The sequence below is a fragment of the Amblyomma americanum genome, chromosome 2, assembly GCF_052857255.1.
Source record: "Amblyomma americanum isolate KBUSLIRL-KWMA chromosome 2, ASM5285725v1, whole genome shotgun sequence".
Lineage (NCBI taxonomy): Eukaryota > Metazoa > Arthropoda > Arachnida > Ixodida > Ixodidae > Amblyomma > Amblyomma americanum.
The window spans coordinates 81,389,141-81,460,229 of NC_135498.1; the positions used below are offsets into that span (position 1 = coordinate 81,389,141).

At 47.3% G+C, this 71,089-nt stretch overlaps 3 protein-coding genes and 1 long non-coding RNA gene across 13 annotated transcripts; 3 read left to right on the plus strand and 1 right to left on the minus strand.

Moving 5' to 3' along the window:
* Positions 1-4,892: 4,892 nt before the first annotated feature.
* LOC144121523 (uncharacterized) lies at positions 4,893-8,122 on the plus strand. Of its 2 annotated transcripts, none has more exons than XR_013312629.1 (3): positions 4,893-4,972; positions 7,389-7,476; positions 7,932-8,122. It is a non-coding gene; the product is annotated as an uncharacterized LOC144121523 (long non-coding RNA). The 2 variants fall into 2 exon arrangements; XR_013312628.1 differs by lacking the exon at positions 4,893-4,972 and adding an exon at positions 6,410-6,506.
* A 580-nt stretch (positions 8,123-8,702) lies between these two features.
* LOC144121522 (uncharacterized) lies at positions 8,703-50,537 on the minus strand. Of its 9 annotated transcripts, none has more exons than XM_077654759.1 (7): positions 50,278-50,537; positions 50,068-50,201; positions 45,699-45,850; positions 44,614-44,811; positions 44,342-44,389; positions 43,730-43,785; positions 41,649-42,441 (listed from the first exon to the last, which is right to left on the minus strand). In XM_077654759.1, the coding sequence occupies exons 3-7, from the start codon at positions 45,735-45,737 to the stop codon at positions 41,910-41,912; spliced, it is 873 nt and encodes a 290-aa protein (XP_077510885.1). In that variant the 5' UTR covers positions 45,738-45,850; positions 50,068-50,201; positions 50,278-50,537; the 3' UTR covers positions 41,649-41,909. The 9 variants fall into 9 exon arrangements, 8 of the variants coding, with proteins under 8 accessions (XP_077510894.1, XP_077510885.1, XP_077510888.1 ...); XM_077654762.1 differs by having other exon boundaries at positions 44,614-44,828; XM_077654761.1 differs by having other exon boundaries at positions 44,614-44,833; positions 50,278-50,536.
* LOC144121519 (uncharacterized) lies at positions 38,049-41,494 on the plus strand. The gene is made up of 3 exons (XM_077654757.1): positions 38,049-38,153; positions 38,727-38,837; positions 38,996-41,494. The coding sequence occupies exons 1-3, from the start codon at positions 38,064-38,066 to the stop codon at positions 40,214-40,216; spliced, it is 1,422 nt and encodes a 473-aa protein (XP_077510883.1). The 5' UTR covers positions 38,049-38,063; the 3' UTR covers positions 40,217-41,494.
* Positions 50,538-50,807: 270 nt separating the features above from the next.
* Positions 50,808-52,287, plus strand: LOC144121520 (uncharacterized). Its single transcript, XM_077654758.1, has one exon. The coding sequence runs from the start codon at positions 50,859-50,861 to the stop codon at positions 52,005-52,007; it is 1,149 nt and encodes a 382-aa protein (XP_077510884.1). The 5' UTR covers positions 50,808-50,858; the 3' UTR covers positions 52,008-52,287.
* Positions 52,288-71,089: the final 18,802 nt, after the last annotated feature.

Here is a 71,089-nt window from a genome sequence, read left to right on the forward strand (position 1 = left end):
CGAAAAACATACATATGTTCAAAACGAATTATGTTATAATTTCTAAAAGCAGTTTGCGTTGGAGAGAGATAAGGAAGGTTTGCAATGTAGCGGATCATTTTCTTCTGCAGAACTTGTATTTTTATCACATTTGTTTTTGTGGTGGTCGCCCAAACAGAGTTACAATAATTCAAAACGGAACCGAAAAGAACATGATAAATTTGAATTTTCACGTGAGTGGGAAGGAGCCATCGACATCGTGATAGAACACCTGCTACTGAAGAGAGCTTTTTACAAATATTTTCCACATTCCGATCCCAGCTGAGATGCGATGAGAAAATATAACTCCAGGAATTTTGTGGCTGTAAACAATTTGAATTTCTTGACCTGCGTATTTAGGAGCGGGTTGTAGTTCGACTGGCTTGTTCCTTGCACGGAAAATTATTACCTTAGTCTTTGTAGGGTTTATTTCGAGGCAATTAGAAGAGGACCAGTTCTCTAGTTTCGTAAGGATTACGTTGCACTCTTCAATTAACTCGTTTATGTCGTGACCAGAGATTAGTATACTGATATCATCGGCGTATATAATAAATTTCGCTTTGTCATGAATATGCACAATGTAATTTATATAGATGTTAAAAAGCACCGGGCCCAGAATGCTGCCTTGAGGCACACCATTTCGTACCGCCAGAAAAGAAGACTGATGGTTGTGGATATAGACAGATTGTTTCCGATTTTGTAGGTATGATTTCATGAGGTCTAAAGGTGTTCCACGAACTCCGTTTTGAGAAAGTTTATGAGTTAAAATTTGATTTAGGGAATCGAAAGCCTTACTAAAATCAATGGAGTCCGACAGTGAGAATACCTGCTTCAATGTTTTGCAGGATACATTTTTTAAGTGATAACAAAGCTGTTTCCATCGACTTGCTCCTTCGGAAGCCAAATTGAGCCTCAGACAGGATTTGTTTTGCATTAAAAAAGTTCACTAGACGGGAAAAGATTTTTTTTTCCAAGCCGTTTGAAAAGGCTGGAATCACAGACATTGGTCTATAATTGGACACTACATCTTTATCTCCCCCTTTATACACAACTGTCGCTCTTGCTTTCTTCATTTCTTCCGGGTAAACTCCCGTTTCAATTAACAAATTGAAGATGTATGCAAGCACAGGTGCAATATATGATAGTACATATTTGACTGGTTTTATCTGAATATTGTCAACATCTAAGGCTTTGCTATTATTTAAATTCATAAAGGTTGTACATACCTCGGTCGCATTGGTGGGCTCAAGGAAAAGGCTTTGGGAGGGGTTACAAGATGAAGGAACTTCAGGTAGATGCATCATAGGTAAATGGGTAGTTAAAAAATTGCTTTTTAAATGGTCAGCAAGAGCCTGACCGGATAATTCAGAGCCCTAATAGATTATTCGTGGAGTTGGCGCATTTTTCGTAATGCGACGTAACAAGTTATTTACAACTTTCCAGTCAGCCTCTGAATTTTTCATTCTAACATCAGGGAACAGTTTTTGATGATACACAATCTTAGCACACCTAAGCTAAGCACTTAGTTTATTTATTGTCTTTTTTTTAAATACGATTAGAGATTCTAGAGACCGATAATTTAAAAAGGCATGGTACAACGTGTTTTTGCGCTTTATCATTCTTTTTAGCTCTTGCGTTATCTATGGTATTCTTATTCGTTTAGACTGCTTAATGTTCTTGAAGGGAAAGTGCTTAGAGTATATTTCTACAAAAACCTTGATAAACTCTGAATATGCATTATTTGAGTCTTTTATATCGAATAACTAGGAGTCCTGTCCAAAACCATTTCAGCTTGTTATCTTGGTACCCGCAACCTTTTTTTTTTATTTGCGTGTAACTCCAGCCCTTCACATTTGTCATTGTAGCCGCTATTGTTCCTCAAGTACCATGCACCATCTTGATATTAGCAGTTCCTAATTCAAGCCTTCTGCAGGGTTTGAAGGACCTATTTAATTGGAAATGAGGAGAACACGTGCACAGGGTGGAAAGCGTGTGATCTGCCAGGCAACACTGAGGCGGCCCCGAGAAGGGCATTTATTAAGGATGACAGCCGTTTTGTGCATCTTCACTTGGCAGCGACGACACAGCGGGTGCGGTCCCCATGGTTTTGCCCCAGCTGTCGAAGCAATCCTCGGACACGACCATGACCTTCGACATCTGATGTTTTTATTTAAAAAACACAGGGACCAAAGTCGTGCTGTATGCAGCGCGATCGCCATGTGGTTCCACTGACGGCGAACAATCATCCACCTAGCCCGGCTCTTTGGACGGATTCAGGTAACGACTGAAAAGAACAAAAGTAACGAGCAAACAAAGGTGTGCTGCATACACGTTAGAACGCTAAGAAACGAAGGCGCGCTACTCTGGGCTAATGCTGTAGCGAGGTCTAATATGTAAATTTTCATGGCTGGCGTCGATTTCTACAAAGCGCGAGTAGCCGCTACGGAGATGAACAAAGGCGCACTGGAGCTGGGTAAGTCTGTAGCTACAAGCACGAGTTTTTTGTCTCTACCGCCGATTTCCACACTGCGAGATCGTCATAACTTTTCTTGGACTTGCTATTATAACATGTCAACGATCATGAAATCAAGAGCGCCAACTGTAGTGGCAGAGGCTTGCCATTGAAAGGAACAAAGCCGTGCACTTTGTCAACCCGGCAACGAGGCCTAGCGCGAGTTTTAGAGCCGACTTGGACAAAGCGCGAGACGGCGCGCTGCGCTGGGCTAATGCTGTAGCGAGGTCTAATATGTAAATTTTCACGGCTGCCGTCGATTTCGACAAAGCGCGAGTAGTCGCTACGGAGATAAACAAAGGCGCACTGGAGCTGGGCGAATGCTGTATGCCGAGGCCAAGCACGATTTCCACAATGCGCGAGTCGGAACTTCTGGACTTACCGTCGCAGCTGATAGCGATCCTAAAGGGCAGATTGTAGTGGCAGAATCATCGTGGCCACTTCTGCCCTGGGCTTGCACTGCAAAGGAACAAAGGCGCACTGGGGTCGATGCCCCGGCCTCTCGCCACGTGGTATCTGTCCGCGGCAAATAAGGACAGCATCGGCTTGCCAGAAGCATCCAGAAAACGATGCTGAAAAAAAAAAAAACGTTCTGCATGAGAAAATTTGCGAAAACGTTGTTCAACCCTTACCTCGGGGTTGAGAATGTGCACGCCCGACAAGCGCTTCAGCGTGGCTGTCAGACGGCGGTCCAGCTGGCGACGCCGGTGGTCCTCAAACCGCGCCTTATGTGGGTCGTCGTAATGGCGTGGCAAAACTTTGAACACCAGCACGACACTAGCCACGTGCTCCTGCAGCAGCAAAACGAGGCCCTGGAATGCGCAAGGCATGTAGGCAAGCGGTACAGCACTTCATGAAGCGAAATTTGAGATAAAATGCGTACCTTTATGTGGCTGGCGATTTCTCGCGGGTCAGCGCCTTATGTGCGTCGTCGTAATGTCGTGGAAGCGAGAACTGTCCAGAAATTTCAGTTGGCTGTCGCCGACGAGCGCACCACGCAAAAAAGCCATACCTGGACAGCTCCCGAAAAGCGCGCGCCGTCGCCTAGGCTCACGAAGAGAATGCCCGCGGACCACGCACGCACGGCGGACGGACGGACCTAGCGATTCCCTAGGCCCTCTAGGGACAGGCCGAGAGAAGCGCGGCGACCCCACATCCAGTGCTGAGTATCCGACAGAGCATGAAAAATATGTAATGAATAAAACTAGTAGGAATGCAGCTGTCATGAAAAATAGGGCACTGTGGAATTACAATAGGTATGAAGTGTGTGTGCTGCGTTGTGTTGTGTTTTATGAGATATAGGCAACTGAGGTCATCATGCGCCAAGAACAAGGTATAGGAAAAGTCTTTTGTTGAATATTATAGAAATGTAAGAATCATCCCTGCTCTAGAGGCCCTCAAACATTAATATTACCCAGTGAACACATACACAAATTTTATAAATGGCTACAAGTAAAAGCTTTAAAGAGGGCCGGGTAACCTCAGTAGCCTTCCTTGGCTGCAGAAGGACATCGAGACTCCCAACCAATCAAAATAAAAGTCTCAGCTTTCTTCTCAGGCATGAGAAATTGGCTGAGGTGCACTAAAATTCAAACAAACCAGTGGGTAAAAAATCTGGAGTCTCTTGAGAAATCCCGTTTCGTTAAGAAAGCTAAAAACACATGATATATCAACAATTGCATAATCTCCCAAAAGCAGTGCGGGATGAAAATAGGTATGAAGTGGTAAGAGGGATCTGGAAAGGGGGTGATGGTCCCTAGCCTGACTTTCGGTAATGCGGTCCCTGTGTATGAGGCCAGATGTTCAAGCAAGGCTGGAAATTAAGCAACGGGGAGTAGGGAGGTTAGCTTTGGGAGCACATGGCAATACACCAAATCAGGGGGTACAGGGTGATATGGGATGGGCGTCTTTCGAGAGCAGAGAGGCTAGCAGTAAGATAGCATTTGAGGAGCGATTGAGAAAAATGGGGGGAAAGCAGTTTGCTAGGAAAGTTTTCAGATACTTGTATATAAAGAATGTTGACACGAAATGGAGAAAGCGAACTAGAAAATTGACAAGCAAATACCTGGACAGCTGTAAGGGGGCCAATCAGCAATTATCGGTTAAGAAAAAGGTTAAAGAAACAGAGAGAGCTCTATGGAAAACAGGGATGCTGACGAAATCGGCACTGGGAACATACCGGACCTTTCAACAGGAAATTGCCAAAGAAAATATCTATGATAATTGTAGGGGAAGCTCTTTGTTATTTGAGGCCAGGACTGGAGCTTTGCGGTCTAATAACCGTACTATTTGTACCCACCAGTTTCGGTTTCGGTTCGTAGTTGCCAGGTTTCTCCACGACGTGAAAAACGCTGTCACGTGGGCCCGGAAAATCGTGACGCCGAGTGGGCAAGTCGTCTGCTGGACACGCACGTGCGTAAACACGGAGCTGACGGGAGCAGGGCAAGTCGCAAATTAATGGCGAATAGTTCCGTGTCAGAAGGCGAATAATTTTATTTTGGCGAAGACACTGATTATGAGGCATCGGAGGACGACACAGACGATGAAGAAGACGCCGTATTTGCGAACCCCGAAAGGTTCTGTTGACGTGGCTCAGCTACCCAGGCTGCGGGGCAGTGGCTAAGTACCTGGCGGTGTTGCGTTAGCTTGCTAAATGTCTCCTTCTTTTTGTCTGTGCCTGTTTGCTCCTGTTCTGGGGTGATTGGGTGCGGGACGAGAGCTTAATGTCGACTTCTTCTCCTGGCCAGGGGTTTTCCCCTTGGTCGGCATCTCTTCCTAAAGACAAGCTCCCACTTGATCTCTTTTTCCGCAGCGGTGTTTCAAGCGGTGTTTCAAACCTTCACTGGATTGGTCTTTTTCTCTCCGTCTTCCTGACTTCACTCCAATTTTTCTGGCTGAATTATTAGCAGTAATCTTAGCCTTACGAAAATTAGAATCTACCGTTTCCCAGGTCGCGGTTATGACAGACTCTCTGTCCATTTGCTCTTCCTTATCCTCACCCACTGACTCTCGGCCATTACGCCTCTTTAAGTTCCTGATTCCGCTGCATCTAAATTCGGTAAGGTTGCTTTGGGTACCAGGTCACATGGGCTTTCACTTAAATGAGGTTGCAGATTCCTTAGCAAGAGCCTCTCTCAGCGGCCCAATTGTTGCTGTCCTACCATCGTGTGCATATACAGCTGCGGTGAGGTTTCGCAACTACACAATATTTCAGGAATTTGCTGCCTCGGCTCTTACATCATCTCCCAAATATCAGCATCTTCTGCATCCTTGGAGTAGCAAAGACTGGCGCTCACGCAGACTAGAGGTCTCTTTCACGTGCTTGCGTTGCCGGGTTCCCCTTCTAAATTTCTACCTTCACAGATCTGGCCTGGCAGCTTCCCCACTGTGCCCTTTTTGTGCCGAACCTGAGAAAATAGATCACTTCCTGCTGTTCTGCCGCCGCTTCTCTCATTTGAGGAAGCGTCTTTTGCAAATTCCATTTCATCAACTGGGCTTGCCTGTGTCTTCCGCGGTTGTTCTTTCCATTGGCGCTTCTTTGCTTGGATGAAGCGACAGGAGTGTGCGGTCTGCTGTGCAAAATTTTCTTCAAGAAACGCAGCGACTCCCATTCTAATTTCTTTTTCCCGATCTCAGTCAGTAAGACATTGCAACATTACAGGCATTGTGTACTATTATGCACATTAAGCAATTGTCCCGTCTTCGATCTCCAAGTTAACTGAACCCCTTTCCTTCCCTCTTCCATTCTATCAGACTACATACTATTTCCACTGCTTTTCCCGTCAAAAAAATTTCCTGTATCCAGTAATTAACCGCCTGTGTCTTGGCCACTCCCCCGTAGTAGGTATGTGCCAGCAACGTCTGAGGCCTTCCTTCCTTCCGAAAACCACTTTATTTTTGCACCGGTTGAGATGAACTTGGATGAGTTTTTTCTTGTCTGGATCTGCATCAAACCCTGGCCAATCCCCCACCGTGGGTATGTGCCATCGTATTTGAGGCAACAACAACTTTATTTTTGACCCGTTGTTCCGAAGAGGCGGCAGGCGTCAGGCCCGACGCAGTTCAGGTTGTGCCAGCGGCCGCCGATCGTGTAGGCAACGTAAACTGGCAAGCAGTGTTGTTGTCGTGTTATTTTGCTGCTCGTCTAAGGGATTTTTGTTTGTTTTCGCCCCAACTGCAGTGCCCGATCTCTTTGCCATTATGTCAGTCACTGCCAGTCAAACATATCGCGGACAAAATTTAAATGAGGCCACTAACACGTGCAACCCCGCATGTTAATTGTAGCTCGGTCTTTGCTGTTTGCATAAATAATGCGTATATATTTTGTCGCGAGCACCCATTACGCCGTTTGGATGCCATTTCTCCCTTAACTGTTTGCACGTGTTCTCCCATGTACATGTATAGTGCCGCAGATTGCGTGATTGAGGGGCATAATTTTGCCGCTCAAGCAAGCCATTCGCACATCTATATTCGTTTCTTTTATATTTTCGTTCGTGCTCCGTGAAACACACGATCTTGCGCTTCTCGCATGCTTCGTGGAAAGCGTGCGCTAATTCAAGAACTCGCAAAAACGCGGCCGATGCATTCACAAAGCGGTCTTACCAATATTGCCTTCGGCTGCGCGCGCGCGGCGGCTTGCAAGTGCAGTTTTGCGTGCTGCAATAGTAGTAGTAGTAATAATAATAATACTAATATTATTGATAATAATAACGACGTTTATCCTAGGTGTGAATGCAGCCGCTGTCGCGCCATGGACACCGTTCTCGAGTCTGTGTGCTGCTGTGAAATACCTGAAGTAGCTGCCCACATCCCCGAGTGTGCGCTGTGCATCACCAGCAGCAATAATATGTTTGTACAGGTGTGCCTTAACATCTACGCACTGCAACTAGCATATTTGGTACCACTGGAACACAGACCGGCCTCGTCAACGCACCAGTGATCCACAGGTAACTTGATGTTGCATGTTCGATCATACATGAGAGGCACTTGCGATATTGTCATGCTCCACTCCTGTATAAGTTTCAATGATGACATTTGTGTCTCTTGCATTAAACTCCACATTTGTATTCATCTTCAAACCTAGCTTCGCCGCCATTTCACTTGCAGCTATACAGTTTAAATGCAGCCACCTTAGTATGAACGAAGTTTTAAAGTTTCAGGACAGTGGTTGAAATTTTGGCAATCCTGACAGCAAGGCTGAGAGCCGTGAAAATATAGCTTCCTACATAATATTGCTACATACTCTGTTATTCTGTCTATACACATAACCTGGCACCTCAGTTGCTGACACTTGCCACTGATATTGAACAATTAATGGAAAAACTGATTCAGGCTTGTGTAACAAACAGTTTTTTTTGTGTTTTGCACATCACCATCATAACGCAGCGACTATGTTTTGCAGTCGTTACAGGTACATGGTATACCGACAGTTTGTGCACTGGATTTGGCATCGCCTTGGGAGGAGGAATCTCAGAGTTCTGCCAAGCTGTCATCGGAGAAATGAAAAATGCTTTCCCCGCACAGCGATACTGTGGGTTTTGCTACCTTGAAAAAATCAGTGTCAGAAATGAACTGTGCCCACTGAAGGTATCAAGGTGTACAGTCATTTATTTCACATCACAATGCAAAGGAGAACAATGAACTCCAGATAAAACAAGAAAGAAAGTGCACATTAGTCTGAATTATTACAAGTGATATTTCGGACAAATATGTGTACTTTGTATAGATATACATATACATGCATTGGGCATACAACATATGCATGATATGCTGCCTTCTATACAACTGCCGAAATTCACACCACATAACAGGGTTTGTACCTGTGATAAAATACCACATTGCTCTGTAATTGCTATGAATGAACACACATTTTCATACGCAACAGTAAAATGGCAGAACAGCTATACCTGCATTAGCTCCCATGCATAAAGAGTGACCCCAACCGAGCCAGTTCGTGCCAAGCATATGCGGGTACAATGACAGACATCGCTCTACAATGGACTTCCTCAGTTGTATGCACTTTTTGTAAATTCCTGAGAAGTGCATAAAGCATACTGCGTCAGGGTGCATGCCTTGCCTTCTGCAGAGCACTGATTATTATCATGTCAGCATTTCCTCAATATCCATGTTATCCAGACGAACGAGTTTCATAGAATCAAACCCTCTCCCATTATCTCCCATTTGCTCGCCTCTGTTTGAAAGGAAAAACAAACAAATGTTACCCTGGTCAGCAGTACACAAATGAAGTTTTGTACAAGCAATACAGCACAACAACCTGGGTGCACTTCACACAAAGCAAATACTTGCAAATAATGAAGACTTGAGGGTTGGACAAGTTGCAGCGGGCTCATTTTTGAATTTTGAAGGACAAGGACAGCAGACTGAAGGTGACACTTGTGCTAATCAAATGAAGGTAATTTGGAAGAAGCAGCAAATTACAGCTAAATTAAATTAAGCAAACGGAGGAACAAAATGAAAAAGGACTGGTATCCGAGATGCATTACATTGGTGTATCTTGACTGTTCAGTGCAAAGAAACCAGCCTATTGCGTGCATACTTGTAGGTTTACACCACAGAAGCATATGATTTCTCTTTCTTGAAGCATAGTACAATGGTTTCCAACTGCTGGGCAAAACCCTGAACTTTTATTGCTGAGGTTGCTCCCTAGTAATGATGAACTGGTTTGATGAACTTAGTCTCGCTTGCCAACAGTAAATCACCTTGACGCTTCTCTCAGAGAAGAGTGCTGCTCAACAAACATTTCACATAATAATTAAAGGATTTCAAAAAAAACCTGACGCTAGTGTGCTTGCTGGTTTGGTTTACGGAGTTTAACGTCCCAGAACGACTCAGGTTATAAGGGACACCGTAGTGGAGGACTCCAGAAAATTTCTACCATCTGGGGTTGTTTAATGTGCACCGACATCGCACAGTACATGGGCCTCTAGCCTTTCGCCTACATCGAAATGCGACCACTGAGGCCCGGATCGAACTTGTGTATTTCGGGTCAGTAGCCGGGCTAATAGCTATATCATCAGCGTACTAATGACTATATCATTAGTACTCTTTTCAAGAACACAAAGAATGTTATGTTACAAAATCGCATGTAATGGCACAATAATGTATAATTAATGCTGTTGTTACAAAGATTAACAGCACCAACTACTGACAAAATTGCAATGTATGCATTACAATGTGTTTCTTATTTTTGAAAAAGGTGACGTACTCCTTTGCACACATACCAGGTTCCTGTGCTGCATGCCCTGTTTGCGCACCAACACTTTTCGTTTTAGGCATGAATGCCACCTGCGTAGATTTCCATGCCACTGGGGCTGTGCACTGAGCCTGTGCATCAGACTTGGTAGGTGCAGGTTTTTCTGCCACTGTGAGAAGTGGCGCTGCTTGGCCATGGGTAAGTGCTAAAATCGAAATAAAATGAACAAAATTGTGCATGGAAATTAATGGCAAGGCTTCAGAGTATATAAACAGGCATTTATACAGATAGGCCATGACAAACTTACGCTAGACAAGTCATACAGGCTGTTAGTCAAGTGCTTGCCCCAAACCCCGTGTATCACAAGATTTGATATGTACAAGGAAACAGTGGATGAATCGATGGTTTCCGAGGACCTTCACTGAAACGGTGGTAGTGGATGCCACTATGCTTTGTATTTTTTTATTCTAAGCCAGTCAATCTGTGGAACTTTTATTTCAAGTAGAAATCTCGCTATTGTTTAAGCTATCACAAATCTGAATCCTGATCTTGTATTACTAGGTCATTGCACTGCTTTTAAGCCGACAAACCTGCAACTGTCTCTGGATAATGTCAATGATGGACATTTCACATTACTTTCAATCTTCTGAAGCCTGTACATGTATCAATTCTGGATGACTACTGCTACATCCTAGGAAGATAAACCATTTGTTTTCTTAAATTAAACTCAATTTCCTTAATTATCTTTCTGTAGCTGCAATTGCCATTTGAAACAGTAGGGCTCACCATTCTGAACTTTCCAAATTTTCCTTTTCCATTTCCTACGCAAGCCCACAGCCTTCCTTTCTGCCTCTGTTTAAAGCTCTTTGCTCCTGTTTCAGCTGACTCCAAACTAGTTTTGTATTCCTTTCCTTCCATTTTGAGTCAAGGCTGTTTTTATTGATACCTGAACACCTTAAATGACGTTTTCACCTGATTTCTAACACCATTCCTCACACACAATTTTACTCTGCATTTCTCGTCTTGTACAGCATCATTTTAAGTTTCACAGTGAGAACCTAATGCTGGTATTCCAACAACACTGTGGTTCACTTCTGGAAACTTGTACAAAGCTGCTTAAATGCCTGTCTTGCTAAGTTATAAGTCAACAAGGAAGGAAACTGCAGGCACGGCAATTGGTGAGCTTCAAATACAATGAGTACAAACCTCCTGGCTCTATACTGGAGTGCATCGCACAGACATAATGTCCACCTGTGCACTTTGGTAGTGAACAATTAGTCTATGAAGTGCACAAAATGAAAGTAGTGCTACACGACTAACAGGCTTCTAGTACGCCAAGCCACTCCCAGCAGTGCTCCAAGGCGTCCTTGTGTTGTGCTGTACTAGAATAAGAAGGCAGAGGCTGCCCGGGTTTCTGGCTCATTTCTTTCGCCCTTAGGCACTGCATTTTCAAAACTAAGCTCTGGCACCACTCTATCAAAATTCCTCTCAGTCGTTCATACCTATTGCACCCACTTAGAAATGCTGCAGACTAACCATAGAGTAGCTCAGTAACAATGGTTACAATTTCAAGAGCAATTCCTGCAGCATGAATGAATGCATTGCAGTGCTAAGCTCCTTATCACCTCCTACCTGTATTACTAAAATACGCTTGGGAGAGAGAGGGAGAGAGGAAAAATTTTGATTTTTGGCCTCGAGGGCGGTCCATTTTATTTAACCGGAGCACTTGCGGCGGCTTTCCGCGCACATTACATCAGCGGAAGCCAGTGGTTGGACAGAGGTAGACACAGCGAGGCCATCTTCATACGAAGCTCTAGTAAAGTCGCGGCGTTCACACCAGGTTTCAGTACCATTTATTTCGCATCCTTTTTGTATGTTTTTGGGGCTACTGTGATCTTTAGATAAGCAGCCAACCAAAATATCAATCTCCGGCACCATGAGAAAACCGAAGTAAACCAGATCATCGAAAAATGCCAACCTGTGCTTGAAGACGAGAAGTCTGGAGTCTCCTCTATGCCCGCGTACTCACAGTAGTCAGGAAGCCCGCTGACACCATCGACGACGCACTGCGCAAAAATTTTGCATAAGCTGAGCGTTCGCACCCTGACTGCAGCTCTTCTACATGACCTCATGAGTAAAGAGGCCCTGGTTGATCCGTCAGTGGTAGAATTATGGAAAAAGAAACTTCATGAATCTAGGCAAGTTGTTGATTTCCAGACAAGCAGCTATCACTAACGAAGTCCACTGCTAGTAACAAAAAACGAGAGAAGCTGCCAGATTATTGGCACAGAAAGCACCGCACCTCTGCATCTGCTTAGTCTGCATGCTTTTCAGCACCTACAGTTTTGCAGCAGGACTACTTAAAACAAATGCTTCTCAATTATGTAGAGGTTCCTGTTACTCATACCAACAGTGACCATGAATTTTAGTGTTGTACAGGGCATGCAGTTCAGTGCCATCATAACATTGCTGTGATTATCAGACATGCTGCAGGAAATGCAGTTCTGGCTTACATTGCGTCTCGTTTTACTGGGAATTATATCATGGGGGCAAATGTATACTGAGGTTTTTTTTAATGATATATGTAGTCAAGTAGTGAGTGTACAAAAGCAGTTGGAGCTTAGATAAAAAATAAAAGCACAAGCCCATGTTATGTGAGTAAGATTGTGTGCCTTATTTTTTAACCATTGGCTGCTGTGTCTGGCACTAAATGAAGTTCTCTCTGCTACCTTATTATGATGACATTTAATTGCAATTTTAATTCAAGGTTAGAAATAATTATCTTCCTGCAGTTAAGTCAGTGTATGAACAGTGCTGCTATTGCGCAGCAAGGATGTGTGTGTTGCTCCGACCTCCAGATTTTTGGTACGGACTACTTGTGTGTTCTTGTGCAGCATATGATGATGCAGTGTGGTTGTAAATTTTAACAGGAATAGTTCACGTGTATTATTCCACTAACTACCAGGTCCGCCCATACTGCAACATGTAATTGTACAGTGTAAATCAGCATTGTACTCTGGTACGAAGTAACACGGATGGTGCGTGGGTAAGGTGCCACCATTGCTCATGTAGGCTGCCACGGTAATAAACTGTTGTGCAGAATAAAACAATAGTGACAGTGATATCCTTCATGCTGTGTATTCTTACAGTAGTGTGGTAGCGTAAAATAGTGGGTTGCAGATTATGCATAGTGCTGGTCTGCTCTAGACACTGGTAGTGTGTGTTGCTAAACTATTCGTCTGCAGGTTTATATACGAGTGTTGCTTGGAATTGGGCCCAGTGTCAGGTAGCGGTGAGGTCTTGTACGCTGGTAGCATGGATGGTGTGTGAGAGGCATCTCCATTGCTTCTCGTATGGCCTGCTTGTGTAATGAAGTGTTCTGCAGCATAAAATAGTGTGTTGTTACAGATTATGCATTGTGCTGGTCTGCTCTGGACACTGGTAGTGTGTGTTGCTAAACTAGTCGTCTGCAGGTCTATAGACGAGTGTTGCTTGGAATTGGGCTCAGTGTCAGCTAGCGGTGCGGTCTGGTACAGTGGTAGCACGGATGGTGCGTGAGAGGAACCTCTGCCATTATAGTATTTGTGTTCAGTAAGGCCTCTAACATACTTGTGTGCTATACTGGTGTGCTTTTGATTTCAGCAGGCATTACAGGTGCCGCAGCATATTGCTGCATCTGACTGTGGCAGGTTTTTTTTTTTCTCTCGACAGAAACTGGCTGCTAGAGAGCGCGTCACAAAGGTGGTAGATAGGGGAGGCTTCTACCAAACAAGGCAACTTCAAAGTCAGTGCATCAGTGATCATACAAACAAGAAATATTTTTCACAGTTTGAGAGCTTAAAAGTGGTTGAAATACAAAGCCAAACTGATTTTGCTAACCTTTTGTTTGGTAGGAATGGTGCTTCCACCCGCGGACCAACAGGTGCTTCAGAAATGATCGACCACTTTGTCATCATTACACGTCACAAATGTGGCAGCATTTATGCAGCTGTGTTTATTTAAACATATTTAAGCATCATTTGCTTTCAATATGTTATGTGCCCCAAGCTTTATGATGTAGTTTTCTTCGTCGTGCACTTTTTGGTTTGGGCGAGGTTGACCCCAACCATGGCCCCCAAACGGAGTGACCTTCACCCCGCTACAGCAGAAAGACTAAGTAGTGGCCAAGTGGTGTGTGAAAGTGTGCGAGGTTTCTGGGGTGAGGTGATTGAGGTAAAAAAGTCCACAAGAGTCAACCAACCATAACCTCCAAACGGAGTGACCTTCACACCACTGCAGAAAAAAGAAGAAGCATTCGCAGAGTGGTCTGTGAAAGTGTGTGAGGTTTTCGGGGTGAGGTGACTGGGGGAAAAGTGTGCGTCCATGAGAGTCAAATTTTTTAGGAGGCAAGATTGACCCCAACCACGACCACCAAACAAATTTACCTGCACCCCACTGCAACACGAAGACCAAGCAGTGGCAAAGTTGTGTGAAAGTGTGCCACTGCCAAGTGCTCCTGGGACTACAAGATGGTGACACCACACCTCCCTTGACAACCTGCTTTCTGTTCCGGAAGGGCCACTGCCTTTGAGAACCGCTGTGTTGTGTGCATGGGCTGCCGCTGCGCCGCGATCATTGTATGCGTTTTTCAATTTATATTCAAAGCGAACGTTTCGGTTCATTCTAATTATTATCTGTCATCCTTAATTGTAATCACTTGTATGTGTGCAATTTCCATCTACTTCAGCGACAGACTGCAAACACATGTATATAATGCTCTCTGTCATCCGTAATTGTAATCACTTGTACGTACGCAGATTACACACATACAATTGATTACTATTACGGACGATAGAGAGCACTATATACATTTGTTTACTGTAGCTATCGCATGGCAGTTTTTGATTAATGTAGTATGGTTTTTGATTTGCCTGCGTGTGTTTTCATGAAAATATATTTGTTGTTTTTACATGAATTTGTTGCTGAGCCCCATTCACAACGCGTCAAACTCTACCCCCTTTCGCCTTGGTTTGGCAAGGTGCTTCGCATTTCTGCTGAGCTATGAGAGCACACATGCATGGTATGAACACAGGTCAGCATATTCATAAATGCCTTCATTCTGCCTCACACTCAGGCTTGCGAGTGGAAGGTTTGCTGTGCACTTTTGTGGCAACTATACGTGTTTAGTTGAAAGGAAGGATGAGTCACTGCCGAGAGTACTTGAATTGACAGTAATGGGGCATGCTTGAGTACAGTTCGATTGGTAGAAGCAGAGGATTTGACGAATTACACAACAGTGCGCCTTCCACGTTGTTTTGCTTGACTAATTGGCTGCTTGGCACTGTCTCTATAGCCTGAATTTTAAGGTGAAAGCTTTTAATGACTTATACTCGCAGCCATGGATCTATCCGGCATCCGTTACATTCAGCAACCCTATAAGAAAAAAAACCTTTGAGCACAGTGGGATTCGAGCCATCATCCTTCCGTTGCGCAGCCGAGCATGCTAACGACTATGCTACTTCCTGCCAATGCATATGTAGTTGTACTTGTCTAGGACACTGGAGAGTGTTTGCGGAAAGGCGTCGAATCAGACGGATGCCTCCCAAACGCCCTCCAGTGTCTCCAGCATTTCAGATTCACAAACAGTTGTGTGCTTAATCAACATCTTAACCACACATCAGTGACACAAGCAGCAGCACCACGCTAAAGGCTTTCGCCTCACCGCACTTCAGGTCAACAAAGTGCCCCCCTGAATTTTTTCACTGCCAGGTCTACAAAGATCGCATGGTTCAAGGCACGTACTGTGCAGTGTCCCTGTGCTTTCTAGACCAAAAAGCCCATTGATGCATAATTTAGGTAACAGGCAGTGCCGTCCCAGAGTATGGTGTCCGATTTCCGAGTAGAATGCTTTAATAAGATTTAATCCAGCTGTTTCCTTTATAAACTTGCTCATTGAGAACAGCCATCGTAGAATATTTGGACACCTGCAGATACACTCTATCATGCTCTGTTCTATAGTACACCTGTGAGGACCAATTCACCCATTTGAGAGAGCTCCATCTCACGGTACATACGCCAAAACATTAGTAGTTTTTTGTAGCGAAAGCTACACTGGGCTACCACTCAAGCATTTCACGGTGCATGGGAGAGGCAAGTTGTGCACATGTGCCGTTACCATAGCAACCGAGAAGAGCAAGGTGCGGCATGCGCTTCGCGCACCCGCTCCACCGCCGGAGACGAGCGTGACGTCACACGGATGAGCAGTTGTGCGCATGCACCGATACCTTGGTAACCAGAGAGACCCCAAAGCTACGCCGCGTTCTCTGTTGCCGCACGCCGCTCTATCACCCGAACCACACGTCGCATGCGCAGCATTCCGTATAAAAGGCGGAGATATAATGGGCGTCTGTATCACAACGTTTGACATGCATGCAGAGAGGGAGAGTCCAGCTGTTGCTAAACGGCGGTATGGACAAGAGAAGATTAACTCTTCCAATCCTGAGGTTGTCGCCTGGCAGTTGTCTACTCAGCAAAGGGAAGGAGCGTAAGAAAGTGAAGAAAGCAACGGAGACGGCCAAACAAAGAGGAGCGGCTTGCCAAACTGAGATGCCAGAATGCCGAGCGCAATAGACGGCGCATAGCCACCAAGATGGAAGTTCAAGGGGGACCAACAGAAGAGTATGTGAAGGCCCTTTACCATTCGAGTTTCCGAGAAACAAGCTCGGCCAGGAAAACGTACCTCTCGCTACGTATATCCTGGCATAGCCGAGCTACGCCACTGCCCATTTTTTTTCCCCAAGGTGGCCAGAGGCTAAGTTCTTATCTCTTGTAACCATCATGGAGGTTACAGAGTTTCTTTTGGAAGTCACGCAAACCTGGTCACTCTTCAATACACTACCCTCAAGCAAATCGCCAAGCACATTGCTTTTAATAGAATTTAATCAAATTGCCTCCTTAAGAAACTTGCTACCAGAAAAGAGCAATGATAAAATAGTTGGGTGTTTACAGATGCACTCCACAGGCATGAGCAGGAGCAGCTGCATCCACTGTTGCATGGGAAACATCTCGAGACCAAATCAGATGTTGGTTTTCTCTATTCCTTCCTGGTTGAGACTAGCCCTCATCAAGCACTTCAGGAATTGAGAGCAAATAAATAAGTAAAGTTACAGTAAACAATGCACAGATACATGAAAGCTGGCTAACACACAATAAAGTGGGAGATTTTGTTCATCCGCAAGCCTGTCTCTTTTAAAGGAGATGGATTTTTCTGTACATTGAGGAAAGCGGTCAGAAGACAGGATCCAGCCTCGTATCCCTTGAATGAAGGGAAGACCTGGAATGCATCACAAATTTATTTATCTCCATTGTTTTGTAATGAACCGTAATTGCGCCTTTTAAGGGGGTGCGGGGCGGCTTGGCTTTGAGAGCTGAAATTATTTGTCATGAAGCGATGACAGTTGGCACATGTATTTGGAAGTTCACTAATAAAGTGAATACAAATTCGCACCAATATATGCCGACCAGTTTCGACAGTACAAATTTTTATGTGCTTCACTGCTGTACCAAACTTGCAGAAAGCCTGGCATGACAACAAAACTTGGCAGAAGCCTGAGTCTCTCTTAAATTTTAAAAAGCCGAGTTTTTTCTACACTGAACATTATACCCGTGCTTGCACAATGTGCTCATTACCGTCGTGTCAAGTTGATAGAGTGAAAAGAATGCGAAAGTTAATTCACAAATATGAGCAGGGCAGTCACGCGAAAAAAAGTTTTGGAAAAACCTAGCATTTTCACATACATTTCAGCCAGCTTCTTTCCGTAGCCAGGCATCAAAGGAACCTCAACCCCTTAAGTCCTGCGGCCAGACCTCAGAGAGCCCCAGCCCATACAGGGGCAGGCTTCACAGCATCGCCTTGAAATGTGTACAAGTGTGCAGGTAGTTTCATTGTGACACTGATGCCATTCATGTCGTATTGCTTTTAAGTGCTTGAAGTTTACTTGTGTGCCGACTATAATGTGAGTGCAGTCTCTGCAATTCATTCTGAACTGTCACATTATTAGGCCAAACTTTCTTGAGATGGATGCTCCACTGATTTTTTTTTTTTTTTCTCATATGGTAAAAGTTTCACGTCCCCTTTAAAGCACCTAATGATCTGCTGTCCTAAGACATAAAAACGTGGCTTCTCAGCTAGCAGCTATCATGGGACACCCAGCAACAGTAGCTGCTCCCCCCTCCCTGGGATGAAGGAAAAGTGTTGGGATGTCTTGGATGCATTGCACACTGATGACAAGTACGAGCATGTGTTGGAGGTGTGTGTGCTGTTGCGTGTGGCAGAGTGCAATCAATGCTGCATTCACTCCGAGTGCTCAGTGTTGCAATTTAGCAAATGAGTGTGTGTAAAAAATTTTAATGCACTTTTCATGCTACTTGTTGGGTGCTAGGTTGGATTTGAATTGTAGGCATGTGTTTCCCTGCTCTGTGTTGGGTATTGATCTGCTTGTAGTGTTATTGCTTGCCCTTTACCCAAGGGAGAGTAAATGTTGCCTCGTTGGTTTCAGTTTATGGTTTAGTGGCTTGTCTGGTTTCTTTGCTGTGTATAGAAGTAATTGAACGTTATGTATCATGTCATGACAATCAGGCTAACTACATGCACCCACTGCAGGGCAACAGCCCCTCCCCTGTCTCCAAATGACTCGATTCCATGCAAACTGTAGCCACCATATCCCCGCAACTTTCATAATCTCATCTGCCCATCTAACTTTCTCGCATCCCATGCTACATTTGCCTTGTATCGGAGTTCACTCAGTTGCCCTTAGCGACCGTCGGATTCTTGCTTTGCATTACATGGCCTGCCCGTGCCTATTCCTTCTTGATTCCGACTAGAATGTCATTAACTCGCGTTTATTCTCAGACTCGCTCAACTTACTTCCAACATTAACCTAGCTATAATTTTCCTTTCCGTACTTTCCTGCATTGTCATCAATTAAGTTCAGTCCTTTTTTGTTACCCTTAAAGTTTTTTCTCCACAGGCGAGTGCCGCTAAGATATGCAGGTGTTATATAAACTCCGAGAGCATGCCAAATGTGTTCCATCTTATACCCGTCACACGGGACTTCTTCACGGCCTTTGCCGTAAAGTTGTCTTGTTGCACTAAAGGGGGAATACCGAAAAGGAGCAGCGGCGCTGCTACACGGCAAATCCAAAGGAGCTAGAACGCGGTCTCCGTGAATGCCAAAAGTCACCGCTGTGTGTGAAGCGGCGCTAGTAACATTATGAAATTAAAGCAGACGGTAGCACTCCAGCTAAGAGGATAAGACTAGTGCTTTCGTTTATGTTGGAAAAAGTAGCTATCACGATAATAAACGAGCGTTTTGAAGGTGAGAAACAAATATTCTGAAACAAAAGTTTTTTTTTTTTTCATCGTTCCCGGTCCGACCAAGGTAGGCGCACTTTTCCGTTCGGCTCCTTGTTCTGTGTGAGAAGCTTGCTTTGTTGCTTTTGTCCTTGTGCGTATTTCAAAGAAATTAGGTTGTGCCTGGTTAGCGTGCTGCCGTAATCATGAGCGACGAACCGCAAGACGTTAGAACGAAGTGTGTAATTGCCATGAAGAGCAAGCGAAGAAAAAACAGCGAAGCGAGAAACGCAAGCACGTGTGTGTCGATGCGGCTGCTGAAAAGCGTTCAAGTCCTTTCTTAGCAGTGTAGATGTCTTAAGTCATAGCCTCCTCTACGGCTAAGTGCACTGTAACGCAAAATTAACCTTTAAATAAGATAAATTAGATGTTTTTTTACGTTTTAAAAAATAAAAATTGCGTCAATTTTTTATTCTCTGAGCTTGCTAGCTGGCACTGCCACCTGGGTTGCTCCTTTAAGCAACTTTAAGGCCGCTGACGGCCGCATTTGCGGCTACGGACCTTTATCGCAAAGGTCTCGACGCTTTGCCGTGTAGATGCGCGTCACGCGCCTTTGGTGCAAAGGACCTTAATTTCTAAGGCCTTACAAGTGCCCGTGTGACAGGGGTATTATTCTTCTTAGTTATTGATCAGGGTCTGCAGTCACTACCTGCGCTAAGTAGACATATCCCCTAACAATTCCAGCACCTCGCTACAAAATGTAAACTGCTGTTCCCTTCCAAGACTGTTGACCATTGGTTGCGTTAACAGCATATTAATTTTTAGACCAAATGTTTTGCTTTGTGTACATACAACATTGATGATGCTTAGCAATTCAGCCAATTTATGGCCTTAGCAAGACGACGTCATCAGCACATCGCAGCATACTAAAGTATTGTCCATTATTTCTTTTCCCTGACTTCCCATTTCAGGTCTCACAATAATTCTTGCATGCAAGTGAATAGGAATGGAGAGATTGTGTCTCATTGTATACCGTCATTCTTTATTGACCTTTTAATGCTTTCTCTCTGGAAGCCTAATTCATTGCGTAGCTGCTGTAAATATCTTGCAGTAATTTCGCATACGCGTCTTCTGCACCTTGGTTCCACAATGTCTCTGCGACTACTGACATTTTGACTGCTATATAAAGGGGTTGGTTATTTTCAGTGTATTTCTCTATCAGCTGGTTGATAGTGTAGACATGAGCTATCGTAGTGTTGAGCGTTGTGCGGTACGTGGCTACAGACCGTGGCATCCAACAGAAACAGTTTGCTCAACGTACACTCTTCACCTTCAAGACTCGTCTAGGTTCTGGGATCTATCCTGAGCCCCATATTGCAAGAGACATGCTTGCTTGCAAGTAGCACACGACAGTGACAACAGCAGTGCAATATTGGAAGTTTTTCCGTGCAACTCTGGGCAAAACGGGTAGCTAAAGACCTAAAAAGAAACAAGCGCCAAAATTATACTCAATTTGTGCATGCAAAGGAAAAAAACCCATACAGAAGACGGATGTCAAGAACGAGGAAGGTGTCTCCTTTTTATTTGCTGAAATTTATAAAGAGAATAAATAAGTTGAGCATTGGTAGAGGTCAGACCAGATTAGTTTCAACCCTAAACATGCATCATAAAATGGTTCTCTCGGTTAAACCGCTGTACCACGACCGGCTTTATTACTTCGTGAGCTGTATAGGCGCGACCAAAATACAGAGCACACTTCGACATGCTACTTTTCTCTTGCGTTCCACAGAATCTGCTTTCAGCACTCACGCCAGCTAGGCCGTGTTATGACCTGTTCCGTATTTTTTTATGGCCGCACTGGTGCTTCCACCGAATGTTATGGTGAATGATAACATGTAAGAAATTCAAGCTCGTATAACATTTGCGGCTGAACGAATGCAAACGCTAGTAAGCAACCCAAGAAAGATTATTTATTCTGCTCTGCAGCACTCACGTTACCACAGCCGCCATCGCTGTCTCTCGCATTCGATCCTCTCGGCGCTCCAATTCTGAATCACCAGCTGGGTAACAGTAGCCACTCTCTCTCAATACTCAACAAGTTCACGATAGCTTTTGCTGTTAACAAGAGGAGTTGATAATAAAACTCCGTGTCGCTATTACTCTGCCATGTTAGTATTTGTTTACCGAATTTGTACTATGCTTGTGGCTAGGCTTGGCCCTCAATAGATACACACATAACTTTGCAACGCGATAATGCATTTTTTCTTCTTTAAAGTGATGCAAAAATGACCTTTTAACAACACAACTTCAGGCCAATTGCAAGGTTTTTTTTTTTGCATTCCTCCGATACGATGCGCTGGTTACTACCATTACCTCTGAGTGGGTGTGATCCTTGCGTCAATAAAATATCTTCCCGTATGATTACTTAGCGATGCAGTGCTGGCCAGTCACATTTGCACCAATTTTGCATATCTAAATTAACAGCTGGTTCTTTTGCGCACCTCGAATTGTGCAAGTACTTTGGCCCTGTGGCCTCCAGGTCATTTCGGTAAAACGACTGCCAAGAAAAGCACATTGATTTATGTAGCAAATGCCTGGTGCCGTCCATACAGCTCATTTCCAGAAAACCACTGTTGGTTCCTAAGTGACACGCAGCGTCGCTGCGTAAAATGCGATTAACGCGACGTGGCCGGCAAGGAGGGACGAGATGTAACCTGCACATTGCCACTTAGTTTATTAGGTGTAACTGTCCAACGCCAGAGAAAACAAAACAGCACAAATGGGAGTACACAACATGCTTGAAGAAAATGCAAGAAATAGCTTTAGTTTACAGCCATACTTTGGAAGGCTGCATGCACCCCTCATTCTTATAGGGCTAGATGAAGAGGCACGCAGGCACACACTCTACAAGGCAGTAAACATGGTGCAGGCACTCCTTGGTGCAATACTGGCTTCAAGGAGGTCAAAGGAACAGCCGAGATTCCATGGCAGACTTACAGCTAAAATCTCATGGTTGAGGTGCAGTTCGTACTATTCTGTCCTCCAAAGCATCCATTGACAACCTCTCCAAAAGGTGTACTTCCACCGGCTATCTACATATGTTTGGTCATACCCATGCTTCTCATTTTTTTTTACTGTTCGCCTCCGACACCCTGTTCCCAACGTACCATCCCTCATTACGCAGCCAAACCAATGAAGCGGCAACCTCTGTTGCTTCACATCTGTATTTGCCACCGAAACCATGCCCCTTATCATGATCTCAATTTATCATAGCCACCCCACAGATTAAGCATTCGCATCTGGCACCTCACACGTGATAAATACATCAAATTCACAGTACATCGCAAAGCTACAATTGCACATTACACCACCGTTGTTCCTTTCAGGAGCTGGACAAAATTATGAGGTGGTACAGTGAATTAGCAATTCATTCCAAAAAATCTAGCCAAATAGGAAAAACTCAAAATACTGAATTTTCAACTCTGCAGTCACTTTGTCACTTTGACAAAACACAAACCATAGTATAAAGATGAGCATCTACATGAAGAAGCACCAACAAAATCGGCAATTCATGCTACATAAGAAATTTCACTTCCATAAACACAAGTTCTAAAATTTGCACACTGTCCTCACAAGGCACACATTTCAGTTTACGTCCAACTATAAGTATCTGAAAGCATGCTAAGCCATTTAAAGTTTGACTGTGCTGACAAATGCCCGGAACATTTGCTTGATTTATTTTTGTAACACCTCCAATATCTTGCACCCTTCAAAAACAAGCGAAAACAGAAGTACTGCACCTGTCAATTTCGGCACATCACACAACGTGACTGGGAGCAGAAATCATGCCATAAAAATGTGCACATGTATGACAGAAAAGCAATACGAAGTTGACAATTCATACCAAGTAAGAAGTCTCATTTCTATGCACACAAATTCTAAACCATTTCGCATTAGTAGCACCAGGCATACACTTCAGTTTACTACTTATACAAGCCTACACAAGTCAGGAACATCTTAACTCACCCAACATTTTTTTCTTACACAAGCAAGGAAAGGAGTACTGCAGTTCGTCCATTTTGGGGACATCTTTTTTTAACGCTATGCCCTAGTAAAACAATGGTTACCAGAGTGAGTAGATGTTGCGTACCTTGAAGCCGTACAGTTGAAAGACAGAGTTGAATGGTATGCCCTAAAGTCTATGTGATCAGTGTCCACAGGAGCCACCTACGTGGCCTTCAATGAAACATTAAATAGCAACAAAACAGGGTGGGAGTCATCAAACGCGCACTCCCATCCCAAGTGGCTTAGCAGTGGCTTACTGGGCTTTCCAAGGAGAGGAGACGGCAGCCACCACTACCAAGACAAATGCGTAAAAACTGGCACATGCTATAATGGTCCTTGTAAGAGTGGTTATGCAATCCAGCATCTCGGTACGGTGACGAAGCAGACATGCCGAGCGGTGTGTTTGCAAAAGTTGAGGCGCTTGCAACATCAGCTAGCCGCAGCTGTTTTCCTTGTCGCAGGTGCCCGATGTTGCATGAACTTCGTCCAAGGAGCACTTGGAGAGGTAGTTGGAGGTCCGCTGCTGCCCCATCCTTGTAAACTGAAGAATGTGAAACGAAACCACGTGGGTGCACAAAGCACATAGCTGCAAGAGACCCCAAAATATACCGAAACTCAGCTGGCCACCTGTTGCACAACCAATTATAGGCTTTCTTTGGCTTACAACATTCAGGATGTCTTTTTCATCATCTTCCCCGCATGATAAAGGTGTATTAACGGTTTCAGAACAAAACTTATACACTTCGATATTTATCAAAAACGTAATCTTCACGTATGGTTGTCAGCCTCAGTGATTCGCGACTCCTTTTCGCTTATTTCGTCACCACACTTGTACCCGCGAGACTGGCCTGCAACGAGGATGTAGGCTGTGTAGCTCTACAGGTATCTGCAATTAAAAACGACATGTGTGTTTTCCCTCTCAAATCACACACCAAGCCAATTTAAAGAATATTGGGACTGAGCAGTGCCCTGTACAAATACGTCACACAACTTCGGGCTCCAACAGAGCTGGTCTGAAAGGTTGCAGTCAAGCAAACCGATGATGAAGCAATCTCGGAACAAGCCTATCTTCAGTAGCAGATGAAATGCATAGTCTTAGTGATTAACCACTGTATGGACAGCACTGAAAAAAAAAGAATGGTCTCGTCCAGTTACTCCATCCACAGGCAGATTCATATAGCTTAAGTGGATGTACGAAGTGGTGGTCGGTGAATGCCTTCTCGACATCTGATGCAGCCATAATGTCAATGCAAGAAGTGTTCTTGGGTGCGGCCCCATGCAGTGGAGCATAGAGCGCATGGACCATGGAAGCATGGCAGCATGGTCTTCGAAACATTTACTGCAGGATATTCGTTGAGTGGTGACTTTGAACATCCAAGGCATACTGCATCTTTATTGAGAGCACTTTCGTAGAGCCCCTTAAAAACGTATAAATGTATATTAGCTTCAAGAGGCATTCATGTCACAAAGTGCTTTACATATGGATACAATAAGCTTCAAAAGCCAAATGTAGCACCAAGTAGAAATGTTATTAATGTCAGACATAAGAAAAATAGTATCAGATGGGGTGCACAGGTCTCAGTATATGTCACAATCATTGGCAAACAGCCTAATAGATGATGTTATGACATCTTGAAGATAATTAATATAGATTATGAAGAGGAGAGATCCTAATACAAGCCGTTGAGGTACACCCGATGTTATGATGACAGATTAGTTATTGTTATTAGCTGTAGTGCATGCGATCACGCAAAAACAAGCATTTTTAATAGGTCATTCTATACATTTAGTTTACTAATTCTTAAAAATGAAATTGAGGAGAAATCGAAGGTGGCTCGTATCGATCGAATACCAGGGTCCGTATTCAGAGTTTGTGTCACAATAAAAAGCGTCATAATCTGGCGCAGCGGCCACACCTGATTGGTTGACATGCCGGAAGCGGATGTGGTAATTTGGATGCAGCAAAAAGAGTTGAAGAAACCGGACCGGTGACGTCAAACACATAGCGGCCCATGCGCTATGCTGACCGCAACGGAGTGATATCCTGCCGCCGCTCATAGTCTGAACCAAGCCAACATCCGCTTCCGGCGTTTCAATCAATCAGGTGTGGCCGCTGCATCAGATTATGACGCTTTTTATTGCAACACAAACTCGGAATACGGCCTCAGTTCCTCAGCACGGAACACCACTCTCATTTGAAAACACTCTTGTAAGGTAGAAAAAGCACGAACTAAAATCCAGGTATCCTCGCTACATACAGGCCAGTCTCACAAGTACAAGCACGGTGATGAAATAGGTGAAAAGGAGTCGCGAATCTCTGAGGCTGACAAACATGCATGAAGGTTATGTGTTTGATAAATATCGGAGTGTTTAAGTTTCATTCTGAAACTGCTAATGCAGCAGTACTACTACGTACTGATGTTGTTTCAAGGATTGCGACTTCACAAGCCAGGCACCATCAAGTGCTTTGCTAACGTCGGATTTCGATACAGCGACATCTGCAGAATGCTTCTTGAAGTTGTTAGCTGTGCGGTGGTCTGCCCTGGGCCTCACCTCAGAAACAGGCTGCTTCAGGAGCCGTTCATTAGTGAACCACTGCAAAATAATCAACAGCTTGCCTAACCACTGGCACTGCATCCTCTCCAAGTAAACCGTCTTCAGTTCATTATGCATGCTCTCCAAACGGCTGCTAGTAGTGAGGCCGCTACCTTCCCTACATGCCCACTGCTCTGGACGTTTTGCATACACCCTCTCAAAGTACTCAATAAAGGCACTGAGTTCAACCACAGACTTTAATTTTGCAAGAACAGCCTCAAATTCTGGTACGCTTGGGCAAAGCATCGAAGTGTGCAGGGTTTCCTTGACCAGTTTCTGGTTTTCTCTGCCACCCACTTTACTGACATGCCCGAGTTCCAATTACGCTTGACATGCTAAGTACAGAGCACGCGTTTCTGGGGGCTCCCCATTACCCTTGCCCAAGCACTGAAACTAATACAGCAGGGATGCAGGTAGTTCTTCCTAGCCCGACCTCATGGCTTCACCCCTGTCACAACCTTCAAATTCACCCTTTTGAGTGTCAACATTTAGAAAACTGATCTGGAGGCCTAGAAGACTGAACTTGTGCTTGTGTAGTGCTGTGCATACTGTGCATTTTTGTTCCTTAAAAAAGGGGGGATGTACTACGTGTTGCGCTAGGTGGCCTCACTGCTTTCTCGGCTAGATATACCATGCGCAATAAAGCTTTGGGGCCTTTTGCCTGCTAACCAGCACGGTCTGTGGTTCACGCTTGTGGAAGCACATCCCATTACAGTCACATCAGAACATGCAGAAGAGCGAAACCACAAGTGCTCCACAGTAACACAGGGGGCAGGCAAAGCAATGAAGCTGAGTCATAGCGTCACTGCATGCAAAAATTCGTTCGGACACTCATTCAACCACTGCAGAGGAACTGGATGTCTGCTTCATTCTTAAGATAGCGAAAAATGCAGTCATGCCTTGCTTGAATGAAATGGCTTATGATAAAATGATGGATTTAACATAGCAATGGCTTTGAACCCCTTTGAACCAGCCATAGAAATCCATGAGTCTGGCACCAATTTTTTTACTACGTGAACTTTTCCTACCATTGCACACTGTAGTTTGCCGCGATGGCCTAGTGGTTATGGTGCTCGGCTGCCGACTTGAAAGAAGCGGGTTCGACCCCGGTCGTGGCGGTCGAGTTTCCATGGAGGCGGGGGAGACCGCCTGGAACCTCCGAGGAGAGCGGTCGCGTGTCTCCATGCTCCCGTTGAAATGTCTCCCAATCTCGGCGGCAATCACCTCCCAGCATCCAGCCTGAGGGAGTTTATTTTGGGAATGTGCTGGAGACTGACGCTCGCTCATCTTGCTGTCAACACGCTTGGCGCGTTGCCCTTCGCGGGTTCGTTCAGTTCTGGACATGTCATTGTTTTCTCTATCTCCCTTCTCGTTGACTTCTGTTCCTGTGAATTGCGTGAAGGATTCGGAAAGGTGCGCCATGCCAACCGGTACCGGATTTCGCCAGGTACGATCACTGGTTACCCATCTTTCGGGACTTTAAGTGTCAACACTTGGTGAACCACGTTTGGCCTAACGCTAGGCCGAACGCCGGTGCCGCGCCACTGGGACCCACTGACCACGCAGACTGCCCAGAACGATCGCATCGTGGAATACGCCGTAGAGGGCGAAGACATTACTCTGGCACAGTTTGCCGAAGAAGGATGGAAGACCGTTCTTAACCTGCAAGAACGCTACCGGCGCCCTAGAGCGAAGAATGCCGTTCATGGGAACGCAGACCCAACGAACACGCCGGCGACGCCCGGGAAGGAGCACAGCACCGCATCTGGCGTTCCTCGCAACGAGGGTAAATCCGCTTTTCGGAAAAATCCACCTGCCCGACATAGGCAAGCACCACTCCGTCTACCAGCAAACGACTATAAAGTCGTCGTCAGGCCGCGAGGCATGCACTTGCGCACTGTAGCGCCACGCAACATTCTCTGAGCTACCTGCGTAGCGTTCGACCTACCCCTTGAAGAGGTGATGAATGAAGACAGTTTTTGTGTTAACACAGTTAACGATACATTTACCATTAGCCCACCTAATAAGCTCAGGGCTTCGGTGTACAGCAACCTGACACTGGTCAAGATGGGCGACAAAGCGTATGAAGTGACATCGTACGTGTCAGTGCCGGACGACTCCATGAGAGGCGTCATTATGGATACGATGGCGGGACAGCCGATGAGGTCCGACAGGGATTTCTGAAGCGCAACCACGGGATTCCGGTGGCGGATGCTCGCCGCCTCGGACAGTCAATGTCCATCCTGGTGACTTTCTCCGCCAAAAAGGCTCCAGACACCACCTACTAATAGGAGAGTCCTTTTCGCGTGCACCCGTACAGGGAGCAGGTCGAAACCTGTTTCAACTGCAGAAGGGTCGGTCATTGGGCGGATGTCTGCTACAAACCCAGGACCCAACTGTGCCACAGATGCGGCAAAGAACACCCTCTCCCAGCCGAGGAGGAAGAGCACACGTGCACGCCAAAGTGCATTGTGTGCAAAGGCGACCACAACATCGGCAGCAGGAACTGCAAGCATCGCTTTGTAGACAGCCCAAGACACAGCCAACAACAAAAGAAGCAAAATGAGGAAAGCGACCAGCAGTCCGGCCACAAGTCACGTTCCAGAGACAAGGCCGGCAATCGATCGTCGTGCCACCGTTGGGGCAGCGATTCCCGCGATAGATCCACCTCCTTCCCACCGCTGTCGTCGAGCCAGGGTGCCAGTTTGAGGCAGGGAAGCAAGGACAGACGGAGAAGTGCGAGCAGGAGCAGCAGTGGTAGCTGCTCGAAGAAGCAGGTGAGCTGGCCGGATGCAGCCTCCCAATACTATACGGCTCGTGAGAAGGAGCTCCTAGCTAAAATACCGTCCAGAGACAAAACCATTGTGCAAATGAAAAGAGAGATGGCCAAAATAAAAAGACTGTTTAAATCTCTACAAACCCCCGCAAACAGCCTTGCCCCACGAATCTCGCATGCCCCCCTCTCCCGTGCTAAGCGCTATACCCTCCACCAGTAATGCGATGGAAATGTATAGCCACATTAACCTCAAAAGGCCGGCTCCTTCCGACGAGAGCTCCAGATCGAAACGTGCTGCGGAAGCGTCCCAAGAGGACATCCCGCAACCGACAATCAAACCTAGGGCAACAGACAAGATAAGAGCCAAAATGAAAGCCCCCGAGAACAAATCTAGCGATCTCGAGGAAAAAGTTAACAATCTTACGACGGAAGTAACCCAGCTGGGTACAAACATTGCTACATTTTTCAATCAAGTAGTGGAGTGCCTCGTGGCCTTGGAGGCAAGCCGTAACGTAATGACACCAGTCGCAACCTTGCCCGTGATCATCCCTCCCTTATCCCACCACGGCCTCTACCCAACAAATTGATGTATGGCAATGGAACTGCAGGGGGTTCCGCAACAAACAGGGAAACCTGCAGCTTCACATCCAAAATCTAGGTAGACAACCGGACGTGATAGCCCTTCAAGAAGCTAGCGGCCCGGTGAAATTACCAGGCTATAAAGCATTCATTCCCCCCTCGAACACAGTGACGACGGCGACGACCCCGTTCAACGCTACCTTTGTGCAACGCAACATTACGGCGATACAACACACTAGAGACAGTTCTAACGAACGGTACACGTTACTAGAAACTGTGCCGAGGAAAAAGGGAGATGCAAATCTCTTTATTTTGAACTTATACAGTTCCCCGAAAGACACGAGGTTCAGGAATTCCTGATCTACTGGTTAAAGCCACGCGCCTGGCTGCTAGGGCACAACTCCTGGTGGTAGGCGACTTTTAACGCCCAACATTCAGCTTGGGGTTATCGCAGAAGCAGCCCCAAAGGCACCAAGCTGCCGCAAACGATCCAAAACCTGGGCCTCACAATTCTTAACAATCCCCAAGAAAACATGCGGGTACGAAATAGCGTAAGCATAGATACCTCACCGGATCTCACACTCTCAAAAAACATTTGCGACGCTCGCTGGTCCAACACGAAACTCACACTGGGAAGCGACCATTACATACTAGCCACAACATTTGACACGAAATTGCACAAACTGCACCCCATGCGCACTCGCATTGCCGACTGGGATAGGTTCAGATGCTTAAGAGAGCGGACTGCCCCCGGTCAGATCAACAACCTAACGGAGTGGATCGCTGCACTCAAAGACGACATCAAGACCACCATGGTCGAGGCGCCTACTGAGGAGCCGCATCAAACGACAGACTCTAAACTCCTCCACATGTGGGAAGCACACGCCAGCCTGCTAAATCGCTGGAAGAAACAAAGACACAACAGAAACTTACGCAAGCGTATGGCACAACTCGAGCGCCAAATCGAAACATACACGCTAGAACTGCAAGATTTGTGATAATATGAATGGGAAAATGGGATGCAAAAAGATATGGCTCTTGCTCCGCCACCTGCTCGACCCAACACACACAAAATCCACACAGCGCGACTAACTCACGAGACTAATTCACCAGTATCAGGGTACAGACGCAGAGCTACTCGCCGAACTGCAAAAATGCTATCTGAACATGTCGCATACAGGCCCCCTACCCGTATATGAGGACCTCCCCAATGAGACCCTGTACGCGGACATAGTAGATGCCGAGGTCTGGTTTGCTCTGGGTCAGCTCCATACCACCTCCGCGGCGGGACCGGACGGAGTGTCGAACAAGACGCTCAGAAACCTAGATCCCAAGTCTGTCGCGGCTGTGACAGACCTAATGAACACCTACTGGAGGGAATGCGAGATCCCACAGGAATGGAGGCATGCACGGGTGACCTTCATCCCCAAACCGGGAAACTCTCGATCAAGAATCTGCGGCCCATCTCCGTCACGTCTTGCATCGGAAGACTCATGGAGCATGTCATCCTTAACCGATTGCAAATTTACGCGGAAGACCGTGACCTACTTCCTCCCACAATGATTGGCTTTAGGGCTAGCCCGTCCACGCACGACGTGATGCTCCAGCTTAAGAAAGACGTCCTGGATCCTCCACGCGGGACCGGAACGAAGGCAGTGCTCGGGCTAGACCTGAACAAGGCCCTCGACGTCTTGCATGAGGCCATCCTCACGAACCTCCCTAAAATAGACCCGGGAGAACGGACATTCAATTACATCCGATCATTCCTATCCGAGCGGACCACAGAGCTTGCATTAGGTGGCCTCAAATCGGAGCCAATTCCACTGGGAAGTCGAGGCAAGCCACAAGGCTCGGTGCTCTTGCCTTTCCTCTTTAACCTTGCACTCATTATGCTACCCCCCAAACTCGCCACCTTGCCGGGGCTGCAGCACACCTTATACGCGGACGACATCACCCTGTGTGTGACCACTGGGATTGACGGCCAAATAGAAGATACACTGCAGCAGGCGGTTGACATAATTGAAACTTACGCGTCGGGAGCGGGCCTTGAATGCTTGCACTCGAAATTGGAACTGCTGGTTCTTAGGGCGGAGCCATGCGGTAGAAACGCAAGCCTGACCCCGCCGACCCCTCTGAATGTATATGTGCAAGAACATCCGGTCAAGGAGGTCCAAACCATACGCATACTGGGCATGTACATACAGAGCAATCGCAAAACCGCCGAAACAATCAACAGCCTTAAAGCCACGGTCAATCAGACTGTGCGGATAATCAGACGGATCTCCAACAAAAGATGAGGCATGAAAGAGAAAGATCTATGTCGACTTGTGCAGGCTTTCGTGCTGAGCAGGATTGTCTACTCCCTCCCTTACCTACAGCTGCAGCTCGCGGAAAGGAACAAGGTCGACGCTGCAATCCGTCAGGACTACCAGGTGGCCCTTGGGCTCCCGCACAGTACTTCCACGGAAAGGTTGCTGGCCCTTGGGGTACACAACACACTCTCGGAGCTGTGCGAGGCGCACCTCGTTTCCCAGCTCGGACAACTCACTTGTACGAGCGCGGGAAGGGGCATCCTATACAGACTAAAGACGTGCGAACAGCTCCCAGAGAGGGACTCGAAAACGCAATTACTCACGCAAATCAGGAAAGCTCTTTTGATTAAACCCCTACCCAAGAACATGCACCCCGCGCACCATGAAGGCCGGCGCATAGTGAGGGCTCGTGCTTTACACACCAAATACGGTCGGAACGACAATGTGGCGTACGTGGACGCAGCGGAACACCAGCAAACCCAGAGAAAAGCATTTGCACTGGTTGCGGTGAACGGGAATGGTGCCCCGTTGGCGGCCGTGTCGATAGAAGCCACCTCCTCCGAGACGGCGGAGGAAGCGGCAATAGCCTTAGCTATAGTGAACACGCGTGCTGATATTATATTCAGCGACTCCAAAACAGCCGTTTGCAATTTCTCGAGGGGCCGTATCACATCTACCTCACTTTGCATTCTTCAAAACAACCCCCTTCCGATTGGGAAGTTGAATTGATCTGGGTCCCGGCCCACTCGTCTAATCCAGGGAACGAGGTGGCTCACGTGCAAGCCCGAGGTTTCGTCGACCGGGCAGTGAGCGCACCCTCCGACCCAAATTTCACGAGGGATGGGTTGATCTCATTTCATGACATCATCCATCACTTTAGGCTGGAGAGGTGTGCATATTGGCCTCCCCACAAATCGTTAACAAAAGCACAGGAAGTTACCTGGCGCCGACTGCAAACACGCTCCCTTCTGAATCTGGCAGTGCTTGGCAAACTGCCATAAATGTGGTGAAAGGGCCACATACGACCACATTCTCTGGAACTGTGCAAACGATCCGTCTCCGGCGGAGTTGATACAGCTACCTTCTCCCGAGCGGTGGGAGGCCGTGCTGGTAAGCTCGGACCCTAACATTCAAGTACGGGCAATCGAGCGGGCCAAAAAATGAGGTCGCCACCAGCCATGAGCTAGCGGCCATCTAGTATGTGTCTCCTGCAACCTGCTCTCGACGCAATAAATGTTTTACAATCAATCAATCCATGGAGGTGAAATTATAGAGGCCCGTGTGCTGTGCGATGTCTGTGCACGTTAATGAAGCCCAGGCGGTCGATATTTCTGGACACCTTCACTACGGCATCCCTCAGAACATGAGTTGCTTTGGGACATTAAACCCACAACAAACCAAACCATTGCACATTGTGTTAAAAAGCATTTGTAATACATACGGAACCAGGTATAGTGGCAAAGACATTTGTGAGAGCGTATTGCGAAGTTCTACAAATGCTATGGCTGCATGAAAAGATTCACCTTGTGCTAACACACAGCATTACATGGTTGTGAGGCACTGCAATTTAGGTAAAGATGTGGCCGCACCACACATTTAAAAGCCAATTTGTCATTCGCAGGGACACAGCTTAGAGGTTTCACAGCTTCTTCATATAATTACCAACTGTTTTTTCGTTTCATATAACTCTGACTCACCAATGCCTGGCATAATGAAGTAGGCCAACAGTTTAATGGATGTGAATAATGCTTGCCACGAGGGGTTTGTCACGAAGGTACACATTGGATATAAGTGATGCCAACGAGGAAAGCTTTCAATTAATTTAAGCCACATCAATGGCAAATTCAATGAAGTCTAAATGGAAAAATGCCTCGGTGCTGGGCAATGTCAGTGAACACCCACTTGATGCTGCAGACTCCACAGAGCAGATGCAGCTCAGAAACACATCAGGAACAGGCCTCACTGCCACCAAGTTACTCATCAAAACCTTGCAATCACTGCACTGCCCATTGCTATAAGTTCTGCAGGTCGTAGTGCAGGTAGTGCACGTCCTATGGCCTGTGCAGTACTCACAGCAGTCCCCATGTCGGTGGCCCTTGGATCCGCAGTGATGGCACCAGTGGATGATGTACCTGGCAGGCGCACCTGAGAACGGTGCCAGGATGTCCACTCCATAGAATTTTGCGAGGCCCCTGACGAAGACCTCTGCCAGCTCCTGGATACCTTTGCCAGCCGACAGGTAATAGCCATCAGTGGCGATAAGGTGCCTCTTGGGTGCCTTCATTGCATCCAGGAAGCCATGCTGAAAACAAAAAAGCGATAAGCTGATAAATAAGGCAACTTGAGCAAGCAAGACATCCCAACAGCATAGAGCTACAATAAGTATTTCGGCTTTCTGGCACAACTTTCCAGTAAACAATGCATAAAGGCAGAAAGAATGCATCCGCACAAACACAGTGCTCGCTGAAAACCAGATTACAATGCCTTAATTATATTTATGGCAGGTAACCAAGCAGACACACAAAAATAAGAACAAACCCGTATGTCCCCCCCTGTGCTAGGAGTGCTTTTTGGCAAGACGCTGGCATATACTGATACCTTTATCGCCTCCTACTGAAGTCTTCTCAGCTTCTATAGTTTCCTGCTTATGTTTTTCAGAATGAGCCTGTGAACCAAGGTATGAACCCACTGGAGCTACAATGTGCAACCAAGACCTACACAGCCAGTTTTCATCCTGCTAGCATGCCACGCGGGTCCTGCATTACAACGCCGCCCAGTCTGCCTAACACACTACTTGCTGCGAGAGAGAGGTTTACGACACACCACACCTTCTACGCAATAAGGGATGTTAAGGCAGGACAAGGCTTTTAAATCAGAAAAATCGGCCAATAAAAGCCTATCAAAAAAGTTATTTTTGCAAACCATTGTATCCACTTGTATGCCTCCTTTTCTATGCTGTCCTTATGTTTCATTCCTGAAATGCACCAAGTATTCTAGGAAAATTGTTTCCCAAACCGTAGTGCGTCTGCATATAGGGAAAGCACTCGAACAGTTGGCATTCTCCATTAAATTTTTTCTGCCTAGTTACTCATCAGCTTGTGGAGCAGTATTCTCCTAAACTGTTTCATTTATCTGTACAGTTTGTTTTGCTGTACTTCTAGGACCATGCTGCAAACCAAGACTTTTCTTTTCCAAAAATGAAATTTAATTTTAAATTTAATTTAAAAATAAAATTTAAATTTCTTGTCAGAAATTGTGTGCCTACTGTAGGCATGTGAACAGACACTGTGATAAAACTAATGCTTAAAATTTGTATTTGCAAAACAGAAAATTTATTTTATTTCAAAGATGACACAGAGTACGACTACACAAGGAATGACATGGACGAAGAAGAATGCACCGTTGTCACAAACCTCGACAACCACCACTTAAGGGTCCAACCCACTTCAGTTTGAGCCAGCAGCCGCCTATAGTATAGACCGTTTACAGTGCATAGTTCTTCCTTTTGGGCCCAGATGACGCTACAGGTGCGCTCAGAACACACCGCCATTATGGGCCTCGTAAATCACCGGCGTGTATACAGCGGCACAGCAGTGCAACTATCGTGGCTGGCTGCTGAACGTGCTTTTTCTACCAAGATGTGCAAAGGCAGAGGAAATGCATGCTGAGTTGTGAATTGCAGGAACTGCGACAGAGTTAAGAATGTGGGATGAGATCGTTTGCGAGCTTCTCGGAACCAAGCTGCTCAAGAACTGCCCCTGCTCGGGCCTGTTCGCCATGCACCCTTTCCAAACGGGCGAACAGAACAAACATGTGAACCAGCACTAGACAGCCCATCTAGAAAGAAAGGCTTCTATCTTGGAAAGTCTGCGAGTGCAAGTGATCCGCATCAACAAGCCGTTCATGCGGAAACCGAGACGGTGTCCTTTCAGTTCCTGCCAGTTGCGTCTGCGTGTGTAGCGAGACCCTACTGCTCGTAAGTTTAGGCGTGCGGCCATTAATAGCAGAAGTGCCCGGGGCTGAATCAGGAACAGAAAAGAAGGACAACTTACACTACAACGTACCGCTAGTACAGAATGTGCAGTTCACAGCCATGCGAGCGGACAACGCATGCCTTCAGTCTGTGTATTACAAGTTTTGTGCTACTGTCGAACTTCGCTCCAAGAAGCGCAGTTTTCATGGACCATGTTCGGAATAAAGCTGTGCTGGGTGGTGGTATCTTCCTCGTAGCCCATGTGCGAGTCACTAAAACTGGCCTCTCAGGCCAGCGCTCACAGTGAAGCTGGTTACTAATTACCAGCGAGACTTCGACCACATGTCCAGATATTCGGCGTGAAGTGCACCACAAATTTATGTGTGAGGCTGACAAAATTGTTAACTTCGTGTAGCATGAAGGCGTTGCATGTGCACGTAATTACAATCGGGGAATCCTTCAAAACGAATGCACGCCAGCTTGAGAAGGCTGCTTGATGCATGGTACTGTTGCCATGGTAATTAACATTTTTGTCTCCTTTTTTTTAACAAACCAGTAGAAAATATTGTAGACTTCCGAGGCATCGTTAACAGGTTGTAAACAAATGTGTGCGATGTGCATGTGAATGTTTTAGAGCAGTGTCTGCACGCATGTGCACAATACGACGACCTAGCTTCGTTGCCGCAATTCGCAAGTCCAGCATTCCATGCGACGCCTAGCGGCAGGCACTCGAAACAACCGAGTGAGGGTGCGAAGCAGATGGCGGCCGCTTGCACAATGCAGGGAAGCACAATAGAGCAGCCAGCGGCGAAGAAACAAAAATCTAAGCAGCATTGCTGTGTTCCCCAGTGCGTGTCGGCAAGGTGGAAAGATGGTTCAATCTCTTTCCATAAGTTCTTCTCGTGCGAGGACGATCTGCGACGCAGAGCAATGTGGATAACAAGGCTCCGTATCGGGAAGGAGGTATCATCAACGATGGTTGTATGCTCCCGCCACTTTACTCAGCACGACTTCTTTTTCCCGGGTGAGTAGTGAAATACTGTTAGAATACTAAAGTTTGCGAGTTCGATACGTGCGTGCAGACACGGGAGGTGCTGACTGAGAATGACTGCAATTGTGCCGCTTTTGGTGACTCTGGGATCCTTTAGATTGTGTAATGTGTTCGCCGGGGCGACAATTGAGTAACACCGCCTCAAGTCGCATGTATCCGTTTGTAGATGTTCGGGCCAGCAGCGAAGAACACGGAGCTGAAGAGGCGTTTTCTTCACAAAATTCTCGGCGAAGACAGCGCGCACTGCCCCATTGCTATGGTGTACTAGATTATTATACCAATGCCGGCCGTTGTCCAAACGTGCGGGTCATTCTGTGCGTACAGATGTGACCAGATTTGTTTAGAGCGCTCAAGCGCTGCTGTGCGAAGTAAATGAGGTCAAATTCCAAAGCACATACCTTGCTCTCAAGCGCAGCCGATAAGCGAACCGCACAGGCGCAAAAGTGCCTTGCCCTTAGCGCTATGTCGGGTTTAACATCCCTAAGCGACACATGGGCTGTAAGAGAAGGCTCCAAATTAATTTATACCACTCTTTAACGCAGTTCTTCAACGCGCACCCACATGTTACAGCACATGGGTGTTTTTGCATTTCGCCTCACATCAAAATACGGCCGCCGCGGTCGGGATTTGACCATGCTGCTTTGGGATCAGTAGTTGAACGCCAAGGCACTGAGCCCACACGGTGGGTTGCCCCTAGCGAAGCAGCTCTTAGTTTTAGCTTAATTTGCTCTGAAACATGCCGCACGAGTGCTCTGCTCAAGTGAGCCGACCTCTGATCAAAGTTCGATCGTCATATAAATCCCAGTAAGGGAGGAGCTCCTTAACTGAGCTCAAAAACTTCACAATTCCAAGGCAGCCTGGTAAATGCCCCAATGAATTCGTTAGTTCTGTCCTCGTTGCATTTGAGTTGCCGCATGCGAAAAATTCAGGAAGTATAAACTGTGCAGGCACAAGTACCTTGGCCCTAGCAAAGCAGTTGCATTAAAGCTCACTTCATTTACTACACAGTACACTGCTCGAGCCTTCCAGAAAAGCTTGCTCATTACTGTATACTTCAAATATATAGCAAGCACAAATGGCTGCGCCAAACTCTGTTTACTATTTGCTGTCTTCATTTGTATTGAACAAATTTTACTTCAGCAGTATACTGACTCCGACACCTAGGTTGGGGGCAATGTGTTATGGTATGTGGTGTTTAAAAAGGTGCACATGAGCTACGAGGGACATCACAGGGGAGGGCTCCGAATAGTTTCTACCACATGGTTGGGGGTAGCCATCTGTATTGTTTTGAGTTAGTCTCTTAAACGTGATTGAAAATTTGTTGTTTCCATGGTCGATGGCCATCATCTCCAATCACCATTTTTTCCCACTAGAGAAAAGCCACAAGACATAAAAGTGATTGTTTTATTTCTCAGAGCTCAAGTGCCAACGAAAACGCCTGAAGAAAACAGCTATACCAACAGAGAATCTTCCAAAACTATCAACACACGACGAAAACAAGGCTGCCCGCATCAAGGAGTTGTCGTCGGCTAGGCTTGCACGACGTGCCCGATGCTCTGCCCAGGTACCATATGTTTGTGTGGAGTACTGTTCCAAGCAAACAGTTGCACTGCACGATGATTCTTTTCATTACTGCAAATGTTCCAGGTTGAACAAGTCACACAGCCCTGTTCACCGTCACCCGAGAAAGCAGAGTTTTGTTCTGGCAAATCGGCTAGCACCAGCACGGTATTTACCATCATTCATCATCACCCTAACGACGCCCACTGCAGGACAAAGGCCTCTCACATATTTCTCCAGTTAACCCTGTCTTGTGTCAGCTGCAGCTGTCTTACACCTGCAGACTTCATAATCTCGTCCACCCACCAGACTTTCTGCTGCCCCCTGCTGTGCTTGTCTTCTCTTGGAAACCAGTCAGTTGCCCTCCTTAACGACCATCAGACCTCACCTTTGCATTACATGCCCTGCCAGTGCTTCTTGCTTTTGACTAGAATATCATTAACGCGTGTTTATTCCCTGACCCACTCTGCTCTCATCCAGTCTCAGAACACTACATTTATCATATTGCTTCCCATACCTTGTTGCGTTAAGCTCAACCTCTTTCAATAGCCTCAGTGTTTCTGCCCCCATAGCAAGTACTAGCAACATACAGCAAGAGAAACTGGTAAACTGCCATTCACTATCTGAGAATACTTGCCAAATGCACTGCACCTCAATCTTATTGGCATGGGCAACTTGCCATTCATACTGTTTTACTTGTGAAGCAAATCACTTTATCTTAAGACCGAACTTTTCTTCCAGGACTCTAGTCTGACCTGGGGCTCCAGTTCCCCCATGGTTCTGTGCAACGAGGACACAGAAATAGAGCACAGTTTCCCAATGGTTCTGAGCAGCGAAGACGCAGAGAATACAGTGGGTTCGCAGTTCACTCCACACATTTTTTATTGATACAATAAGTACATGCATTAGCATGAACGCTACAATTGTCTTGATTTCCAATGTGTAAATGTGTCGTGTAAAGCAAAACTTGCTTTACTAAGCGATGTGATTGACACTTCTTTTTCCAATAGGATTCTTCGTGCACAACTACAGTTCAAGCGCCACAATTTCTGACCAAGCACTTGGAGCAAGAAAGAGATATAGCAGGCATTCTCCCGGAATTAGGATCACTTAAGCGCTGTACAGAAAACAAAGCAGTGCAAGTGAAATCTGGAGGATTTCCAAAAAGGTTTGCAGACATGATAAGTGACAAAAATGTAACTACATTCACAGGGCTGCCGTCAGGAGCAGTTCTGAACGCACTCGTCGAGTGCTACAAAAAGTTACGCCCACTGTCTAGTCGAGAGCACATGTCGGCAAGAGAGAGGATTGTTTTAACGTTGATGAAGTTAAAACATAATATATCAACCGCCTTCCTCAGACATTCGTTTGACTCCACAATAACAACATGCAGCAGCATCAGTGCAGAAACAGTGCAGGTGTTGTTTGAAGTTACAAAATCTGTTGTCATGCTCCCCTCAAAAGAGGAAATTGTTGAACACTTGCCAAAGCAGTTCAAGCAGTTCAGTAATGTAAGAGTTATTGTCGACTGCACCGAGATAGCTTTGGGGCAGCCCAACTGTTTGCCGTGTGCACTGAGAGTGTATTCACACTACAAGAGGGGATTTACAGCTAAGTATATGGTAGCTGTCACTTCAGCTGGCATGACTGTTTATATAAGCAAAGGCTATGGGGGACGTGCATCCGACAAGGCCATATTCGAACAAAGTGGCCTGATTGATCCACTTGAGCCAATATCAGATGCAATAATGACTGATCGTGCGTTTTTAATCGACGAAATTTGTGCACACTATCTCACTGACCTTATCCGGCCTCCGTTCAAGAAACAAAAGAAGCAGCTGTCTAAGGGGGAAGGTCTTCGAACCCAGACAATTGCTTCGGCCAGGGTGCATGTCGAACGTGCAATCCAACGGATGAAAACATTTAAGACCCTGGCAACAAAAGTGCTGTGGAACATGGTTGGGCAATTGGACGACATCCTCATGATCATTGCCGGCATAACGAACCGTTCATCCCCAATTATTGCTGCACATCGTTTCCTGCGAGATACTGCAACTGCGTGTAAATTTTTGTTGTATGTGAATGCTAATTGTAACAAAATGGAAAAATTGCTTCAAGCTCATAGTTTTTCAGCGCAACAGCACACAGTCAAAGAAAAAAAGGACGAACACAGCGTTGTGTTCGTCCTTCTTCTTATCCTTCTTTTCTTTGACTGCATGCCGTTGCGCTGAAAAACTACGAGCTTGAATCAAGAATACCAGCTAGCCAAGAACTAACTCTACAGAAGAAAAAATTGCTCTTGTTGAATAAATGTGCTTGCATACAACTGACAAACTGACTATTTATGGTGCAAGGAACACCATGGCTGAAGTGTGGTCTGCTGGAGGTGGGGAAAGAAACCCATTCTTCTGAGCAATTCAAACAAAAGCTTATACCCAGTGGTCACTGTTTGGTAGCATTGGACAGTGAACCCTGCACATTCTGCGCATGAAGCAGGTGCTCAAACCACTGGCCACTGCTGTGGTTGCATGCACACAATTGTTTTGTACCTCTATTTCGTGTGCTCTCCGAGCTGTACTGTAACTTATCCTTTGGCTGTTCGACTCTCTTCCCTGAGTGCATATAGGGTATAAATCTGACATGTTTTGCATCCATTACCAAACCATATCCAAACAGATTTTAAGCCGGCTTTTCAATAAAGGCGTGTTGAAAGATGAGGATCATTGCAAGGCACTTCGAGTGATGACGTGTTAGGTGTGACCGTCAAGCATTAACAATTCCAAAAGCCAGAACAGTGCATACACATACTTCGGGCATATTCCCATTAAGCAACTAGAAGCAGTTAGTCGTAACTCGAGCACGGCTGCCTAGCTCTGCAAAAAGATAGAGGCATTCTTGGGCTTTATTTCAGATGGAATACAGTCAAAAATGCTCCCAGTCCCGTAATTTCAACAGCTGCGCAGAAAGGTACTCTGTGAGAAGCAAGAAGTAATGTTTACAGTTTTCATACCACAGACTGAGCGCCTGCCATTATGTCCTAAGCATTAAAGGGGCCACTAACTGGTATGATAACAGAGGAGCAAGGGAAATGGCTAAGCATGCTGGAAATTCGCCTATGCAACAAGGATGTGCACTTTCTCGTGAGGGCAAAGAGCAGGTTTATCTACGCCTCATCAGTGATATGTATTTGCAACTTCATAGATGCAATGCCTGCATTTCGATGGAGGCTTAACGCAAAAGGAGCACTCATGGTGCAATATGTTGGCATGATCTCGTGGTGCCCCAATTGCTAACCCTTCCCTGGAGTAGTGCGAAGCCGCCCTGGCCAGCTACAACTTGGCTGACCAGCTTAACCTGATCGGCTGGTCAACAGCAGTTTCAGACGCCATAGGGCTCCTGGAATAGGTGGCCCTCCCCAGCACGCTGCTCAACATTGACCAACAAATAAGTTTTACTGTCTCCCTGTGCACATTAAATAACCCCAGCTGGTGGAAATTAAACTGGAGCCCTCCAGTATGGAGTCCCTCATAGCCCACAGGTTGCTTCAGAATGTTACACCCCACAATTTAGTTTTTTCTCCTTGCTCTCTTTTTATCATGCTTTATGGCCGCTTTAGGCTGTATGATAGAACATCTGGAACTTAGCAGCAAAGACACAAGGGACTAAACAAATGAAAATAATTTACTGTCCTACTTTCTGCAAAAGCTCGGACACTACACATGCCTTGTAGATGTCAACAACCGAGTCTTTGAACGTTCAGATTTCTTCTTCATAAATCACATCTACACATGTAAATTGCAGGTTACACAAAAACAAAAACGTGTGTTTCCTTAACACTACAGATAACCATCTGCACATTTAGCTGAGTCATATATTCTAACTTTGGCCTCAGTATTTCACTACTGCTAAAAGAATTTTGCAGCTTTACAGGCACTTAAGGACCTCCTTGCCCTCGCAGCACTGGCAGGGAAAGGTTACCCTGCCATCGGGCGAGCAGCCAATAAATGGCAGATCACAGCGCAAAATCAGGCCAGTCTGCTGCAACTCGACTTTATGGCCCTGGGCTTCCTGCCACTGCACATATGTGTTGCGTGCAGCATCTTCCTTGGCACTACCAGCTCGCATGGCAGGGGTGCTTACATGAGATGTTCTGAGAATGAGGCTCGGAAATGGAGCAATATTTGGTGTGGCCTTTGCGCGAAGATAAATTTTGGCACGGGTCATGCAAGCGTGTGCAATGCTTGCAGTTACAAGGCCCTTCCTATATTTGTGCCATGCTGGTGCAGACTGATGACCGCGTGTTAAACGCTCAATCTCTTTCCGGACAGTCTCTGGGCCATACATGTCACATATGTACTCCAACACGCCTTCTGGAGTCTTGCTCTCCAGGTCCTTTGCCTCTTCTTTGAGCAGCCCCAGAAGTGGCGGAGGGCAGGAATGGCAGTGGGTCTTTTTTCTGCACAAATAAGCACATAGCAACATTAAAACAGCTGTTCTTGAACATCAAAAAACAGCAGCGGTACTAGTGAATGAACACTCACTTTCTTTTAAACACCTTTGCCTCAAAAATAGCCAGCTACTTCCTACAACAGTGCAATTAATCACTTCTTGTCAAGCCACTGCAATCAGCACATGACGATGCAAGGAATTACTTTGTTTAGCCGCTTAATCAGCCATTGATCTATATCAGACAATAAAGAGCACGGGCACTTATGAACCATCTTGCTTTCGTTTTCTCAACATACACCTCTGCACTCAACTTACTTTGCCTGGTGTTCCCCTGGTACCAATTATTCAATAACTACCTTTTGCCTAAAAAATTGTATATATACCTACAGTACCCTCTAAACATTCCCTTCCTTCATGTTGCGCACCAGAATGAATAAGTTTTTCTTCACCTTGAGGAAGCTCTAAATGATTTACTTGAAAGGTGTACATTTAGTAGATCTGTACGAAGCGAGTGGAGTAACATGAAATTATTTTAACGCTTGCCAGGCTTTTTCCTATCTGTTTTTCTGCGTGCAGTACCTGCGAAAATCATATTCAGTGCAGATTCAAAAGCATATTCCAGTACCTGCAAAAGCAGAGTCAGCTGTATGTGTCCCTTCTGTCTGCGTCCATGTCTTTTGCCCTTTTTCAAGAAGCATATTCAGCTTTTCATAATGTCACAAAGCAAAGCGTTTTTCCTAAAATGCTTCTGAGCCACAAGACAACAAATCTAAAATAGTTCCAAGAGCTATGACATCCGTTTTGCCATCTAAAAGCTCCAAGGAAGACAAAAAACGCACTAATTATGAATGATACAAACGATGCTACACAAACACACTACACCAAAAAATGTTCCACTGAAAGCACTGTGCTGAGAAACTGAACAGTGGCAAACATGTTACCATGCTTATATAAATATGCAGACTATTGCAGCACTTTTGCCTCACTGCAAGAACAGAAATATTCAGCCACATTTCTTCTGAAATCAGCAGGCCATAATGGCCTCATGATGACAGTTATAGCATCGTAGTGCTCTTACGTGTTCCGTTATGAAAACAGAAGCTATGCTACACAGACTTCACTGAACAAGTTCTTCAGTCCAGTTATGGCATGTAAAAAAATACATGATACGAGGCTGGCTGTAAGCATGGGCTCACCATTACACGAAATGAAAGTTCCTGCTACTATGCTTTTTATGTGGACAGCTTATTACATATTTATCCCAGAATTTCTTATTACATCTTGCCAATACTCACTGCTTATTCCTTGAACAGGCATTGAAGAGTTCAGCTGTCCTGGCTGCCTGGGATTTCTGCAAAAGAATACCATATTGTTGAACACTTGGCAATAATGAAGTGCACCTCACCATGAACAAGACTTTAGTGTAGAGGCAGACATATCTTTCTGCTTTTTTAGTCAATTCACATAATTTTCTTGAATACCATGCCAAGGTCACACCATATGATTAATCATGGTGCATAAGCATTACAACATACAGTGCAAAGCAGTTGCAACACCCAGGGCCATCTGTGTACTCACTTGTCTGTGGTCATCACATTCTGTTACCTGTAAGCATGCTGAACCACGCTGCCTGTACATTTCTTTTATTGCTTACAGTAACATCTGTGCAGAACCTTAGTGGTGCATTTTACATTGAGTGGAATGTTAGCATTTACCTAACCAAAGTAGTAAGTACAACTGCAAAGGAAGGCTGTGCAACTTTCTCGAAACTTGGCAGCTGCAGCCTACGGATGATGACATTTGTCTCAGAGGAAACAAACCTACTCTGCCCTATGGGCTGCCCAAATCATTTATTTCACTGCCAAGCATCATTATATTATGGCAGTTGAGTACTGCTGTTGACTTACCCTCAATTTATATGTTGGCTTATCAAAAACCGCAACTGTTGTGTAAAGCTGCAAAAGCAAATGAAACAGACATTGAAACCTCGGTAGAGACTCAGCAAAGGAATGCATAATGCACAGAAGGAGCCACACTTAAAAAAGCTAAAAAATTAACCAAAAACTCCATACACAAATAATTTCAAAAACATCATGAAGAGATAAGGCGTTCACGCCTCCTTAAAGGCAGCCTTCTGACCCACCAACACTAAAACAAACTATATGCATGTAGCATTCACCTGTGCAATGCCAATGCAGAGTTCAGTGCACTGCTGCAAAGTAATGCAGCCATGCTCTCCCGATCGTTGTTGGGAAGCAGGCATGCAGGAGTGGGCAGTTTTGTGTGGCAAAATTTCCACAGCGGCCTTGGTGCATACTTCTCTTGCACATCCTTCTTTTGTTGCCCATGCACATTCCACATCTGTGCAGCTCAGCACCTGCAATGCCCGAAGCCCTACTCTAAAAGAAATATTTTAAATGAATCAGAGGATTTACTAATTTTTGACAACAGTTAAAACAACAGTTAAAGTGCACATTATTCAAGCAGCCAGAATACATAAAACAGGCTCTTAAAGCAACATCAGGCTCACGCTGCTGGTAATGAGGCAGATATTTGTACAAAATCTGTACAACAAAACTTGAACATTTGGCTGCTCTAATGTATGTAAGCAAACTTCCAGCAACTGGTTTTGCTGTATTTATCTCTGGTAAGGGTCGAAGTGTTCGTTTTGCTTATTTCTGGAAACGAACGAATCGTCTCCTCACAGGCGTGGTTTCGCTAAACCGCCGATCTGCCGAGCAGATCGGGCGACTGACCGCCGGCCTGAAAAACCGTCACACTACGTAGGTAACCGGTCGCTTGGTCGTGCTAGTGTCGTCGTCGGTCTAACCGACAGGCCGCGGCCTGGCAGCAACGGGATCTGCCGGTGATACCACTGACCACATTCCACTGTGCCTAGGCAATTCCAAGATCAGCCTACGGCTTACTGAACCCTTACAAACCTGAGGGGAAACAAACGCTATATCAATGCACAAAAGTGTTTAAAATTTTCTGTACACCCCTACCACCACAGGCTATTTGATATTTAGTTTGGCAAAAAAGCCAAGCACGTGCAGCCAACAGCCTTATGAAAGAGAATGCAAGTTCACGTGCCGCACTGTGCAACTTGCGCAATCTAATGAACTCAACTTTTCAAACCATTAATCTCTTTCATAGCAGCGAGACAGCTCGACATACATGGCACTAGACGAGCAGTAAGTCGTGCGTTCCCACACCGATGTTTTACACCGGCTGGCGTAAAGATAAAAAGAGCGTTCTACTTACCTGCACAGGTGGATGAGGACTGCAGCAACGTGCTTGCATTTTGCCGAAAGTCCAGCAGTGCAGGAACAGGTACCCTCGACCACCGCAGGCTCTTGAAAAATGCCCGTCACTTGCACCAATATCTCATGCGGGTCGGAACCCACGCCAGACGGCTGAATGCAAAGAGCGACAATCTCTGTGTCACTATCAATTTTGTTTTTTGCTCCAATTAAGATTATGTGTCCTGCGCCGAGGACTCGTTCACCCTCAACGAAACATCGGGAGGTCACGTCGCAATTCAAGAACCCCACTACGGTCCCCAGAGCCAAATTTTGCGCGACCCTCCCTCGATCCGCCATTGCTGCAGTGCTGCCAGATTTCGCCGTGCTACTTTGGTGTCCGCTGCAGGTTGCTTGACTTGCGAATAACCCTCGTCGTTTTAGATATTTTTTAAAATTCAACAACGCCATCAGCATTGTGTTGTGTTTAATGGTGCATAAGCATTTAAGGCTATCTTTCAATAGTACCTCTTGCTGGGCTAGTTGGTGGAAGATTGTCTAACAAATGTAAAAACAGCGCTAAACTTGACACAAACCACACAGAAAGCACCCGTCCTGTCCGTCTTTCTGTGTGGTTTGTGTCAAATTTAGCACTGTTTTTACCTTTATCCAAGGCTATCATGTACCAAACTCAGGGTATAGAAAATTGTTTTGTACCGGATTTTATAAAAAGGTGTAAAACAACGATGGTGTAAAGGGCCTGAATTGTTTCGTACTCCGTAATGGTGATGAGTGACAAAAATTTTAGAAATGTCTGTTAGCAAAGCCTTTCGTGTAACCTTCGCAACGTGGGCAAGGCTCTGGAGGTTCCCAGCAACTCAGATAAATGCCTCTGCCATCTTCTCAGGATTGAGAAAGTGGCTGAAGTTTCAATGTATGTAGCGAAGTATAGCGCCAACATTTAGAGTTTATGAAGCATATCTGTTTCCCTGAAAAAGCCAAAAACATGTGGCATATCGACCGGTGTATCTTCACCTAAAATCAAGGCTTGATGAAAAGGAACGTGTTCTTTATAAAATGGGGTGAAATATTTTTTTCCCAGTGATTCAAGTTTTGTGCATGAAAATAAAATGTGGTTTGCTGTAAACTCACCTCCGCATTTTCTGAAAACAGGTTTGTCTTCGTTTGTCAGTAGGAAGTTATATGTGAGATGTGTGCGTCCTATACGAAGACGGCAGATAGTCACTTCCTCGAAACGTTTCTGGTGGGCGCAAGACTTCCATTCACCTAAAACTGGCATTACAAAGTGAAGTTTGTTATTTGCTTCATTGTTCCAAGCCAACTGCCTTTTCTTTATTATTATTTTACGGTGTACTATCTTCATGCAATCTTTAACGGGGATATGTACGTTTATTTGCTTGCCACGAGCTTGAGCAGCGCAGACGTCTGCTCTCTCGTTGCCTTTAATCACGACATGGCTCGGCATCCAGCACAGTTTTGTTTTGTCCTTGAGCTGTGGCTATTTTATGTTGTGTATGATGTCGCTAAGAAGCGGAGAGATTACATTTTTAAAGTGGAGAGCTATAAGTACACTCAGAGTGGTGTGTAAATAATACTGTTTGCGAGGTTATTGTTTATTATTTTTTCTACAGCTACACAGACGGCATAACATTCAGCAGTAAAAATCATTGCATACTGTGGAAGTCTTACTATTTCCTCGTTCCCTTGCACCGCTGCGCTTCCAACATAAACACAAGTTTTTCGGCCATCCGTACAAAAGTCCGTGAACCACTGTATTTTTCCTCGAGTGCAATAAATTCTTCTATAATCTGTTGTAGAGTGTGCTTCTTACAGAAATTAGTGTGAAATCGCAGATTGCAGGCAAATTGTATGATGGAGGAAGCGGGTCTCGTCTTTGAGCAATGCCGGGTAGCAAGTCTAATATACTAAGGTTTTCGCACTTCTCTTCAAAAAGTAAAAGCAGTGGCCTGGTAGCTTGTGGTGTTGCTGAAAAGTGCAGCATTCAAGCGATGCCTTCGTTGGTTCGAAGAGGCGGAGAGCTGAGTCTCTCCACGACGTGCAGCCCGATCATGTTTTCACGCCTTAAGTGATCAAATTATGGTTCTAAAGTGTTCTTTGAAGCTTTGGCCTTATGCCAGTGACATCTTCCCACTCCTTTACAACCATATCAGTTGAAACATTGGCTGTCGGAGCGAAACCCCTTGAACGCAGCAGTTGTCGGGACTAGGCAGGAGCTGAGCAGTTGGGAGGCATGTAATGGCAGCGCGACCATGTGATCAAAGATGGCAGCCCCCATGACATGACAGTGTAAATAGTCTATAAGCTACCAATTTCAAATTGATAAGCAATGTGGTTGGAATGCCACTTTGCTGCTAGCCTAAGAGATTTTTGTTTGCTTTGGTCTGAGCTACATAGTCTGCTCTGTATGCCATTGCATCAGTCACTGCCACTGTGACATTGCGAAGGACAAAAAACTAGGTCACTAGCACATTTGACCCCGCATATTTTGTAACTCGCTCTTCGCTGTTTACATTAACAATGTGTATAATTTCCGAGGAGCACACACCGTGCTATTTGGATGTCTTTTCTCCTCAAACTGTTTGTACGAGTTGTCACATTCAGTGCCACAGACTTTGCTATTCGTGTGAATGACAGGTATGATTTTGGTGGTCTAGAAGGTCACTCAATCACTTCTGTTCATTCCAAAACGTGCCCAGTGCAAGCCCAAAGCGTTTTTTCTGAAATTAGGTTTGGCTCTGGTCACACAGGCATACAACAGCTTACGTTTTGCCATGCCATGATACTTAGCTAGATTCTGTGAGCTGCACAAGGTAGCTGACCAAACACTGGAGAGTGTGCAGTACATTACAAACAGTGGCATGTTACTCGCTCCTCAACTTGGTATGGAAAGCGCACATGTCAATACTTTGTACCTACCTGATTCAATAGTTTGCCACCTAGTGTATTCCGCATGAATACTAAATACACCCTGAAAAAAATTTTCCAGTCTGTCTCTGCATTGCTTCCTGCCCTTTATTTCATCCGTTCAAATTACTGTCATCCCTCTTGATGGTGTAAAAGTTGTGTCTCTATATTTGCCTCTCTGTGTTGCTGTTTTTTTTTGCCAATTTCATTACGTCTTTATTTTCCTTTGTTTTACCGATGTTCGCTGTCTGCCAGACGCTACCACTCAAGCCATTTGAGGCTTTAGTAGGCATGATTTATGTTGTATGAAAACTGACAAGAATAAAAGTGCCGCCCACCTGAAATCAGCTCACAAGATTATCCAAACACTGCAGGATTTGCGGAGAAAGTTTTTTTATCATGGTTTCAGCGAAGAAGCTGCCAATGCTCTCATCTTAGCTATATAATATAGCTCAGTGAAATAGTTAAGTGAAAACTTGGTAGGCATAATGGAGCAAGGAAGGTCATTTTGGCTATCTATTAACTATTATGGTTGTGGGAGACTAAACTCACTTCTTGCAAATTTTTGCAACACTCGCAGCATTACTTAGATATACAATTTATTACCAGATGACTTCATTAATACTGTTGTTATATTTCATGCTGCTTAGTCTTAAAAAAGGGGAGCTAGTATAATTACACTTCCCCGATGCTGTGATGTAGCTGAACGACAAGGCGACGAGTGACAGGCGATGGTGTCGCAGGACACATCACCAAAGAACATTACTTCATGCAATTACTGCTTAAGAGTTTGGCAAGTGTGTCTGGTATACTGCAACCCTTCCAGTGCAGCAAGCAATAATTAGAATGCTTTCAAGCGTATAGCCGCCATGTTATGAAAGGCTCGGAGAGTATGCCAGCCAACTGGAAATTGGTCTTGAAAGATAGCGGCATTGCAGTATCCGAGGGTACACACGTCAATTCGCGGACGGTCTCTGAAAAACAGGTCGATTGAAGCAGGAAAGTTTGGGCTCTGAGAATAGAAAGGGGTGTGTGTCACTGTCCGCTCGCCTTCACTTTTATGAAAACAGTTCGCAAATCCACGGTCACATGCAGGCGTTAAACTTTTTCTCCACGACTGTTTGTTTCCCCATGCACAAACATTTTTGAAAGGCACCACTATATTCGTCGCATCTCCCTTGCACAGTCGTCAGCACACCTATTTAAAGCGCTACAACGCCACCCCGTAACACAAAGAAAGTGGAAGTTTTGAATCAGTACTCGGTTGTCAATATTATGCTGGCGCTAGACCGAAGGCGCACTGGCATACTGCGTATCCTGTCAACTGCACTGTACCAGTTAAAGAACAGCTGAGCCAATATTTCACTTCCTCGGCACACCGCTCCAGCGCCCGGCAGGCTTGCTGACTGCACTCACAGTCAAGACAAGCATGAATCGGTACTCACGTCCGCGCAGCCGTCAACTTGCGGTTAAGCAAGCGACGACTTGCCTCGGCGTCCGTCAATGCAAAACACCGCGGCAACACCTTTGCCACAAGCACGACAGGTGCCACGTCGCGCAGCAGAAGCAGGACAAGGGCCTGTGATACGAAATGACACATGAGAATTCCGTACTGAAATCCACAGAAATTGGAAGTGTTGAACAATTACGCATACCTTGACGTTAGCACATATCGCTTGTGGACTGGCATTAGGCCGCGCAGGTCTCAACCGACGGGGATACACGTAGGCGATAATGTAAGTAGCACGCCTCACAGAGCCATTGCTAAACAGCACAATACCACGATACTTTTGGCATAACTGAAATAAACACAGTGGCCTAGTGATTGCCAAGCGCTAGGTTCAATAAGTCGAGGAACTAAAAGCGCTAGGTCGGGTGCGCTAGGGACACTAGAGGGCTGCTGTGCCTAGGTTGTTTCGGAAACGGGAAAAGTTAGTCGCGTCCGGCGGCCAGGGTTGCGGAAACAGCGAAAACGTGAAATGGAAAATACATAAAATTACAGATCTCGATCGAATCGCTCGCAATAAGAGCGTTTTTGTCACGCTGATGACAAATGTATTATTCACGAAGCCAGCCGGCAAGGCATTTGTTATTTTTCGCTCATCACAAGCAACGCAACGCACTATTTTGTGTCGCGGGTGCAGGTCACACGAAAAAGAGCGCGAGAGTTTTGATGAAACGAGAAATCGTCAACACCCGACTGGCCGTGCGTCAAAATCATCAGCAATCATAGCAAATGGAGGAGGAAGTGACGGCTCTTGTGCCGCTTCATAGCAACCAAGTTGCCGAGGTCACCGTCAGAACAAGGTCCTCCAAGCGCAAAGCAAGGAAGAGCTCAAACACATCCGGAAGCAGCAAGTGGTACAAGCAGAAGTTTCGCGACTCGTGGCTGCAGGACGAGCGCTTCAAAAACTGGCTGGTTAGCGTGCCGGAAGACCCGTACCGCGCAAAGTGCAAGCTGTGCAACATCGATCTGACAGCTGGCATGAGCGAGCTGAAGAAGCACGCAAGCACCAAATGTCATCGAAACACTGCGAAAGCGTTCGAGGACGGGGTGGCCTTGCTGGGTTGTGGCAATCGAGCTGAGGCCCAGTCACCGCCGGATATGGTGATTGACATGCAGTCAAACGATCAGTCAAACAAATCGTTCCAGGTGCAGGATGACGAGCTGTCACTGCCGGTTCCCGTGGCTTCAGTCGTGACACAGAGTAGAAGGACTTTTCCAGTGCCAGTGCCCACAGCGTTATTTGCACCTGCTGCCCTGTGTCAAGTGCCACGAATGGGCTTCTTGCCTCGAGTGGGCTTCTTGCCTCGAGTGCAGTGTCAAGCACCAGACTTCAAGGGTATTGCTGTGGTGGACAGCCAAATCCGTGAGATCCAACTCAGTGACTACGACGGGAAATTCCTGCTGCTGTTCTTCTACCCTCAGGACTTTCCTCTTGCTTGCCCCGGTGAGCTCGTTGAATACAGTGAGCGTGCAGCTGAGTTTCGGAACCTCAACACTGAAATTTTGGCAGTATCCACAGACTCGTATTCCACGCACCTTGCGTGGACTAACACCCCAAGAAATCTTGGAGGCCTTGGGAAGGTCAACATCCCCTTGCTCTCTGACTTCACCAAAAAGATCTCAAAGGACTACGATGTCTTGCTTGAAGATACTGGTATTGCATTGAGGGCATCTTTTATTATTGACCCCAAGGGCATGGTTCGTCAGGTCACAGTCAATGATGTGAACTTGTACAGATCTGTGGACGAGACTTTGCGATTATTGAAAGCTCTTCAGCACGTCGAAAAGCACGTTGCAGCAATCCGTACTTCAGGGAAACCAGAACCTGCTGGTGGACGCGGAAGTGAACCCAGTGCACGTAGCAGGCAGGATAAGTGATACCTGCGGCGGAGGGTCTCAGCAGTTCGCATACCTTCCTGGGTCCCCAGCCACCTTGTTGCAGTGGATCTGCTTCTTATTTCGTTTCTGTGGTGTGTGTACAGCAGGCTCAACAAGTGACACCTGTGACACGGGGCTTAACCAGTCCACCATCTTGGATCATCGTCAGCCATTTGCTGGAGTGAATAATATCTTCATTTTTCTATGGCATGTCATCTTTGATTCTGTTTACTCATCTGTATAATCCTCCATGTGAACTGTAAATACTTCTAAAAAATTTAATCCCCCTGTTATATTTTCAATTTCGCCATTCGCTGTTTGGCGTGGGAAAGTGACATCTCATAATACACTGTTCGCATCTTTGGGTTGGCAGTTCTGTTGCTGCAGGCAGATGGGTCAGTGGCGGGAGTACAGTGTGTCGTCCGCCATTGCATTGGTTTTGCCATCGGCTTTTATGCGTTGCATATTGCAATCACTCAGTTCAGCCCTTGGGCGCGGCCGGGCAGCCACCATTGACCTTTAGCGCAACCACGTGACGTGACGTCACGACAGCCGGAGGAAAAGCTGGGCCCCAACTCGCGCGGCCGCAGCCACCACCGGACTCCCGCTCCTCCCGCTAGGGGCGCTGCGCCGGCGCGTGGCGTCATGGAGGAAAAGCTGAGTCCCAACTCGCGCGGTCGCGTGCGGCCGCAGCCACCACCTGACTCCCGCTCCTCCCGCTAGGGGCGCTGCGCGGTCGCGTGACGTCACGGAGGAAAAGCTGGGCCCCAACTGGCGCGGTCGCGCGCGGCCGCAGCCACCACCTGACTCCCGCTAGGGGCGCTGCGCTATGATTGACGTCACGGCATATGTATAAAAGAGCTGCGCTCCTTCGCCGGGACAGTCTTATACCCCTGTCACACGGGCATTTCGAGGGCCCTCGAACCGATAGTCTATCGACTCAAAGGCGATCGAGCGCTGCTACACGGGCAGTTTCAATGGCGATCGAGTCAATAGCCTATCGAGTCAACGGAGCAGCACGGAACTCCATCGAGATATGCAACGCATTCTTGGCTTAACCAAGCTAAGCCTGGCCATTTTTTGATTGATGCAATCGAATTGCGTTGTGCCATTAAGATACTTTTATTTTTGGTGCATTTTAAATTATAACTTGTCAACAACCGCGAAACCATTAAAAAACCTGTGCGCACGCGGCGGCACTGGGGATCGAACCCAGCACCTCCCGAATGCGAGGTGGATGATCTACCACGCGGCCATCGCTTCGGTAAAAAGGGGCCACAAATGGGCTTCTACCGCACGAGGCGGATTTAGGCGGAACTCAACTCTGATCCGTAAAGGCAACGGTTTGGTCTAAGACCCTTTTCCCAAGCATCTCACCCTAGAAGAGCCGAGCACCAGGTCGGGTGAAATCTTGTACCCATTCAAAAACCGGTGGGTACCCGGCGGCACTGGGGATCGAACCCAGTCCCTCCCGAATGCGAGGCTTATGCTCTACCACAAGGACACGCTCCAGTAGAAAAAAATGCGCCTTTCCTTTGCTTTCGAAGAAAATTGGGAAATTTGTTTTTTTCGGGAAAGGAGATGACGCAATATTTGTCTCACATCTCGGCTGACACCTGAACAAGATTGGTTTTTAAAATTGGTTTTGAAGAAAGAAAATGACGCAGTAACTGTCGCTCATATTGGAGCGGGAGAGGTTCTCAATAACCTCCCACTATATTCTGTCTCATATATATCGGTGGACACCCGAACCGGTTTTCAGGAAAGGTAATGGCATAGTCTCACATATATCGGTTGCCACCCGAACCGCGCCGTAAGTGGTTTGACCTCTGTCTCACTTGAAGGTCAAAACCGCAAGCACCACGGAATCGTTACGAGGTAGCGTAGTAAACACCCGCCGCAGTGGCTGAGTGATTAGGGCGCCCGACTACCGATCCGGAGTTCCTGGTTTTGAACCCGACCGCGTTTCGATGGAGGCGAAACGCTAAGGGGCCCGTGTGCTGTGCGATATCAGTGCACGTTAAAGATCCCAAAGTGGTCAAAGTTATTCCGGAGCCCTCTACTAGGGTACCTCTGCCTCCCTTCTTTTCCTCCCTCCTTTATCCCTTCCCTTAGGACGCGGTTCAGGTGTCCGCCGATATGTGAGACAGATACTGCGGCATTTCTTTTCTCTAAAAAAAAAAACGTTTTTTTTTCGTAGCGAAGCCTTCGCTTCAAAAGTTCCGCGTTGCTTCTCTGTCGACATCACCCGGTGATAAATTAGCCACAAAGCTTGAAGTGGCCCCAGCGTCTGGAGGACGGCGACCATGTTGAATTGCTGTTCTCTCTGGTGGAACGTCCTAGAGAATTGCATCGAGGAGCTTGTTTAGAACTGCGGACACCACGCATATTCCACTTGTGTCGTAATATGTCGCGTTCATATCTGCGAGCCTTAGCAGTGAAATGGGTTAGCAATGAAGAAGTAGGAGCTCATGAAGTTGTCAGCTCTCTGCATGTCGGCTTGTGACCAACAAGTTTGGTAGGCCGTTAGCCGGAGCTACCAGACCGAGGTCTATACCCAGGCGATGGTTGTGGCCCTTTCGAGCGCGCTTTGTATGAGCTCAACAAGCACGCGCGACGACTACACAGAGATGGCTTCGACACTATAGAGCGGGCGTTGTCAAAATTCACGACAGGACACTTGCGATGCAACCGGCTGGCCCGTGACAAAAAGTGTGCTGGTCTCTCAGCATTCAGGCCCCAGGTACCGGGAAGAACTGCCGATACACGACCAGCATGTGAGGTCCGGGACACATGATGAACTACAACTCAGTCGCGCAGTGGCTGCACTTAGATTGGTTCAGGAGCAAATAACGCATCCGCAAAGACGTCCAGCATGTATGTCTATACCACAGGGCCTGCGAATCATGTACAGTCTTGGTCAAAAGTATTAAGGCCACAGCGTTCAGCTGCAGCGAAATGAATGTTCCTATAGAACGCTCCGTGTAGCGGATATCATTCAAAACACAAGTCAAGCAGGAAGCTTCTATACCGCAAGAAGAAACCTTGTGCTGGCATTCCAAGGTCATTCGGTCTCGAATAATGCCGTAATGTCAATTTCAATTGAAAACGTGCGGTGAAGCCACCACCGACTAAAATCGAATACCCGGGGTATTTCAAATAGATCGACAATTACTAGCCCAGGTTAATGCGGGAGGAGCTAGTGCGGCATGACGACTAAAAGGGACTATGCAACGAATTCAAAGTCGCTTGTAAATGTTTTCAATGCTTAGAAATGATGCTAATGAGCATTCACACCAAGTATAAGTCTTCGGAACTGAGCCGGCAATTTATTATAAATTAAAAAAACGTGTTTTTTAACATTCGAGGGCAGATTGGTGTGCTCGTAGCGACCGATTTTGGCACCAAAATCGTGAAAAAAGACGTCACTGTACCCAAGACGTCACCAGGCCACCACACGCTGTCATTCGCTGGAGCCACGGCAGCCACGACGTCACGGGCACACTTCCGGTAGCCGTGAAAATCGTCTGCTCGTGCCGCAACGCGACCCTCTCGGGCAAGCGCTGGCCAGGCCATTGCCTTCGCTCATATGGTTTCAATTTTCCTCTGCCGCCTCCTTCTGTCGGGTGTTCCGGAGCCACTCGCACGGCTCTTCGTGGGCACGCATAGGGCTCGATGCCCATCGCGGCCGTAAGAGCGAGCAGTCGCGCCTCGAGGTCCGGGTTTATTACTGCTAACTACAACAGATGACAAGCAAAGAAACCCGACGCGCGCCGCAATCCAGGAAGGCGAAGAGAGATCGGAGAGATGCCGCCACGCCGCCGACGCTGCTGTTGGGTTGTTAGGAGCGACAACCGGAAGTTGCAAAGCGAATGTCATCTGATGACGTATTCAAAGGCGGGGCCCAGTCCCAGACCTGTTTCTTTATTTTTGTCTGGTGCCCCGCGTGTACGAGTAGAGGGGGAGAGGAGGAGCGTAATTTTTAATCGTCTATATCTTGGTTGTTATTGATGCTAGCTTAAAAATTCTTGCGTTGGGGTGACGAGTGATGAAATGCCTATCTCTCGTCTGCTTTACGTAATCTCAATTAATTTATTGCATAGTCTCTTTAAGTGCAGCTTTGTTGGGCGGCAATTTTATTTGTGAGACAACTGTGGAATGTTGCAAGATACTCCTATGGAAGTATTGATGAGAATGACGTAATCTAATGTGCACACGATGGTCGTTCATAGATTGAGACGCGTAACCACTGAAGCCTAGAGTAGTTGGCAGAACCTTAGTCTCCTGCAGCAACAAGGCTCACACCTGTAGCTTGTTCATGCGAGTGCGGGTTTTGAGCTCTACCTGCCCCTTGGAGAGGCTTCTGAAGTTCCACTGGTGAACACCAGAAACACTCGTGCATGCCATGGCCAATTACAAGTCCAGGCTTCGCAGTAGAATTGACGTCAGGTTGAATAACTTGTTCACCCTAAACCGTTGCAGAGATGATGTAGGCTTACATAGCAATGCAGGCAACTGCGGAGGATCAGTAAAGGAGAGTGATGAGAGGGACGTATTCGGTGGTGTTTATGGATGTAATATATAGAACAATACATTAGACCAGCTCCAAGTAATGAGTACTTAGGAAAGAGTGGATCTGTTGGTAAGTCTTGTTGGCGCACGACGTACCGCTCAAATAACTGAATTACTTGTTTCTGTAATTTCCAGGAGACTAGGTAATTTTCAGTACTTCGCGTACCCAAACCAATACGCAGTAGGAAACTTTGGAACAAAAAAAAATAGATGACGCTTAACCTATACTTAAGAGTACAATGCGATGGCATTAACGATCCGCGTTTCTCATTGCCTGAGTCGCTTTGGGACGTTAAACCTCCATAAACCAAACTAAACCAAACCAAACATTAATGATCCCTCCGATGCAGGTACTCCTTCTCTTTCATAGCTCCGCAAGTCCTATCGATGATGCTATTGGTAGAGCTTGTGAGACACAGGCTGTTCTTACCGGGCTCCGGTAAAGTTCATTTCTGCACTGATAATTCTTCGGGAAGCTGCGTATCCCTCGACCAATGAGCTGATGCGCAGTGCCACGGTGGGTAGGTGACAGTTTCATTGAATTTATTTGAATTAAATTCATTGCCGCCTGCCATGGTGGGCAGAATGTGCACAAACCAGTCGGCAGGCTGCACCTGCCCACTGTGGCAGGTGGGCCACCTGCTTTTTCGTGACACGGACGGACGGACGCCGGCTTTTGTCGTGAACGAGACGGACGTCGAGACCTCTAAGGCTTTCGCATTAAAATTATAATAAACGGAAATTTTCAGCCACAGAAGTACAAGTAAACTTAACTATACAAGCATCCGCGAGATCGGTTTATGTTTAAAGCAAGATTATCAATGCGGCATTAGGAACGGCGACAGCAGGTCTCGTTGCTAGCAACCGAGACAGCAACTCTCGCCTGTTGGCGGCGAGCACATCTGTTTCTACTGTGTGGCGCCGAGCAACTTGACGACGATCGCTCCCAGGCCGGCCGTTAAGGTGCGGCACTGAGTGGACCCAGGTGTCAGCGGGTTGCAAGTACCGGGCTTCGTTCAGTCGTGGTGCGGGACCCGAAAAAGCGGAGAGCAGAATTCTGAGAACAACCCCTTTCTGAAGTCTCCGACGCCGGCGCAGCCAGCAAGCGGCCGCTATCGTCCCCAACCTTTGCCGGCGTCTCTAACGACACGACCACTTTTGGCTTTGGCTGGCCAGTGACGTCACCTACCGCGGTCGGCATGACCCGGACAGGAGTGCCGCTGAGTGAAGGGGCTCGTTAGAGGAGAAAGAAGACCTGGTTTTAACTACATATTTACAAGCGTCAGAATCAAAAGTCAGCTGCTTCAACTGCACCCGCCGTCCAGTTTCATATCCTCCTTCTTCCCTAAATTCCCCAGGTTGAGGACGCCCTCGCTGTGGTGGGAGTGGCCGGAAACTTTCACTCGCACGCACAAACTGGCACCTCCGCACATATGGAGCCCCGTCCTGTAAAACTAGAGGAGGCGCTGCCCCGACGGCATCCTCCTCTCTCTCGGGCTCAACATGGGACGGGGGCGTGTCCATATGTGCGGAGGTGCCAGTTTGTGCGTGCGAGTGAAACTTTCCGGCCGCTCCCACCACGGCGAGGGCGTCCTCAACCTGGGGAATTTAGGGAAGAGGAAGGATACAAAACTGGGCGGCGGGTGCAGTTGAAGAAGCTGAGTTTTGATTCTGACGCTTGTAAATATGTAGTTAAAACCAAGTCTTCTTTCTCCACTAACGAGCCCCTTTACTCAGCGGCACTCGTGTCCGGGTCGGAGGCAGGCGTCGTCTTGACCGTGGTTGCGCCGAGCAGCGACCCCGATCCCCACCTTCAACAGCGCGCACGCAGTCCAAGACAGGTTTTCGTGGAGCCCTACTCCAAGAAACTTTTGCCTTTTCTCGTGTTTAACCTAAGAACGCCGGAAAATAATATGATTATCTTTGTTTAACGGCTTTTTAATTGCATGCAAATATAATATTATTGGTTGTGGTTGGTTGGTTATAAGCATACTCCAAATACTTATCAACGATGTTCTGCAGTTCACGTAGCGTGCGTGCGGCGTAGAAAACTTCCCTGTCGCCCACGTACATTGTTAACTTAGCGGAATAATGAATGCTACGGCTATTATAAATTAAGAACAATATGGTTCAAGAATTGTCCTTGAGAAACCCCTTGCCCATTTTTGCCGAGTTTTCTTGGTTGACACTAATATATTGCAGCCTATTTCGTTGGTAACTGTCTATAAACCTGAAGACGACGCCATGCACACCGTATCTACAGTTCATTAATGGAGATCCTTTGCGTACCGAATCGAACCCTACACGTGTATCGACAAACAATTCCAATGAGGACCTATGCCTAATTTTATACAGAGTGTTTTACCTAAGGCTTTCAACAATGTTTAAATTTAGTCTTTTCGAGTTAGAAGAGCCCTTCTTCCGCATATCATTGTCTGCGGTGTAGTGCATCAGAATACAGCTGTGACGTGCTAACTATAGCACGCTGGTTGACGAAGACTGTATTGTTAACTTTTGAACCATTACTGTTAGTCTCCTTATTCATGAGGGGCTTGTAGCCCCTTGGAATTTATATCCTTATCAGTTTTTATATTTTCAAAACTGCCATTCTAATCGCCGCTGCAGAGGAAGCAATTTGGGGGTCGCGCATAACCGAAACCGAAACCGCGCTACCAGAAAGAGCAGCTGGCCACACCATTGCCTCTGGCCACACCTAAAGCCGCCAAGCACACCTAGGAGCGCGCGTCACACAGCGATGCTGGTGTCACGGGCTCCTTTTGTAGGCGAGAGAGCAGAGGTCATGCGACAGACTCGCCAATGTGTGACGCCATGGAGGAAAAAAAAAACTTTTTTTTTCCCCTCCATGTGTGACGCGCGCTCCTAGGTGTGGCCAGCTCTTCTTTCTGGCAGCGCGGTTTCGGTTTCTGCCCCCAAGATTGTTTTTCCTGCTGTTGTGCCCGGACAACCAGCCCGGATTCCACATTTACAAGATGCACAATTTCTCCTGCGAACGCCCTTGGACAAGCCCGGTGATGCGCCGCAAGGCAACAGCGCCGTAACGCTCCCGTGACAACCAAAGATGCTGCGCCGCCAGCCAGCGGCGCCCTATGGAGAAGCATCGGCGAGCGACATGTTCGAACGTGCAGCGAATTGCTAGACAGCCAGGCGCCGGTTCCCCTTTCCCTCTGGGAGTCACCGCGCGCGGAAAACTTGAAGCGGGTGGCCAGCCAACACCCTCTAGAGCGTTGGCCTGGCGCGACTAAAGAATGGAGGATTGCAGGAATGAGTGCTCCCTGCATGTACTGTTTGCTTTTTAGTTTTTCTTAGCCGTAGAAAGATGAAAGCAGACCAGGTTTTGAGCATTTTGCCTGAGCGCATTTTGTACTTTTCGTGTTTTCTTGCCCTAATGATATAGCCTAAAAACGTCTGCTCATTATGTGACCTAAGTGCTGCACAGTTCGAGCGGTTATCTCACCCGCTCGATTATCTTGTTATGTTTTGTTCTGTTCATCGCATCACTTATCTTGAGGTTCGATGCAAGTTGTGTTCCAGCATGCACTTGTGCATACGTTTAGCTGAGCTGCTCATTGTGAGATTGTCCGCTGTCGCGCGGGAGTATAGCGAAGTAACTCGTGGACCATTGTGGCGTAGTGTCTCTCATGGAAGCCTCATGTATGATTTGGGTTATTTATGCGAGCTTTGTTACGTGTTTTTCAAGTGAACTTACTTGCTGTATTTGTTAGGTGCTACTATCCGCAGACATTAAAAATGGGCGAAGCCTCTGTTTGGCATTGTGGCGTAGGTAGCTGGCGTACGCTCCTAGATATGCTGGCTTTTCACCTGCATTAAGTATTGGAGTATGCTCCTGCCTCGGCACTGTTTTGTGGTGCAAGTTTGGCGCATTACAACTGCTGTCGCAGAACAGAAAGGAAGAACGCATGGTCAGCTGTGCTAATTGCAAACAGGAAGTAGCTTGGGGCAAAATTTAATGACTTCATTTGCTTCCTCAGTAGTGTGTTTCCGGTCCAAGTGAATTCAAGGGGACCATTGTATTTTGATTAGTATTTCTGATTATAATGGTTCCTGATATTTTGGCGTGTTGTTAATTTGAAGAATGGTTGTTCGAACCTTGTGTACCAGATCGTAAACCTGCCCCTTGTTGCAGCGCGAGCAAAAAGGGGGACAGCAATTTAGTTAGGGTGATTTAGATTATGGCCTTGTCTGGTGTTTGACGGGAGACAGAGGGCACTTGCTCGTGTTGGGTGTTGCCTTTTGCCGGTCGGTTTTTGCAAGCTGCAGAACGACCAACCATGACCTGTGGCGAGAAGCAAGGGCATCGGAACGACCCGAGCAAAGCTGGCCGAGGTGCCTTGGCGACAACGCTGTGAGCAGCGCTCCTGGCCCGGCGAGTGGGACCTGGGCACGTGAAGCTACCTGGCGTCCGGTCACTGGACGTGAACTTGGAAGAGCCTGACGAACGTGCGCGCTTGGCATCCGAGCCACGTGGAAGCACCTCGTCGTCCCGGCGCCTTATCTGAGGGCGGGGATGCTGTTGTGCCCGGACAACCAGCCCGGATTCCACATTTACAAGATGCTGTTGTGCTCGCGCTTCCTTCCTGCTGTGGAATTCGGCGAAGTTGGGCATGGGGAGGATTTCCTGAAGACCACCGCGAGGGTGGGTGAGCCCTCTGGGGGAGACGTGACTGCAGGGCTGCCAGAGGGAACGACGACAATAGCGTCCCCACGTGTCCGAACAGGAATGCCGGAAGCAGCGACGATAGCGTCCCCATAGCGACGATAGCGTTCAACAGGAATGCCAGCGACGACCATAAGCGTATTCGTTCCGGTCCTCGCCACGACGAAGTGCGGTATCTGTGTGGTTCGTTTAAGTCGCGCTGGATTTGAACAATTGCCCGAGTGCCGCACCTGCGACAGAGCTTCCGCGTTCCGGTCACCAGTGCAAGCTCTTTCGACACCTGCAGGGAGACAGCCTGCATTCCTGTGTCATGCAGGTGCCCTCCGGACGCACGTGCGCGGCCACCTGGAAGCAGCGGGGACGACAACGTGACTGGATCCTGTTCCCTTTCCTTCGACCGAGCTGCGAAGAAACATCAGGACCGCCCTGCCGTGGGTGGTACCATCAGTGCCATCGTGTGATTGGACATCATTCTTCGAACTGTATTCCCCAGCTAGGGATCTGGGGAATACGAAGAGTATTTAAGGAGCTGCTGGTTTGATGCCAGAGAGAGCCCCCTTTTTGAGAGGTATCAGAGACTCCCGACTCCTAAGAATCTCTCTTTACTGAGAAGCACTCTCAGTTGCCCGTACTTGTACATAATGTAAATAGTCCTTGTAAAAAGTTTTCCAAGTTTTCTTCCTCCGATCGTCTTTGTCTCTTCTCCGGCCCAGTCACGCTACCTGAATCCCAACAACTGGATGGCAGCTGTGGGACGTCCACGTGAAGTTAACCGGTTTCAACGGACCTCGGCAGCTACGGGACTGACAGGCGTCAGCTATACCTTGGCAGGGTGAGTGCCCAATGTTTTCCGTTCATTTCGCCAGACCGTACTAGCACAGGCAGATGCTAGGTGCGGATTCCTGTTGTCTGGGAAATTGATTTAGGGAAACTGCTTTTGTCCACTTCAAGCTAGGGCTTTTGTTTTAATGGGCTTGCTAACGCATGGTGGAGCTCACGATGGAGAAGTTAAAAGTGCAGGACCTGCTCGAAATTTGCCAGGAGCTGGGGACTTCGCTACGTTCTGCGAAAAGAAAAAAAGAAATTCTCGAGGTTATGCGGCAGGAGGAGGTGACTACTGAGGAGGTCGACGAGGCTTTGGGAACGATTGTTGTACGCAAGAAAGAAAAAGAAGAGCTTCGGTTGGCTCAAGAAAGACGGGAGTTGTGCGAGCAGAAAGAAAAAGAAGAGCTTCGGTTGGCTCAAGAGAGACGGGAGGTCCGTGAGGCAAAAGAAAAAGCGAAAGAACATGCTGTAAAAATGAAGGAGCTCGAAATCGCTTCGAACGGAGGGAATATGGCGCGTCTTAGCCCTGTAGCTTCGGTTGAGGAGCAAGGGAGGCAGAGATTGCAGGATCTCGTCTCATTACACCGCGTGGGAGGCGATATTGCACTCTTTTTGGTAAATTTCGAACGCGCATGCGGGAAGGTGCACATCGATCAGAGCGCTTGGTTTGAGAAGTTACTTCCTCTCCTTCTGTGCGAGGTGGCCGAAGTGGTGGCTCGCCTCTCACGGGAAGAGTGTGATGACTACGAGAAGGTAAAGAGCGCACTGCATAGAAAGTACCGGCTTTCTGCTCAAGCCTTTAGGCACCGATTCAGGCAGGCAAAGAAAGGCGGAGTGTCGCATACTGATTTCGCGTACCGGCTTAAAGTCAACCTAAACGAGTGGCTTAAGACCGCTGAGGTGCACGGAAGTCATGACAAGGTACTGGAGTGCATCGCACTAGAGCTCTACTATAGAGCGATTCCAGAAGATCTGAGGATATGGCTGCAAGATAGGCTAACAGATATGGACCTCGACAAAGCGGCACAGCTCGCAGGCGCGTATTACGTTCGCCGAAACCTCCAAAGCAAGGCAGGGTACGATAACAGGTTAGGAAAGGGAGAAACCTATTTAAAGAGAATCCCCGACCGAAGGGTGCCACCAGCACGCCGAGATCGCCAAATAGAGGAAGCGGGATCAAAAGGAGGAGGTAGCGAAAACAAGATGGAGTCACCCAAATCTGCCGATTCGCCGATACAGCAGGCACCTGGAGCTCGCGCGTTTGAAGCGTGGAAGCCCATTGTCTGCTATAACTGCAACAAGGAGGGTCGCATCTCAGTGAACTGCAAACAGCAAAAGATGGCGTTCACGTGCATGCGAGAGTCGGAGGGAAACCTTAAAAATCTGGAGCCATGCATGCGGGACGTGGTTATAAATGGCAAGAAATTCAGGGCACTGCGGGATTCAGCGGCTACCATGGATGTTGCTCACCCGTCCTGTGTTTCCTCCAAGGACTACACCGGCAAATGCGCCTGGATTAAGCAGGTCGCCGAAGAACAGAGTGCATGCTTGCCTATAGCAAAGGTGACCCTAGAGGGGACTTTTGGCAGGCTAGACACAGAAGCGGCAGCTAGCGTAAACTTGCCGACACACTTGCCCTACCTGTTTTCGAACAAATCCGAGCAGCTGCTTAAAGAGAAAGGTCTCTCTTTCACCTTGGGCTTGGCTTGCATGGCGCTAACACGTTCTCGAGCGCGAAAGCTCGCAAAGAAACTCGACTGCGCTCCGATAAATGAGCAGGCACGAAACCACTCTCCCGACCAGCCGGGGGATCCTTGCAGAAAAACTGATCCGCCTAAACCGCATGAGCATGACCATGAAGGTGTTCCCGAACAAGCGGTAGCTCATGAAATCCAAGGAACTGCCGATTCCGTAGAGAATGGGGCAACAGGAACCAACGCGAAGGGTTCGACATTAACACCTGCTTCGACATGTTGGGAGGAGTTGACTAAGGTTGATAGGAAAGCGTTTATTGCAGAGCAGAAAAACGACCCATCGTTAAGATCTCTAAGCAATAATGTGAGAGAGGGAGTCGCCATGGAAAGAACATCAGCTTTCATGAAAAATCAGGCCTTCAGTACCGGAAATACTGCGACTCAAAGGGACGCGCATATGAGCAACTCCTAGTGCCTGAGAATTACCGGCGGCAGCTTCTAGAGCTCGCACACGTAAATGCATGGGCGGGCCACCTGGGCATAAAGAAAACAAAAGCGAGATTAGCCCTCGAATATTACTGGCCTGGCTGCTGGAAAGATGTGGAACAGCTTGTTAGATCTTGCGACACTTGCCAGCGGGTCGGCAAGTCGACGGATAAATGGAAAGCACCCATGACACTAGTTCCCATCATTACAGAGCCCTTTCGGCGTCTTGTAATAGATACCGTCGGCCCACTGCCAGCGTCCAACTCTGGCTGTCGCTACATTCTGACATCACTATGCGTGGCAACCAAATTTCCCGAGGCCATTCCCTTGAAGGAGCTAAGTTCCGCATGTGTTGTAGACGCCCTTTTGTCAATTTTTTTCTCGCGTGGGGTTCCCTGCAGAGATACAAAGCGATAACGGGAGCGTGTGCACAAGCTGCTTGACAACAACGTTCTTTGAACGGTGTGGAATTAAAATAATCCGCAGGTCCATTCACCACCCTCAGTCAAATCCAGTCGAGCGTATGCACTCAGTGCTAAAGCGGATACTTAGGTCTCTGTGTTTTGAGCAAAGGGAGAATGGGAAGGCTGCATTCCAGCAGCACTCTTTGCAATGAGATCCGTCCCCCACGAAAGCACAGGATTTAGCTCCGCTGAACTAGTCTACGGGCGTGACTTGAGGACCCCGTTGCGCATGCTGAGGGAGTCATGGGAGGGTTACAAAGAGGATCCCTGTGGAGTGGAATACGTTGTAAAACTTGCGAAAACCAGAGACCTTGTGGAAGCAAATGTCAGAGCAGAGCAGTCACTGTCTAAAGTGTACTACGACAAATCGGCACGCAAGCGCACCTTTCAACCTGGCGACCAGGTGATGTTGCTGCGTCCGTCAAAAAGGAACAAGCTTGAGGTGCAATGGGAAGGGCCAGCTACGGTAGCGTCCAAGTTTTCGGACACCAACTATGAGGTCAAATTTAAGAACAAGCACAATCGGATAATCCACAGTAATTTGATGAAGCCTTATGTGCCGCGTCAGGCCATGGTTAACATGGCGTTGAACATGCCAGAGGAAGAGATCTCAGACATACCTTATGTCATACATGAGGACGAGCAGGCAGCGAATGAGCTGCTAAATTCAATCGACAGAGAGCCACGTTTGTCGGAAAATCAACGAGGAGACATAAAAAACGTCGTCCGCGACTTTGAGGTGGTGTTTTCAAACAAGCCAGGAAAAACAACCCTCGTCGAACACGACATTCAGCTGTCCAGCGAACAGTCAATCAGGAGCAAACCGTACCGTGTCACTCCAAGACAAAAAGAAATCATTGAGACGGAGATCCGCCGTATGTGCGAACTTGGCGTCATAGTGCCCCGTGAAATTAAGTGACTATACGTCACCAATCATTATTGTAGAGGTTCCAGGCAAGGATCCGAGACCTTGCGCGGACTATCGGAGATTGAATTCAATCACAGTGGACCAGACCTACCCGATTCCGAACATCGAGGAGAGGGTTGAAACAGTCGCTAAATCAGAATATATATCCACACTGGATTTAGTTCGTGGTTACTGGCAGGTGCCACTCACTGAGCGCGCCAGCAGGTACGCAGAATTCGTGTCCCCCGCGGGCACGTTTCTCCCTGCAATGTTAAGATTCGGTTTGAAAAATGCCCCGTACTGTTTTTCAAAGTTATTGGACTAAGTGCTGCGGGGACTTGCAGATTTCGCTCTCCCCTACCTTGACGACGTGGGCGTTTTCTTACAAAACTGGGACGAGCACATTGAACACCTGCGTATTGTGTTGAGCCGACTGCTTGAGGCTGGTTTAACAGTAAGGGCGGGAAAATGCCACCTGGAGAGTGCCAAAGTGAACTATCTTGGGCACGTGGTTGGACGAGGCCAACACAGACCTGCAGAACTTAAAGTGGCTACCGTGGTAGAGTACCGTCGCCCAACCACAAATTCGGAACACAGGGCTTTTCTTGGCCTAGCAGGCTATTATCAGCATTATGTAAAGCGCTACTCTGATTTAGCCAGCCCCATTACCGGCGCGCTGAGAAAAAGTGAGCCTACCAATCTTTCTTGGGACTAAAAGAAAGAGAAGGCATTTCAGAGTCTGAAAATGGCCCTAAGCGAGAGCCCAATACTGGAAGCGCCAGATTTCTCGAAACCCTTTATCATACAATGTGATGCCAGCCACCGCGGGTTAGGCCCTAATCTTTGCCAGAAAAGCGATGACAGGCACATACGGCCTGTCGTTTACTTGAGCCGCAAGCTCAGCACGCGGGAAGAGGCGTATAGCATGTCTGAAAAAGAATGCGCATGCCTCGTTTGGGCTATACACAAACTGGCATGCTACGTCTCCGGGTTCCGTTTCACAGTGGAAACGGACCATTGCCCTTTGACTTGGCTGCACAATATGTCGCCCAAAAATGGTCGTCTACTGAGGTGGAGCCTGGCACTCCAGCACCACAGCTTCGAGGTTCGCTGCAAGAAAAACAAGCTCCACACAAATGCCGACGGGCTAAGCCGAGCCTTGTAGCTGGTAAAGATTTTACCAAAAGGGGATGTCTCCCAAAATTTTAGTTTTGTAGATTTTTTTCATATTCTGTTCCTAATGGAGAGCGTATATCTCCCACTTTCTTTGAAGTAATGTTGGTCATAATCAGGTAACATACCTAGGAGGACGTTTCCTTATTTCGGCCAAGGATAAGTAAGAGCGAGTGGTGTAACGTGCCTTGACTCAGAGGTAATGGGGACGGGCAAAATTGAACGCCACGTCAGCCAAATCCAGTCACCTATTCCCGTACCGCGTGCCCTCTAAGCACCAACCTGATTTCATTTAGCGAATTTTTTTCCCTTCCAAGTACGCCTCGAGCGGGAGCACACGCCTTGGACAGGTGCCCTGTCTAAACTCCTCGTTGGGAGACACCATGTGTTCATTCAGGCAAAACTTTTGATCTCTTCTAGTTTTAGTTGAAGTTTTTTTGCTAAGTGCAGTTTTGGCCATGAGTTTTGGTCTGCCGGGATGAGTGGGTTCTGAGGGCACTTGCTTTTGTCGGGTATGGTTTGGCGTCTGTGATCCCTTTTGGCTAGCATTGCAGGGAAGTTCCCAAAACTGCCGCCTGAAGAGGGGAAGAGCTGCCGAGCTTCGGCACTGAAGGTCATCAGAAGACTCCCAGAGAGCATCTGGTTCCTGGTACGCCCAGTCAGCCGAGCTACGTGCGAGCACTTCATCTTCCAGGCGCAATATCTGTAGGCGGGGGTGCTGCTGTGCTCGTGTTTCCTTCCTGCTGTGGAGTTCAGCGAAGTTGGGCATGGAAAGGATTCTCTGAGGACCACCGCGAGAGAGGGTGAGCCCTTTGGGGGAGACGTGGCTGCAGGAATGCCGGAAGCACCGACGACAATAGCGTCCCCACGTGTTCAACAGGAATGCCAGCGACGACCATAAGCGTATTCGTTCCGGTCCTCGCCACGACGAAGTGCGGTATCGGTGTGGTCCCCTTCAGTCACGCTGGATTTGAACAAGTGCCCGAGTGCCGCACCTGCGACAGCTAGAGCTTCCGCGTTCCGGTCACCAGTGCAAGCTCTTTCGACACCTGCGGGGAGACAGCCTGCATTCCTGTGTCACGCAGGTGCCCTCCGGACGCACGTGCGCGGCCACCTGGAAGCCGCGACGACGACAACGTGACCGGGTCCTGTTCCCTTTTCCTCGACCGAGCTGCGAAGAAACATCAGGACCGCACTGCCGCGGGTGGTACCATCAGTGCCATCGTGTGATTGGACATCATTCTTCGAACTGTATTCCAAAGCTAGGGATCTGGGGAATACGAAGAGTATTTCAGGAGCTGCTGGTTTGATGCCAGGAGAGCCCCCTTCTTGAGAGGTATCAGAGACTCCCGACTCCTAAGAATCTCTCTTTACTGAGAAGCACTCTCAGTTGCTCGTACTTGTACATAATGTAAATAGTCCTTGTATAAAGTTTTCCAAGTTTTCTTCCTCCGATCGTCCTCGTCTCTTCTCCGGCCCAGTCACGCTACCTGAATCCCAACAATGCACAATTTCTCCTGCGAACGCCCTTGTACAAGCCGGTGCTGCGCCGCAAGGCAACAGCGCCGTAACGCTCCCTTGACGAGCAAAGATGCTGCGCCGCCAGGCAGCGACGTGCTGCGCCGCCAGGCAGCGGCGTCCTATGGAGAAGCATCAGCGAGCGCCATGTTCAAACGTGCAGCGAATTGCTAGACAGCCAGGCGCCGGTTCCCCTTTCCCCCTGGGTGTTACCGCGCGCGGAAAACTTGAAGCGGGTGGCCAGCGCGGTCGATGGTTGTACCTCTCGGATGGCTGTCAAGTGCTGGCTTTTTATTGGTCCGTTTGTGTGACGACCGTTTCTCTGGGCTATATAAGCCCCAACGCTGCCGCCTGGAGAAACGGCAGAGGTCCCTCCTTCTCCGGCTCCGCATCGGATGCTCCTGGACCGGGGCTAGGCTCCATCGCAAGGGTTTGGCCCTCACGGCGGACTGCTCCCGCTGCGGCCATATGGAGGAGACCACCGATCACCTCCTCCTCGATTGCCCTGCCTTGGCCATCCACCAGGCAAAGCTGGCTGCCTGCTACCGAGACCTGAGCCTTCCTTATGACTCGGCCAGTGCCCTCCTCTTGCCCACCGGTCCCAACGCTTCCAAAGCGCTCCGGGCTCTCCTCGCCTTCCTGGAGGAGACGGGCCCGGACGGCTATTGCCAGCCCAAAGGAGCTGACTGACTTTCTGATACGACTGCGTCTCCCGCATCTCTATACTCCCCTCTTTCTCTCCTTCCTTTGAAACTCTGCCTATGCTTCTCCTCTCTATCTGCACGCCGGCAGTGGTGGTGGTGCGTTAACATCAGTCACAGGCCCGTGCACTTTCCTTTCCTCTTCCCCTTTCATCCACTTACTACTACTGGAGAGACTCCGGCCGTTCTACCGACCCACCGTGAGCCGCTCACGAGTGGAGTAAGATGTGTGACGCGTTGGAGCTTCGCCGGACGTCGCCGTACGAGAACAGGGTTTGCTGTTAGCTCTCGGCCCCCGTGCCGATCTCGTCCTGTATAATGCTCTGTACATAATGTATAAAATCCCTTTTGTTGGTCTCACCGACGCCTGACTCGGAGTCCTCGCTACCGACTTGAGAGCTGGCAACGCTCTGTCACAAAACGGGTGGCGAGCGTTACGGGACCACCTCAAAGTCGCAACATTGGCGCCAGCGGTGGGATCCCCAATCGCAACACTGCTTGTTGCAGCGGCGCCGAGAATGACGTTTCTAAAAAATCTAAAAACAGATATGGATATAACTTACCACATGCTACGGACGTCTCAATAATTAGAGGGTCCCTGAAAAGGGTGTTTGAGGAAATGCTCGCATTATGTGGAGTACAGGCCAACGAGCGTTCATGCCGCGTACAAGACCTCAAAAGCGAGCGAGCCGATAATGTACAATAGAACTGGAAAAACTCCCGCTTCCACAACTAGCGGCGACCTGCGGTGCTGCGCTTTCGCCCGATAGATGGATGAATGAAAAAAAGTTTTTTGGCGACAAATTTGAAATGTTCGTGACCGTTACGGATCATTGAGCGCCGTGGTCGATCCAAGGTCCAGGATGCCGAACTTGACAGCTGCCAGCGTGGTTCGGCGCGCGATAAATCGTTGCGCTTCCTCGTCCTGGCTGGTAAGCAAGTGCTCCACGTGCGTCATACTCGGGTGGTCTATTTTCGGCTCAAAGTCTGCCTTAGGGCAGGTCCATGTGACATGCTCTAGTGTAGGTTTACCCGGGCACCACGGACATTCGTCTGCATATTGTGTAGGGAAAATCTTGCGTAGTTTGTGCAGGTGCGGGTAGGTATCGGTTTGTAATCTGCGCCAGTCTACCGCCTCCTCTTTGAATAGCCTTTTGTGTGTGGCTGGGTAACGTTTCCGCTGACCCCTGTAATGATCGAGTATGTCTGAGTACGTGGGGTAACCGGCTGCTCATCTGCCCACTGGGTGGTGGGCAACTTGCCCACCGTGTCAGACGGCAGCCCATTTAATCGCGAGAGGCTGCTCGGGAAGAGAAACCTGCATCGCAACGCAACCCAAAGAATACAAGCCCCACCGGTGGCAGCACTTGCCATATAGCACTTGCATTGTGCCACAGCGCCACTGCTCACCTGCCCGCCGGGTGGCTTACTTGCCAAGGAGTAGCCGGTAGTAACCAGTCGAGAACATTGGATGCTAAGCGCACCTAGCTACGAGGAATGAGCAGCAGCGGTTAGGAGGACAACGTAATTCGAATGATGCTTGCACAGTAGCTACACGGAAGAAGTTGGGGCGGTATACTTAGGAGCGTAGCCTGGTACCACCTAGTAGGTCGTAGCTCCAACCGGCAATTGACGTCATGCTAGGGCACATATCCGCATTAACCCTAATTACCCAAATCGAATGATATTTTACTTTAAATTTCATTCCATAATTTCCTCGGATCCTTACCGATTTTGGTAACCGTTGATTATATTCTGCGTTAGGCTTTTTAATTATGCTATTCAGAAGATGTATATACTTTTAGATTCACTGTATAGATAGTTTACTGACTAGTTATAGTATAGAGTACAATAAACTTTATTATTATTGGCGCACGACCGCTGCAGTTATTTAAGCGGGCTCTACGCGAGAGTACAGCGATGTGCAGCGCCTCCCCTCGTGTTGCGGCTCGTTCAACGAAGAAGCGAAACACACTACTAAACAAAGGTGGCGCTTCCTGTCTCCATGGGCTGTATGCGTTTTTTTTAAATCCGGAGTCACTTCAA

Coding starts and splice junctions, on each gene's coding strand:
- LOC144121519 (XM_077654757.1), top strand. CDS start 38,064: ATGTTCCAGGTTGAACAAGTCACACAGCCCTGTTCACCGTCACCCGAG. Junction 38,154..38,726: donor AATCGGCTAGCACCAGCACG/GTATTTACCATC, acceptor CTTTTCTTCCAG/GACTCTAGTCTGACCTGGGG. Junction 38,838..38,995: donor GCGAAGACGCAGAGAATACA/GTGGGTTCGCAG, acceptor TTTTTCCAATAG/GATTCTTCGTGCACAACTAC.
- LOC144121522 (XM_077654759.1), bottom strand. CDS start 45,737: ATGCAAGCACGTTGCTGCAGTCCTCATCCACCTGTGCAG. Junction 44,390..44,613: donor TCTGCATTGGCATTGCACAG/GTGAATGCTACA, acceptor TTGCTTTTGCAG/CTTTACACAACAGTTGCGGT. Junction 42,442..43,729: donor GCCTGTTCAAGGAATAAGCA/GTGAGTATTGGC, acceptor TTATTTGTGCAG/AAAAAAGACCCACTGCCATT.
- LOC144121520 (XM_077654758.1), top strand. CDS start 50,859: ATGGAGGAGGAAGTGACGGCTCTTGTGCCGCTTCATAGCAACCAAGTT.